General features: G+C 39.0%; 2 protein-coding genes across 2 annotated transcripts in view; one reads left to right on the top strand and one right to left on the bottom strand.

Moving 5' to 3' along the window:
* The first annotated feature begins 11526 nt into the window (after window positions 1-11526).
* On the top strand, window positions 11527-46325 carry ntng1b (netrin g1b). Its single transcript, XM_030774717.1, has 6 exons — window positions 11527-11772; window positions 26045-26688; window positions 37738-37910; window positions 40839-40865; window positions 41208-41252; window positions 46072-46325. Exons 1-6 carry the CDS (start codon window positions 11527-11529, stop codon window positions 46323-46325), a joined length of 1389 nt encoding a protein of 462 aa, XP_030630577.1.
* Window positions 46326-56342: 10017 nt separating this feature from the next.
* Window positions 56343-72089, bottom strand: part of vav3b (vav 3 guanine nucleotide exchange factor b) — a 28250-nt gene continuing 12503 nt past the window's right edge. The window contains exons 11-27 of the mRNA XM_030774715.1: window positions 71356-71424; window positions 70404-70490; window positions 70006-70091; window positions 69776-69908; window positions 68189-68298; window positions 67145-67246; window positions 66438-66529; window positions 66063-66085; window positions 65557-65590; window positions 63492-63622; window positions 61648-61713; window positions 61332-61366; window positions 60915-61031; window positions 60249-60336; window positions 59710-59819; window positions 57442-57610; window positions 56343-56384 (exon numbers count right to left, since the gene is read on the bottom strand). Coding sequence (XP_030630575.1) covers window positions 56343-56384; window positions 57442-57610; window positions 59710-59819; window positions 60249-60336; window positions 60915-61031; window positions 61332-61366; window positions 61648-61713; window positions 63492-63622; window positions 65557-65590; window positions 66063-66085; window positions 66438-66529; window positions 67145-67246; window positions 68189-68298; window positions 69776-69908; window positions 70006-70091; window positions 70404-70490; window positions 71356-71424 — 1494 coding nt within the window. The remainder of the gene's footprint in view (window positions 56385-57441; window positions 57611-59709; window positions 59820-60248; window positions 60337-60914; window positions 61032-61331; window positions 61367-61647; window positions 61714-63491; window positions 63623-65556; window positions 65591-66062; window positions 66086-66437; window positions 66530-67144; window positions 67247-68188; window positions 68299-69775; window positions 69909-70005; window positions 70092-70403; window positions 70491-71355; window positions 71425-72089) is intronic.

The raw sequence follows: 72089 nt of genomic DNA, 5'->3' as shown, positions 1-72089 counted from the left end.
AGTTTGACTTGGTGTGCAGAGAGGTAACAGGGATTGAGGAACCTGTGATAGGGGTTTCTACAGGGAAAGTGTGGCCAGTTTCATACAATAAAGGCTGCAGATAAGATGCATCATATGGTTAAAATGTGATGGATTATTGCTGAATCTCTCTGATGTGCCATTCAATATTCCATGCTCATAAAATATATCAGTCACACTAGCAAAAGGATTGAGCCTCAGTTTCACAGCACAGCATGCTGCATTTTAAAGACCACACAGAGCTGATAAATACATTAGTCTTAGTCTACCTAAGGAGAGTGTTGAGTAGCTACTGCAAGCAATGGTACCACTGAGCAAACAAATTAACAAGAAAATGCCCTTATTTCAAAATGTGTCATCTCAAATTGCTTAACAGTTATTTCTAAGCACTGATTTTTACTCAGTCTACACAGTGCATGACAAGGCAAAGATGATGGCATATACAAACTTTGCTCAAGAGACTGAACACTGCTATTAATGCATTATACATACTTTTAAAATGTTATCCATGCTTTGATATGTCTTATCTAAGACCCTTTAATTAAAGTGGCACCCTAATTCTGCAGTAAAAAGTGTGTATTTCTGGTGCAAGGGATGGCAAGTTACAGAGCAGCAGGGATCTTTTTTAGACAGACATGTAATTTGAGGTAAGTGAATACATCAAAGATTAAAGTTTAATCCCAGATTATTCTAAAATTTGATCATGAGAGGCTGCCAAAGTAACCTTGTTGAGGATTAGTCTGAAGACAACATTTGCTTTCCTGGATTAAAGCTATCCACTTAGTACCTCTTTTGATTTCAGGGTTTCTTGAACAACACTACAGGCCCAGCATTAGTTTTACAGAAACTCCAACCCTGTCCTACTATATACCCTATAATACAACTTCTTCAATTAACTACACAGCACTCTGGCCGTTTTAATCACCACTGCCAAGACAACTACATTATAATTATTCAAACTTGTGACATCTTTTATCCTTTTTGGTGTATATCAAACGTTTGTTTGAGGATCTGTGTCAGTTCGATTCAGACATGGGCTCATTTTGTTCCACTACATTTCTGCTGCTGTACCCCCAAAATCACATCATTTATCCATCCAGTGCTAGACAGCTTTCTGCTTGTATATTCTGTTCTGGATTTTTATTGTGGATGGCCATGTATCTTGGGATCCTCACCTCAAAATATGGCTTGCAGCACTGGACCTCTGGCTGTGAGAACAGTTACTACTTTGATAAGCAAGCTGAAAAAAAGTTGTGACAGTTGGGGGGCTGGCCAAAGGTGAGTGTCTCATTCTTGAAAATGGAGTCATGCCATGTTTGTCATTTTTACTGGCAGTATGTGCTACTTTGTTTTGTAATAAACAGTGTTTTTGGCCCACATTTTCCAAATCATGACTGCACTACACGTGTCTAAAATGAGAAAAGTTATTCCAAAGAGAAGAGAAAGAACTGGAAGCCAGTACACACTTTCATGATAGATATATGCAAATGATAAAGTCTGGGATCTGAAATTAAACAACCAGATTCTTTCGTCAAATTTAAAAGGTTGTTTCTGTCCAATCTGGCAACACTTCATTAGCTTTTCACAGTTGCTTTAGTATTGCTCCCTTAATATAGGGCAAAATCCATTCATACATTTCTCAAGTATCTTCAGAGTTTCAGTATATTCTTCATTACAGCAATGAAGCTCGACGAGCTTCATTGTCCTAAAATATGAGGCTACGGCAAACATCACTGACACAGCTGGCATTGACATTATTGATTTCAAACTCAGCTCTGACAGTTCTACATGAGGGCAATCTCTCATTTAGCCCTGCTGTTATGTTATTCACAACCTTTCATCAACACTCCCTACAAAGTATGGAAATGAGCTCTACACAAGGGGAATAAAGCAGCACAATGCTTGGATAAATTACTATGAACAATTCATATTAAATCTCATGACATTTCAGCAGATAATCGACAGAGCACGTCACTTGATCTTCAAGTGATATAGATGAAAACACAATTACAATGATTTAATGGATGACTAGATGATAAATAAAGAGGGCTACACTTTTGCACTTGCGCAGTTTTAAATTATGTGGACAACTCATAAATTTACCTCACTAGTAGAAACCTGTCAGTAATTGATTTTGATGTCATGATGTTTCCTTATCAGGCAGCAGAATGAAATGAGGGAGGACAGGGATTTGAGTTGAATAATTTTAAAATATCAGTCCAGAATGAAATACACCATCAAATCTACAAGTCAGCATGCTGATCTTATGGTCACTAATTTGAACAACAATATCTGTGTATATTTCACTTTTAGCATTTTTGCCTCAAAGTAATCAACCTGAAAGACTGAACATACTTATATTCCCACTATAGTGTCTTAGATGGGAAACCATGGAAACATAAGAGTAGATACAAAGGCTAACATTCAGATCAATCTGGTCACTTTGTAAAATTTTTGACCCCCCCTCCTTTTTTTTTGACATTTTCCTGGCAGTGTATAATAGGACCCCTGTGATGTGGGAAAGGCATTGTTTTTCAAGGATGCACTCTCCAATCAGTCTTCCCCTGTGGCATGTTCATTCATTATTTACATCAGTGACATCCACTTAATTTTCCCCATTATAATGCTTGCATCGTCTGAAGTACCCACTTGTTTCCCTTTGTGGCAATTCCTATTCAAGGTCAACTTTTCTCGCCATTTGAATACATGATATTCTTTCAAGGGCTCAAATGAGGGCTCAGCTCTGTGGTCTGCCTCTGTGCCCCAGGGTGACAAAGCAGGGAAAGAGAAGGATGCACTTTTGGCACAGAGAATAAAAGCATGTTGCCAGTAGAAGATGTTCTTTTCTTCTCTTTTTTGAAAACCATTACCAGTTTTGAAGCACAGTAGCAACTTGTGCTGAAAATGAAAACACCTGTTTTTACCCAAATACCAAGATGCCATTGCAGATAAGCAGAGTTTCACAAGTCACATCTGTAGAGGTGTTTTACTACAGCATTCTGCCTTTGTCAGAATGAATGATGATCACACAGGAAAATAAGGCCAAAGGTTCTGAAAGAAACAAAGAATTGAAGACAGAGAAATACATTGAAATTGTAGATTAAAATGGCACTGTTCACTGATAAGCCGTAATGTCATTTGACTTTTTTTTTTGCCTGCTTTTCTTGTGAAAAACAAACTACCCTGATGTCCAATGCTGACAAGATGCATTCTGTAATGTGTTTGCAGTAGCAGGACAGCAGTATAAACTACAGGAAAATGTACATATCTTTTTCGGTAGAATGCTTGCTTGATTTTTCAGAGGTTTTGATTTAATGAAGTCCTTACTAATGCTCACTCACTCATTTTCAAAGCCGCTTATCCTATTTAAGGTCGCGGGGAGTGCTGGAGCCTATCCCAGCGCTCATAGGGCGAGAGGCGAGAAAACACCCTGGACAGGTCGCCAGTCCATCGCAGCCTTACTAACACATATGGGAAAAATAAAAACAGAGAAGAGATATCTCATGTGGACGGTGTGTAGGTCATATTATGAAAAGGTTATACATGATGAAAGTCAAGGCCAATGGGCTGTTCTTTGAAGCCATCACCAGAGATCATGGACAGGAAACAAAACAACATCCAGACTGTGTCTAACAGGTGTTCATCCAAAGACATAGAAAGATACCATGGAGTGCAATGTATGTGCTTTATGTATGATCAGCAAAGGACAGAGTCCCACTGCAGACCAAGGGTGTGGCTGTGTGTGTATTCCTATCAGCAAAAGTAACTGCGAATCAAATATTTTTAGCACCTGCGGTAATTATTTCAGGCTGCAAACAATCCATCAAAGTATGATGATAAAAGTACCTTATGGAATCATAAAGTTATCCATTTGCTATTACTATATGTATTACTCTGGAGCTGTTCATAAGATTTGCTAAGATCCCATTATAAAAGAGCGATGTTAGAGTAACGTTGGAACCCTCTGAATAAAATGTACACGTACCACTGCAGGGCCCTGTGGTTTGCTAGTGAGTCTGTAGGACAGATTCAGAGATCAAAGATTTAATAGAAATGTCAGGTACAATACAGGCTTCATGCAGAGGGAGCACCTTCTGACATGTCCTGAGTCATGTACCTCAGTCAGATGTTAAGTTAATAGCCATTCAGTGCTGGTCTGAAGCAAATCCCCTTTATCAGAATGGAAATTGAACTGCAACATTTAATGACTTTATAGCTCTTTGCAGCATATTAATGGAAAGAGTAATCAATACCAATGTGCATTTGCTGAGACACACACAATTCCTCTCGAACTTGGAACACATTTTGAAAGTAGATGCTTGACTCCGTGATAAGAAAAGGCATGATGTACGTTGGGTAAACGACAAAAACCATTACCAACAGGGAGACTTGGATTAAAATGTTTAAAACTGTATCTGTGAGAGTTAGAGATGTTCATACAAACTGTATGGATATCATTTAACATTAAGTGCAATCCATATGAGAGGACCCTCCCACCCTGGAAATGACTTATTTCAAAAGCTTCTTCAGCAAACGCCTCCGAGAAATCGTAACTGAAATCAACAACGACCTCAATAGTTTCTTTCTCAGTGTCATATCTGTGCTTAACCAGCATCCCTCCCCCATAACACCACATTCCGACCTAAAAACAGTGAACTGTTGTCATTGTTTATGTGTCTCATACATTTTGCACTAGAACTGGATTGCCCTGCTGCACGCGTTTACTTAACTGCACTTTATCTCTTCACACCATGCTCTTGTACCATAGAACTGTGGTGTCCCACTATTCACGGTTACATAGCTGCACCTTACTTGTCTCACCATGTCCCTGCACACTGAAATGTAGCCTGTATACTGTGTATTGTGTTTAGTGTTTGCCTCCCTGTCTTGAACATTTTGCACATACTGTGAACAATGTGTATTTGTGAATTATGTTACGTGTTTTACCCCTGTGCCTTGCACATTCTTGTATCCACTGTAAATTGTGTGTAATATACATATACTGTTAATTGTGTTTTTGTGTTTGCCCTGTACCCCTAATATTTATCTGTTATGTAAAGTATGTCAGAATTCTGTCGAGCAATTTTCAAACATGCCAAAACAAATTCCTGTACCTGACGAGGACTGGCGAATAAATGTGATTCTGACTGCAGTGTTTAAAATAACAGTTTACATAGTACGTGACACTAGCAGACAGCGTTGCTACAGTCCGTCTCGAAGCGACTCTACTGTTGATAGTTAGGGCTGTTACAAATGTTTTCATAGCTCCGGCTTTAGATACGTATAGTTTATTCTTTCTCACAATCACGTTCACTTCCACCCGAGAGACACTTTGTTGGGGACATTTTAAAAAGTATTTTTTTTAGCGTACAAGCAAAATTGGAGTTCTTTTGATAGAGACTATTTAGCTCTGTTTTTCACATCATTGTAACTGCCGTGCCAGCAGAATAACTTTAGTATAGGGAACAGTTATAGCGACAAAATCATTGATAAATTATCAGTCGTTCTATCTGCCACTACACAAGTGTTTGCAAATGCTCCGCCCCTTTTCTCTCGATTGCTATGGCTTACTTAGAGACTAAAAGCAACTTATAGCAAATTACATCATCGGCAGCAATAATTTTGACCGCACAGTCCTCTTAAGCTTCTGCAGTTAAGGTCTGTCAAGCGGTCCGGATGCCGAAATGCAATGCGCTAGTCTAAACATAGGCTATGGTTAAACAGTAACCACTATGGCTTTCCACTGGAGAAAATAACAAGCACGACTAAATTACAAGCTCTCTTTTTTTACTCCTGTATCATTAGACCAAATATTGACAATATTGAACGAGTCCGCTTTTTTAACCAATTAAGCGTTAGCAAACCATACCGCCCGGAAAGAGCTGTTTCGTCACATATAGCGTGCTGTTATTATTTTGAGAAGCCTAAATCTGACAAATTTAACTTTAGAGTGGAGCATACAAATGTATAGACTGTGTTGTCTTAAAGGTTAGTGGCCATTATGGCATCCTCCTCCTCAAAAGTTGACATCAGATTTAATATAAAGGTGGCTCGTGTTGCAATACACTTACCAAGCTTTTCGTTCAAAAGAAAGATCTATCGTTTACATAATGAGAACCGAAGTAAGAAGTGGCTGCAAACCTCCTTGCGCTCTTTTCACCTGTGCAAAGATTCGTTTCATTCCTGTGCGTGACGGAAAAAATAGGTCAGTATTTTCTTTCTTTGACAACTACAGGTGTTCGTTGTTCATAAATTATCGGTCCGTCACTGGGCTACTTTATGGGTGTTGTATATTTTGTAAAAAAAAAAAAAAAAAAAAAAAAAAAAGGGCATGTGACGTACTGTATGATAAAATGCTCAGGACAATCAATTAGTCTATGTTTCGATACGTATAGCTATCCAATTTATCGCTCATTTTTAAAAATTCCATTATTTAACAGTATATAATGGTTAAGTAACACTTTTGTCAGTGGTTTAGAAAAGACAAGTAGGCCTATTTTAAGTTCACCTGTGTGTTGAATCTTTATATTTGTCCGTTTTTACAGCTGGTTCCTGAAATGACTACCGCAACAATCACAATTTTACTGTCAAAAGGTTTGTGTTGCAGTTTTACGCAGCTAAGCTATCTGCCTCGAAAGACAGCAAGATTCCATACAGCATAGAGTCGTCTCTTAAAGCAAATCACAGGTTCGGGAAAAAAACATCTGAAATCGCTACCTTTAGGACCCAGCGGAGAGCGCAAAGTGTCGAACTAGAATACCACTTGCCATGCCTGCAAACATTTGGGCATTTGGAAACGAAAACACTCAAGGTGAGGGACTAAGCGACTGATATATCATTTCAGTCTTTGATGATAAACAGCAGACGATTGTTTTTGTAACTACGGCAGCTCACAACAACATATTTATTAAGTTTATGTTTCACCCGAATCGATACAGAAAACTCTCCTCTTTCTTGACAAGTCACTTATGCCAACGGAGCAAGTGGATGCACAGAGGAAGCAGAGCGGTTCATGCAATTTCACCATCACAGGTATACAAATACTCCAAGAGTCCAGTGTGAAACTCAGGAAGCGGGAGCATATACGACATTTCACTATCTCTGTCCCTTGAGTTCCTTCCTGCGGAGGAGAGCGACTGACTTGGCTACCTGCGAGGATCGTTAAAAGTTTTTTTTTGAAGAGTTCTGGAATAAATGTGTAAACTATGTGGAAAGCAAGGTAAAACTTACTCCCTTTTAAGGACAGTTGTTAGAGCAATTGTATGGCATGAAAATTCATAAGGGCGTTCGTAAATGCGTTAGTATTGTTCGACTAAATAAGCGAGCTCATCGTAACCTGTAGACACAATTTCAAACATTAGGTGTACATGACCTTCACGTATCACGCTTTTTATTTAAAACAGGATTTAACATATAGTTCGGAGCTGTTTCTCGGCCCCAGAATGAGCATTGCTTGCAAGGAATTTATTTAGCCTGCGTTTAGGCAACATTCTGCTTAACCGTCATAATCTTTCCTATTTGTGTGACTAGAGCAGTGAGTGGAATCACCCCACCAATAACTGTAGATGCTGTAGTGCCGTAATGTAGACAGTCCAAGTCGTTAATCTTCCCCTCCTACTTCATTGTTTCATATCAGACTTCTTCAAGCGTTCTAATCAGGGCAATTTGACATATTCTCACATGAACGTGTAGAATTTGTCTTTTTTTCCCTTTGAATGGCTGTTAGTAAGTCAGTACATTCTTTTGTGAACCATCTATAATTTTCCACTCACAGTGGTCAGTGAAGGTCTTAATATTGTCAACGAGTGTGCTGCATAAGTACACTGACCTGTTGCGTATTGAGAGATTTTAAATAAATAAATAAACAAATGTACAAGAAGAGAACTGCGCTTCATTTCAGCCGAGACCATGCATGACGGGCAGTGTTTAGGCGCCCGGTGCTTGAGCTTATTTGCACTAACTTAAATAACTTATGCGCACCCCGTCTTTTTGTTCATCAGAAACAAGACGTGGTCATGCGCACCGTAATAACGCATTCCTATGCGTCACAAGTGGCTGAAATCCAGCACAGGTTTATAGAACATGATTCAGTTCACGGACCTCATCACTGGCTCTATGCTTTTGTGGCAGAGGAGCACTCTGAAATGGTTGTCACAATGTCTGTGTTTCATTACATGCAAACCTTTCAGGAAAAGAGTCTTTAATTATGAATGAAGTTCTGGTATGTGGTGTGCGTCTGATGGGTTGCAGACAAAGTGCACTGGATGTTAAGATTCCACTCTTTCCCTTGTAATTCAAGTGACTTAGTAAAATCGGTGAGGACTGCTGGCACAGAAATCTCCAGTGCCACTCAGTCTTCAGCGGCAGTTAACTAAGGTTAATAGTTCACCCACTGAGAGTGTCTCAATACCTCTTTGTGCCATTACACTCAGAGTATAGCCTCAAGTTCATTAGTAGTAAGTCTATCCCTTTCGGTTTCAGTTGTCGGTTAACAAAAAGGGGGCTGCAGGCTGATACGTGTTATATTCTAATGATTCACCACGTTGCAATGACATGTATAGCTAGTAATGCTAGAAATGAGGAAGGACAGCTCAGTGAGAATACTGTATGACTGTGAGGTTATGACTACCACAGAAATCTCAGCTGCTCAGTTTATCGCTGTCCTCTGAACACTTTGAGTCCTATACTTATTAAATTGTACAAACCACGGTTAGATGTTAAGCATCGGCCTTCAAACCACATATTTAAAGAGGTTACAGGAAAAATGAAAAATGAAAGCTGCACAATACTAATGCATCAATGTATAATTGTGACTAATGCCACTGTTACATCCTCCTGGGCTGTTTTTTAACTGCTACATCTTTGAACTTATGAGAATGCCATCCAGAGAGGCTGAATTTCAGCACCTGGACAGCTCCTCTAAGCTCTATACCGACAGACATTGCTACTTCACAAAGCCAAGTGACTTTGCGCAGAAGAGAGTGAGACGATGCCCCAAGGCAAATAAAGGTGTTTTGAGAGCAGTGACACAAAGAAGAGCAATGGAGTTAATGAGACAGGGACACAAAATAAACGAAGTGTGTACTGAACGCTATTTTCGGGAGGTACTCAAAAGGTTGTAAGCAATATAAGCCACAGGGAATGACTGTGGACTGACTTTTAAAACACTCAGCCATGCTTGAGTGACCAAGAGATAAAATGCAAGTGGACACAGGGGGGTGTTTCATAGGCTTAAAAAGAACAAGGGGGTGGGGGTGGCAAAAGACAGAAACGAAGCTAGCACTGTGCTCTCTCTGCACATATGGAGCACTTGTAAAACATTCATGGCTTTTAATATAGCACGGGTGCTCACATTTTCCTCTTGCTGGAATCCTGACCCATAAAAATGCATTACTCCCAATGTATTACAGGTCAGTGAACACAGGGCAGAATGTGAGAGACATTTATGGCAATATTAACAATATTACAGCGTTACAAACCGGCAAAAAAAAAAAAAAAAGCAATTATTCAAACCAAGTAATGCATCGCAGTACAGCCGATCAACCAGGTACTCAGAAAACCCAAAGCAAAGCGAATAGAAATTCACTAAAGCCCTGACTCCGCCGTTCAACAATATGAGACTGCATATTTTATGTACGTACAGTTGAGTGCGAAAAGAAACTCCAGTCTAAATGCAGCAATAGTTTTCTTTCGCTCTCTGATGAACTAGAAACTTCCCCATCTCTCTTTATCTACTGAGAGATTCTTAGAACTACTCATTCCTCACGGTTTAATGACTGCCTCACACATATCACTTGCCGTTCTAATGCAAGCATGATAAGCACACACTTCTCAAATGTCCCGTGTTAAGTGCCTGCTAAAATCTCTCCACTTCTACTGTAACTTGAGCACTAAGACCTTATCTGAACCGTGACCATGATAAAACTCTAGCGCTCATGTGATATCGGCCTTCACCTTATCAGCCTCTCTATCCATGGCAGCTACACTTAACTTATCTCGTCTTCTTATAACCATGCCTCAAAGGGACACCATTTTCAGCCCATCCACTGACATTTTTATTAAAAAACATGCCACATGTGTCCGTGAAGTAATGGGTTATTAATCAAATCACGCTCTGTAACAGGAACTCGACATGAAACTTGCTCCTTGTTAGATGTGTGCTTGATTGACATGAGCACATTCAGTGGGTTCTCTCACCCAACGGTCACACTTCTTTCCTCTTACTTGAGGGGACTTGAGTCTAATCAAGGCAAGAATCCATACTGAACTTTCTGTCATCTTTCATGTTGATTGATGTGGAGAAAATTAACTGAGAGAGATAAATGATATCCCTCTCCTTTTTTTTTCTTTTTTCATGGGCATCTTCATATGAAATGTTCCAATTGAAATGTTACGTGTGTGTGTGTGTGTGTGTGTGTGTGTGTGTGTGTGTGTGTGTGTGTGTGTGAATGTGTGTTTGTGTAATTTTGTCAGCTACATCTGTCCTTGGGGGACAAAGAGCATATCAGTTTATACTGACATACTCAGCACAGAACAATAATACAGTCTGTCCAGTCTCAGAAAGTAAAATGTGAAAAAAGTAAGAGAAACCTATTATTATCTACGGTGCTGTGCTAGTTTTTGAGAGCGTTATTCCAGGCTGTGTATTTGTAGACAGTGCACTGGCTTATAGGAGCTGTGGAAGACTACATGCCAACACAGCTGACAGCTCTGAGGAAGTCTCATGCTGATAGCTTAGGGAATCTCACAGTCCTTCAGACAACTTTCATCTTTTTTTTTTTTTTTTGTCAAATAGCCTCCATACCACTGTTGAAACAAAGGAAATATAAGCTCCACTCCATGTGCAGCACATACACATTGGGTTGTGGAAGAATACTGGTCAGCTGTCTGAAAATGACATCAAAATAACTTGTGAAATTGAGCTTATTGCACTGTCATCACATTTGTGTGTGAGACAGAGGAGTGAGTTAAGTAACTTAAGGCTATATTACGTATCCTCAGTAATGTACATTAAAAGATTGATGTACGTTTAAGGGCTCAGGACATTCTTAACAGACAACATACTTTATGTCTTTTCTGTTCCCTCATAATTAAAATGATGCATCTATCACTAAAAATAAGCTGTATTTTTCTTCTTTATATGTCCTTTGCAGGTTATGGTACATAGATAGGACACCATGAGTGACAGCAGTCTAACCTGAAACAGCATTTGGACTCCAAGAAGCACCAATCCCTTTTCTTCATACTAATGACCAGCACTTACCGGGACCTTCGCCTACTGAAACACTTCATTCTTATTAAGCAGACAAACTAGATCAAAAAAATAAATGAATGAAGTCAGATCGGCCTAAAGCCATCCACTGCAAAGCTGGAATGCCAACCCTGATCCCTCACTCTCTGCTCCACTGAAGTTCCCCGGTTCACCAGAGCCACTGTTTCAATACTCTGTGAGCTTTTTTCTTTTTTTTTCAGTATCCAATTAGCAAAGGTTTACAAAAAGACTCAGCAATGCATTGGCTGGCGCTGATGACACTGCAGGCTTTGTGGTTGGGTCTGTGTCATGCTATGCTACACTACCCAGCTTCGTGGGGACACTACGACGTGTGTAAATCCCAGGTCTACACAGAGGATGGTCTAACATGGCACTATATGGCCTGTCAGCCTGAAGCCACAGATATGACCAAATACCTGAGAGTGACCCTAGACCCTCCAAACATCACCTGTGGCGATCCTCCAGAGATGTACTGTGCGCTGGTAAGTCTGAGACTACTTCCCGTTCTCTTCTGAAATATTTTGTGTATTTGTACTAAGAAACAAAAAAAATCAGTGTTTCCACCATTCATTCGTATCAGCAAATATTTGTATTACGTACATCCTGAGATGTGAAAACGTTCATGCTTCACACAGTAAATATTTGTATTACGCACATCCTGAGATGTGAAAATGTTCATGCCTCACACAGCAAATATTTGTATTAAGTACATCCTGAGATATGAAAATCTTCATGCTTCACGCAGCAAATATTTGTATTACGCACATCCTGAGATGTGAAAATGTTCATGCCTCACAAATGGAGCACATTTAGTTGTTGCTCTGCTTCTTTGTTTTCTCACGGAGGGTGTGAGTACCCTCCACCCATCTCCACTTGTGCCCCCCTCCCCTCCAACAACAACAACAACAACAACAACAATAACAACAAAACCCTGTAAAGGAAGACATTTAGGGAGTCCTGTGTTCTTCACACTGATCCATTCCCTTCACATCCCTCCATGATGGAAAGCTGAGAAACTGGCACACGTTCTCATGGGTGTAGGGTGTGAAAATGGAAAAAGACTGCCTAACTAAGTGTGAGTGCACTTACTTTCACCCTCTCTTCGACGGCATTGTAATTCATTTTGACTGTCTTTTTTACAAACACTGTTTTGTTTTCCCTGAATGTGTGATAAGCTTACCGAAAGAGCAGTTGAAGATAATGAAACACTGAAGTTAGATATAATGGTTATCCTTCGTAGAATTCATAGTTGCTTTGTGTAACTAAAACAGAACCACCGTGTGACCAACAACAAACACCAAAGAACAAACGGTAAAGTAAACTGTTGTAGCATCATTTTATGCCATAAATAAATTTAAATCAATACTTTAATAGATATGAACATCTGGAAAAACACTGCTAAATACCAGAGATAATCAGCGTAGAGCTGACCACTTCATTCCATCTGTGTGTGCAGGTATTCTAAATTCCATTCTCTCACATTTCCAATAGCCTTTTAGATAAACAGCAAAATTCCAGGACAGACGAAAGTGGAATAAAAAGAATGATCAGATTGAGAGAGAGAGAGAGAGAGAGAGAGAGAGAGAGAGAGACTGATACTGGGCTATAATGTGCTAAAAATATAGAGTGACAGACTGCCTGATATGTGGAAAAACTGAATTATTTAATATATTTGCAGGTAATGTGTTTTATTCATAGAGTACATTATTCAAACTTGCATCCAAGAAATGGTGTCAACCTGTGATAAACTGCTATATCCAGAGCACGGAAAATGAGAGTTTTTACATTAGCATACAAGTTTATTCCACGAAGTAAAAAACTGAAAATGATTTTCTTTTCTTTTTTTTTCTTTTTTTTTTCAATTTGAGCTAACTGAGGCAGCATAGTTATATACCAAGCAACATTCATCATTATTGTAATGAGTCACTATATGTGATAAGTAAGTACATGAAAAAAATAAAAATGGCATCCACTGACTAACTTACAAAGAAATTTTGTTATAATTTGACACAGCAGTGAGGATACTGTGACTCATGGTAAGCTTGTATATACATTTTTTTCTTCCTTTTTTTTTATTCAAATACCTGACTGAAAAACAATTTTTGCTCTTTGTTTCATAATCTGATAGGATGAATTATATGTCCAGTTTATACAGTGATTTAAGTCCAGTCTAATCAAATGGGTGTTACTGATTAAAAAAACATGCATGAACACTGGAGGTGATAAGATGTGATTATGGAAAAAGAAACAGCAGATGGTTCATTTAAGATCCTATCAAAATTTTATGAGTATTTGCCTCATGTGATGGAGTAAGGTAAACAAATAAATAAAACACTCATATAGCCTTATGTCCACTATGTTTGGGGACTGTGAGTGGAATTAGTAAACACTGAAAAAATGTTGGCTAATGACTTAACATGATCTGACCATAAAGTCTGCACATGTTTACAGAATTTCAGGCCATTTGCACATTCGGCAGAATGATTGCAAGATAATGCATCTGATAGGACACTGCTTTGCGAACATGCAGATGTTTCTACATCTGATCATAGCCCAAAGGGCTACATAAATAAACAGTTTTGGAGCAATATATTTACATATAACATTACACAACCAGCTTACCCTTTGGCCATTATTTAACTGCAAGGATCTTGTAATATGCCACTAAACCGTCTCTGATATAATTAACTGAACTATGCTTATCGTTTGTATAATTTATCCGGAATATATTAAGTTTGTCTGTGGGGAAATTTCTCTCATTATCTGTTTTATTGAAGATGGCATTTCCTGAGGAATTTCTTAAGACCGTCAGAACATGCTCACATGTACATGCTTGACAGGAATTTTTTACTTTAATTTGAACTTTTTGACTTAATTTTATTTTAGAATTCTACATAACTCTAGGATGTTTTTTAAAGAGGTTCTTGGAGAAAGACACCTTCAAATGCTTCTCCAGTACACACAAATGACATCATATGAAATCAACAGATAGTAGCCTGTATGGTCTTAGGGTTTTTTTTTTTTTCCCCACCCTCTGTGGATTCACTTTGTTACATTATTATTGCTAAATGACTAATACAGCACATTTGGAAAAGAACCAGACAAACTAATTACTGGTCTATGAACTGTGCTTCAGTTCCCCTGTGTTCTCCGGGGAGGGACTGACTAATTTGCAAAAATACATCATATGAATATTTAGGATAAAAGAGAGGATCATTGCATGGACTGCAGCACTTGCAAAGTTGATGAGTTCTCCAGCGTAAGCCGCCGTTGCTCTTTTATGTGATTAATTATGTGTTACATTATTTGTGTCGCTTAAACCAATGACATAAAGTACAGTTCAGTCGTAACATATAGTATGCCTATAGATATTTTTAATCTTAAAGATTCTTTGCATTTTGTATCGTGGAGCATTCTGAACTGGAGAGTAATAAGGACCACAGTTGCACAATAAGCATGAGTGTTATGTTTCGGGATATCTCATCCCTCACACTCATTTATCACTTCCACAGAGGTGGGAGCCAACGCTCCACAAACACACAGGAGCAGAAGATGGAATGTGTAGGACAGCTTTTTTTTACAGCAGGGAGTTAACCCTGATATTATTTTTAGCTACAGAGTCAGGGGAGGTTGTCCAAAAACATGTAGATGAGTTTTTTCTCCTCTAGTTCGCTGTAACCTCTCTCAAACATATTGGTTGCAAAATCATCAAAACACAACGCTACTACGTAAGTCAGCCATATAAAATAATTCATTTTATGGCACCAGCAAAGCAAACAGCTGTAAAGAACCATTAGGTAAGATCATTTGTTTGCTTTTGGAATGCTATTATGATTTCAGATTCATATCCTACAATTAAGAAAATGATCTGAAGCCTGTACATTAATCTTATTAACTAAGACAAACTGTTCCTTTACAGGCATTCTAATAGTTTAGACATGGAGGTCATTAGTACAGGGATGTTCCAGAAGGGCTTTATTGAACAATTACAGATCTTAAAGTGGGTCGAAAGAAACACATTACAGACACTGTATTTTTGAAATCTCATGTAGCTAACTGTGTATTTCATGTTTTCATAGATACAATGCAGAGCTTCCAAATAGGGGTGGTAGATTTGATTCCATCAGATACCTAACACCAAAACTACTTCACAGTCATGGTGTGAAATGGACACCATACCTAACTACTACCTAATTAACCCCTTAGACCCCTGAAAACCTCAAAATAAAAAAAAAATCAGGAGGTTCCTGAAAATAACCGTTATGGTGGTATAATCCCTCAGTGTCTGTTGCTGGGTGTGTGAAAAAAGAAATAGACCTGTGCTCAAATATGAATTCAGAAAAAAAGGTCATTATTACAGTTTTTCCATTAATTTCAGACTGATTTGTGTCATGTAAAGTGTCTCTTCTGCATGACACTAATCAGAAGTACAAGGTGGGGTGGGTTTGGTGTGCAGATTACATGTCTGTATGTGATGTGATTTGTCTGCTTGTGTCACACTATTCTAAGAGATAACATTCACCACAGCTCATTTATTATAGTCCACAGTACCAGTCTAAGACTTCAGTGGTCGGCCGACACTGAGGCAGTGGCAGGACCCCACAAGGGTATTTGGCACAATGCTTAGACACACACACACACACACACACACACACACAGTCACACATACACACTGCTGAGAGTTCCTCTGAGCAGTCCTGTGGCTGTGAAAATGAGCAGAATGCTACAAGTCTGCAGCTGCAGAGGTAGGAAAAGAAATGGCCACAGAGCATCCTCAAGAAAATGATTAGGGGAAATCAAAGGAAACTGACAGTAACATGATAAAAAAAAAAAGAAGAATTGTCAAAAAATCTAAGGAGCACACAGAAAAATATTATTATGAGTCTGCAGAATATGTGACGTCATTATCCTCTCTTTGCTGCACTGTTTTTTAAATGCTGTGGAACCTTCTAGAATATCTTGAAATAACCTTAGGGTGTCCTCAGGAGACTTTAAGGAAGTTAATGGATGTCAGAAACGTTGTCATAACATAGTAGCTCTCATTAAACTCGTCCTTTCCTACAAATTAACGATTTACAAAAAATTACAGTCATTCAATTAATACTCAAGCTACTGTTCATCTTATTTTAAGAGTCAACAAATGGTAGGATCAAGGCTTCTTCAGGCTTGACAGTCTCATAGCTGATGAGCACTCTGAACACAATGGCCAATGATGTGTCTGTCTGTGGTGTGCTCTGAGTCACTAGATTACTGTAATTCTGTTGAACTCTGTCCTGCTCCCAACGAACGTATGAAAGCCAACACAGGCACTAGAACGCCAAGCATTACCCAAGCAGCTTAGGCGAAAAGGCCAGGATAAGCAGGCTCTCTAAGCTGTTATGAGATCAACAAAATATTGACACAAGATGCAGCCAAATTATCTTTTGTTGGTTATGATGAGGAGGTCTATTAATAGAGCTCATTGTTTAGTGATTCACCCAATCAGGACTGTATATGTGTACAGCTGACTACTGCCTGTTTAGACTTAAGGACATCTAAAATTTTGCAGGATATCATTATATCGTTTTAGAAATCCTTACAGACAGTTTGGGCTTGCTTTGATTTTCAAACATAATCTCTATGCTTTTTTTCCATTTAAATCAAGCTCCCTTTAGACTAACCCTAAAAGAGTTTGATACCTGGGTACAGAATGAAGACCTGTATCATCTGAGACTAGCCACCTGGCTCAGTCTCTTATTTGACTGCTCTCTTTTTCCAAAACTGATTTCAGTGTCTTACGTTTATGTGTGTATGCAATATCCCCTCAGTATTTCACAAACTTTGTTCTCCTTTTCCTATAATAGTGGTCTTGATAATTAACAGTGTTCAAAGGCGTTATTCTTTGAAGACTCTGGGAAGTTAATTTCCTAGTGAATGCAAATACACAGAAAAATGAATAATGCAAACATGCATGAAAGAGAGTGATGGGTTCAGCAGCAGGGTCCAGTCATTCAGTCAGGATGTGCTCAGAATGAAGGCATGTGTGTTTAAGGAAGATTCTTGTTTTGTTTTGCAAGCTCCTCAATATGTAGAACATACAGTCACACCTGGATTTTCTAAATAAGAAGTAATAAAGTCTAGTTAAATGACTCACGCGATAAAGGGGGAGTCCGCTTCAATGACTCCCATGATAACTCGGCCAGGCTCTCAAGTTAACTTTTGATTGAGCACTTAAAGATTAGCATTTAAAAAATACTGTCTCACATAGGCATATAATTAAAACACACCATATGTGTGTGCAGTGTGTGTGTGTGTGTATTAAATTTCTTGGAAGTACCTGTTCTTCATTGTGTTTTACTAACCCAGAATCCAACATAGAGCCAAGATTCACCCAATAAATTAATGAAAGTAAGGGCTTTTGGCAGTCATGTGCACGCTGCCTGCCAGTAGCTGCTCCAGACAGGCAGGATTCCTCTCTGTGTCTGGTGTGTTGGCCGGCAGTGTGAATTATTTCCCATCCTCCTTAGAGCATTTTGTGCTGTCTGGGAGGTATGACCTGATGAGGTCATGTCAGATGTAGCTCTGAGTAGGCCAAGGGAGATGAGAACAGGGCCCAGAAAAGAGCAGAGAGATTGTTTTGTCTCTCACAGCAATATGAAATACAGACCCAGGGCTAAACCCAAGAGGAAAAAAGTATGAGGTACTTCGATGGTGTGGGGGTCGTAAAATATAAAATCATGGCTGCCTGAAGTTATTGATGTTCATTCATATTTTGTTTGTTGAAATAATGTCAATACAGAACAATGGCTAAAGAGTCAATGAGTACTTAAGTACAGGCATTTGAAACATTTTTTTCTTTCTTCATTAGTATCCATTTAGTACTTTGGATGATGTTGACTCTTCTTGGATCATTAGTAAATCTATTCATTTTGACCTTTACACTGGCCTATGAGCTTCCTCTTTTAGCCACTTTTGAGAGGCAGTCCTACTAAAACCCCCCACTGAGAAATTTACTGGCCCATGTTAGATTGGTTCCCTCTGGGGATTTTGTGTCAGCGCTCTAATGTTGATGGTGTTTAATGGCACCTGAGGCGAGGAGCTCCAGGCGTTTGTGAGGCTGATGGTTGCTGGCGTTGCCAAGAGCGAGTTTGGAAGCTGAGTGAGTGGGCAGCTGTTTTCAGCCGCTTACAAACCCTACCAGTTCAGTCATCATGTTGGCAGACTCCATTCATCTGAGGAGAAGAGTGTTTCAAAATAGACTGAAATCTTGCAGCTCATGCCAACAATTTAGCAGAACATGTTTACTGAAAACAAAAAGCTGAGACTTTACTCTATGAAGACCTGTCACCCGTGTAAATACAAAGCACTATAATTTATTTTTTATTTAGTTCTTGCTACAGTTGTTATTTAGGCAGTATGCACCATGATTATGAGTTCTCTGAAGCAAGGGCTGTAGCTAAGAGTCTGTATTTGCTCAAAATGCTTAAAGAAGTTCTTATTGGCCGAAGCTTAGCTTAGTTGTTTACAAGAGGAATGTTTTTCTTCTGTCAGTTTGTTGAGGGCATTACTTGGTGAATGTTGGGAAACACAGCTGACACTGGAGAATGGTCTAATTCCTATTTTTAATCATTTTGAACCTGACATATTGACAGGCTTGTGCTTACTGTAAGTGCTCCTTGAATGAAATAGACAGTGATTTGATGTGAAAATGATGTTGAAAAGCGCTTGTAATTAAATGATTTGATTATTCCATTTAGTTTCAGTGATGAAAGCCCTCAAATTCATCAGAGTCAAAATACTTCAATCCATCTTTTACTTATGTCCAATTACAGAAGAGTTGATTACAGGGCCAGTTCATTCGTTGTCCTTGTAAATTTTATGTGGATAATCCTTGAACAAAGCAGTAATCAAGCACAGGCCTACTGTAACTTTTTCTTTTAAAAAGCTCTAAATGATCGGTCATCTGTCACCAGTTAAATTTTTATTGACGTATTTGCTTAAGGAGCTGTTTTACTGTGTTTATGGCTTATGATTCAATAATCTAGCTTGTTCTGTTTATCTTTCAGTCAAATGAAAAATCAACAGACATTAGTGCTAAACCACTTTTCTTCCCCTTTCAGTTATTTCCGTTAGCTCAAACTGTAAAATCGTAATGAAAATAACATTCTATGGTTTGGTTTTCAGACAAAAAGCATAATGCAGTCATTATTACAACACTCAAATATTTATAATGAGTTTACATGACATAGACACTCAGTATAATAGAGACTGTACTACTGCAATAGTAGTTAAAAGCTGTGAGGAAAAAACAGTGAAGCAAAGAGGCAGAGACAGAGAGTGAGAGAGAGAGAGAGAGAGAGGGGGATAGAGAGAGAGGGAGAGCGGGAGAGGGAGAAAGAGAGAGAGAGAGAAAAACAGAGAGAGAGAGAGAGAGAGACAGGACATGCTACATTGGTGGTGTGAGTTGTTGATTGAATCCTGACACCTCAGAGCTTCCGCCCTCTTCCACCCTTCTGGATAATGAAGCGGTGTTAAATTTACCCCAGCTGGACAGAACCACATGGGATAGATAATGAGGCCAGTTGTTAATTAACGTGGAGTTCTCTATGTCTGCGTCTGCTCTGTGAATCCCAATTAAGCCACGCCAATATAACATGTTGCACTTGATTTGCCTCGGAGTGCACTTCAAAGCTAAGGCTCATCGTACATTTCTCAAAGGGCCTGTTTCTCAAGGTCTTTATACCGAAGGGCATATTGCCTGTCATGTAACAAAGTGAAAACATTCATAAGAGGGGTGTGTGTGTGTGTGTGTGTGTGTGTGTTCGTGTGTGTGTGTTCGTGTGTGTGTGTGTGTGTGCATGAGGGAGAAGGGGATATGTATTCAAATGTGTACAGAGTGTGGTGATTTGCAATAGTTATGAATTTAATGATTGATATTTAATGGAAAAATCTGTCACAACCACAACCAAGTGCTTTCTCAGATTTTATAGACATGAATACATTCTTTTACAGAATACAATTTAGAAAATTAAAGAATGAAAATGATATTAAAAACAAGTTTTATTAAATTGTTTATTAGCTTGAAATTTTAATTTCTAATTATTACACAATCGTTAAATAATCTCATTATAAAACATCCTATTGTGACATATGTATCATTTAAAATTGAATCTGCTGTTTTCTGACAGGAGAAGCACCACTGGGGTTCATTGTGGATAAGACAGATTTAGGATTCAGCTCACAGACAACAACAACAAAAAAAAAATTTAGAAGTTTCACTCAGGCCCTGATGCACTGTGCTTTGGCACATCACACTAGTAAAAGATACAGAACACAGGTAATGTGAAGCTTTGTAAGTAAATTGTATGTTCAGAGCCTATGGTAGTTGGTCATAACAAATCTTGGTGTTCTTTAATAACCATAAAACTATTTTAGAGAACATTAATGACAGTGCTGAAGGTTATTAGATCAGCATTGTACATTAATTGTCAATCAACAGAGCATTCTGTATAACATACTGCTATTTATGCAAGACTTGTATTGTATATGAAATGTCAGTAGTCTTTACCACTTGTCAACCAGGGAATATGGTTTAAAATAAGCAAGCCCTCGGTCATCTCAAAGAAAGAAAGAAAGAGAGAAAGAAAGAAAGAAAGAGAGAAGCCGAATGTCTTGAGGGACCAAGTGGAGAAATACAATTGAACGTATAAAACTGTGTCATGCATAAGTAAGTCAGGTAATGAGATGATTTGGGGGTTTTCTTTTCCTTTCATGCTGAGTGTTTTCAGTGACCTGATAGCACGGATCCCTCAAACTGTCCATGTTGCTTAGCTTAGCGCCTTCTCTGCACACGATCACATTGTAGCGTCTCTTTACAGGCATTACGCGAGTTTCCCACGTGTACCATTAGTGAGTCTTTGGTTCCTAACCACAAATCACAGGCTTGTGTGTGAAGGGCCTTGGATAGTTTTTAAGTGCACGACACTGTCCTACCTCATTTCTTTCGAGGTCAAAGGGGTAAGCCCCTGCACTGCAGTAAAGCACCTCTGTGCCTACGTACCATTAAAGCACTATTGAGTTTCTGTCAAATCGCCGACACCCACAATATCTCAGTGTCCCTCTTCTCAGGCCCTCTCTGTTATCATGCCCCTCCGGTCCAAAAATGGCTCAACATCTCTGCAAAAATAGCTTCCTTATAAGATTCTCTTCTCCTCATAGCCCGAAGGGGCCAAATCTAGCTAAGACTTTAGTCGCTCTCTTACGTACCCTGCCTCAGACGTATGATCTATGGTGCTGTGTTTTTACAGAGCACTGACCATGGTACATGGTCCTGATCCTCTCTGATACAAGGTTTAACACCTTCCCTTCTGTAGATGAAGCTTAGGATGAGACTTTGACAAAGAGCAGAGAAAAGAGATTCCATTACATCTCAGAAAGACTGACTGATAAATGCTCCACCTTAAAGAGGCTCCCTAGAGAGATAAGAGAAGGAGAATGAGTTACTCTTTCCATGTAGGTAGAAGGAGAAGAAACACATTTTCTTGTTGTTATTTAGGCTCAGTGTGAAATGTTTAGAAGGTCTCGACTTGCTGTCAAAGTCCTGTTTTATTTTACAGACCCTCGGTCAGCAAATGTATGCGTAAAATACTGCCAACCTCATGCTATCAAAAGAGAAAAGAAAGGAAATTTGTTAATCAGAGATGATAGACACGTCTGCTTCACAAACGTGTTTCTGTTTTCAGGAATCTGTCCTATGAAAATACCGCTAGTGCTCATACACAGTATACACTAATATCTGAATTCGTGACAAGGTTTTGCTATGGAAGTTAGCTTTAGTGTAAAGAATATTGATGGTGATTCTGTGTGTAAGGTCTGTGGGTTTCGATTTGTGATTTGGTTTACACATGTGAAACATGTGTCAGCTAAACTGAGTTGTTGAATTGCTTGCACCCATACATCAGGTCCTCCTGACAGTGGCTAATAAATTTATGTCCTCTAACCACATCCACTGTCAGGTTCCACATCATCTCCTGGCTTAATCTGTCAGTCTCATATGCCTTATGTCACTCACCTTAACATATATTTAATTTACACACACCCATATGTGTATCAGCGTGTGTGTGTGTGTGTGTGTGTGTGTGTTTGTGTGTCTGTCTGTCAGTCTGTCTGTCTGTCTGCCTGTCTGTCTGTCTCTCTCTCTCTCTCTCTCTCTCTCTCTCTATCTGCCAGCCTGCTTTGACCTTACCGAGTTCCTTATTGAATTGGCAAATATTTTTTTTTACCTACCCTCTTGTAGATTCATATGTTTTCATTAATGCCAATTAAATTTCTTGACACAAAATACAGTGTTTCATTATGAGTCGCATGAAAAATGACAAAAAAAAAAATTAAAGGATGAAGGTAATATGTGTTGATATACTAATCAATACGTCACAGATAACCAAAATAAAAACGGGACATTATCTGTCATTAGTAAGACATCTACTGTTCATCATGTAACTCTTGGAGTCATATAGAGAAATTGTGTGAAACATCTTTAAATTACTCCATATACTAATTAGCACAAGCAACTGACAAGTAAATACAGTAATCAGCACAGACGACTGATTGTATGATGAACGCTATTTTACTCAAAAAGCTGTCTCTCTCTGTTTCTCCCTCTTTGACACAAAACAGTGGCTTAACACCAAGGGTTAGCGTCAGAAAACTTTACCTTTAAACTATGTGTCCTGCTAGTGTATAGTGCATAGTTGGTCCATATTCCGGATCTTCAGGACTGTTACAAAACACTCTCGGAGCTTTGGCTGACTTAGTGTTGGGATAGTTACTCAAAAAAAGTAATTAGTTATAAATTACCAATTTCTTTCAATTGTAATGGGATTACTTTACTCGTTATTCCTTATGAAAAGTAATTACACTACTCATTACTTTTGAGTTAGTCTCTAAAACTACAAATCCCCCAGTTTACCTCATGAAAATACTTTATTTTCAATGCAATAGCAAGCTAACTAACCAGTTGTCTGTCTTGTCCCAGTTCACAGGAACTACTGTCAAGTCTCTCCTTAGTTAGAGTGGGTAGTCATATTATAGATACACAATTAAGGTGAACAGGTGTGTGTTGCATCATAGCTGCTTCTATAATCATATTATAACATGGCTGGAACACTGTATTGACCAATTTGCACCCAGGACTCAAACTATCCGTGTTATGTTAAATTTAAATATTCAACACGAAAAACATTGTTTTGAAAAGGTGTGTTTAATGCAGGAAAGGACATTTTAATAATCCAGTAACTGTAATCTGATTACTGACATTTGAACTGTGATGCTTTACTTCATTATGGAGGAAAGTAATATAATTACAGTAACACGTTACTTTGTAACTCGTTACCCGAAACATTCTTACAAATATAATTCTAATGAACACCACACCATTCCATTCTACTGTATATCCATTTAGACTGCCGCAGTAATGTTCCAACGTCTCATTCTCTGTGTTTTTTACTGTCTGGTATTGTTTGTTGTTTTGAAGGGGACAGCAATTCACTTTTCACTGGTTATAGATATAAAAAATAATCCCCAGACAATACTGCCTGTGCCAAAGACTTTAATTTTGCCAATTTTCCCCTTCTCCCTCATTTTTAATTTCCCTCCAGTTTCCCTCTAAGAAATAATGTTGAATTTGTGAACCACAGAGCAGTCTTTCAAAACTTCTGAGGCTTAATTCTGAATCAAGGATCTGAATTTCCTTTCTGGGCAAATATCCTTACATTACATGAATGTCTTAATTCTTTTCAGGCCGGTATGAGTCCAAGATTCCATTTCACTGCTGTTTGTTACAAAGTTGTTTAACAGGTCAAATTTCTTTCCTAAAAAGACTGTCATTTCACCTTCCTGTCTGATTCTAGAACTTGCCCCATGACATGTTGCAGCAAAATTGCTGAAGTGAGGTTGCTATTCCCATAACTGGACAATCAGTTCTATGAGATATAGTTCTTATTTATTGCTGATATTGTCGATAGCGAACACAGTGTTGGCCATTCTGCTCATCAGGTTGCAGAGCTGTGAAGGTATTGATTATCATAAAGCAGCTCTTTGTTGCCAAATAACAGCTGCTGAAGAATCCAATATAAGGTCCAGTCCTTTCTGTTAGCATCAAATCACTGGGGCATTTCTTAATAGGGATGTTTAAGCTTGGCATTCCCTCCAACAGAAATCAATGCCGATATATGTCACAAGTGCAAGTGACAATGATTAGCACTTATTGACATAAACATGAAGGTGTGCTGGTAATTCAGTAACAACTCTGCCTCAGTTTTAAAATAAATGGAAAGTCTAATCATTTGTTTACTCCATAAAAAATATGTTCAGCTGCGCCATTTCGCAGTTGATTTTATGTCTCCATGTTTTTTTTTATCAGTAATTCTTAAGTTCCATTTTCCTGATTTAGGAACTTAAGAAGGTGAATGTCTTCATCTGAATGTTCAGTTCAAATAAAGAAACTCAAAGTCACTGACATATGAGATGTTGAGTTGTCTCTGAACCATGCTGCGCCACCCAGCTAAATTAATAAGAGGCTTGCAATAAATAGAGGTCGACAGTGTGATTTGTGGTGTAAAAGTCTTTAGAAGACCAAACAGTTGCCTTTCATTCTCACAGAGGTTCATTAGTGGTTAACACTCCCTACAAAACACACACACGCACACACACACACACACATACACACACACTCACACCATGGGGTTACCAAGTCTCTCCTCTCTTCTTATTAAATCAATTTAACCAATTTAAACTAGGCAACTATGTAACCAAGTTCAATCTTACAGGGATTTCTCAGAGATTGCTGTCTTGAATGTTCCTTGAGAGACCATTACACATGCCCTAAACTGTTGTCAAGCTAGATAACAGGTTTTAATCCTGTCACAATAGTAAGTTTATTACTAAGGGAACTAGTGCTATTTTGTTGGTTTTTAAGCTTTCTTAAAGTATAGTAATTTTCTAAAATTGAAATTTGGTGCAGAATAGAATAGAATAGAATAGAATAGAATAGAATAGAATAGAATAGAATAGAATAAAATGGATTGTAATAGTAACATATGGTAATGTGTTATGGAAAGATTTCTGGTTTAAGATTTACGACTGGTAAAAAACAAAATGTATCTATGACTTTAATTAATGGACATTAATTCAGAGCTCATTGCTGATTGTCATCTGTCTCCATGGCTCAGAGGTGAATTGAATGTCATGGAAAAAGCTCATCTGACACACAGTGCTATGGCAAGCTCAGTGGTGCAGGGCAGACACGGGTCCATGAAAAATGCATGTAGCCCTGCGTGTTTCTCCAGAACCACTCATCAGGATTCCGTTCCCACCCCAACTGGAGGACAAGCAAGAATATCAATTACATTTGCAATTTGGGTGGCAGCGACTGAGTTGCTAACAACTGAGCTTTAAATTTAAACTGGTGAGACAAGCTGATCAACATACAAGCAATAGGAACTTAATAGGAACTAAACCAAAGACCACAACAATTACAGGTAAATTGCCCCATTTAGGGAACTAATGGAAGTCAATGTCACTGTGGTGAAAGGAAGAAAGTCTGGTCATCAGTATCTTGTGAAATTTATTTGTTACAGATTAACTGTATTAAATATTAATGCCATTGCACTACACATGGTATTAAACATTAGGAAAGGAAAGTCTGTAAAATGAAAAAAAGTGACTTTAGAAGGTCCCGTTACTTCACTTCTTTTTTCCTCTCGCTTGGTTTTCCAGGAGAATCCATACATGTGCAACAATGAATGTGACGCCTCCACAGAGGAGCTTGCCCACCCCCCTGAGCTAATGTTTGATTCGGAAGGTCGAAACCCAACAACATTCTGGCAGTCAACATCCTGGAAGAAATACCCAAAACCTCTACAGGTCAACATCACCCTGTCCTGGAACAAAACCATTGAGTTAACAGATGATATTGTCCTGACCTTTGAATCTGGACGACCAGAACAAATGGTGCTGGAGAAGTCGTTGGACTATGGTCGCACATGGCAGCCATACCAGTTCTATGCTACAGACTGTCTCGATGCCTTTACTATGGAGCCAAAGGCGGTTCACGAGCTCACCCAACGCACCCTATTAGATATCATCTGTACAGAAGACTACTCCAGGGGCTATGTTTGGAAGTATGACAAGACCGTACGTTTTGAAATCAAAGATCGTTTTGCCTTGTTTGCTGGGCCACGTCTGCACAATATGGCTTCACTGTATGGTCAGCTGGACACCACCAAGAATCTGAGAGATTTCTTCACCATCACGGACCTCCGTATCAGACTGCTACGACCTGCAACAGGTGCAACCATGGTGGATGAGAACAACCTTTCCAGATATTTTTACGCCATCTCTGACATCAAAGTGCAGGGCAGGTAAGTTAAGTTTTGTTTGGCAGAAATTCAGCTAATTTATGAGGTCTGTGTTTTTCTAAATGAATTCAGCCTTCAGAGAATAAAACAGAAATAAGTCAGGCATTTTCTCAAAGGTCCCATTCAGCCTCAGAGAGAAAAAAAAGGCCCATTGACTTAAAATATCCAGAGCCAAATGACTGCACAATAGAAATGGAAACACAACAGCTGTTTCACAAATTGGACCAGAGTGGCTCGTAACAGTTGGTTTATGTGAGGATAACTTTGTTCATTATAACACGTCAGATCGGTCCTCAGTGAGTCTAAGCTAAAGATTCACATTAGAATGCAGAGGACTGCAGAAGTAGATTAGAGCAATTAGGGGACAGCTAATTGGAAGGAGACTAATCTACTAATTAAGAGCATTTACTGTTGATTAAATAATAACCACTGGGGACATGCTGAGCCAAAGAGACAATTCAGGCTCCTGGGAGACTATCAGTATGACTTTGCATATTTAATGAATCATTTATGTATTATGCATTATGTGTATCTAAACAGTAACAATATGAAAGATGTGTTAAAACATTTTCAAATTCTACAATTTTACAATTTGGTATTTGGCAGACGCTTTTAGCCAAAGCGACTTACAATAAGTGCATCAGTCAGATCCTATTACCTCATAAGCAGAGATCACAATAGGACTGTGCGTTAATTTACCCTTCGTATTGCGCCCCTGGAATACTTTGACAGTGAATGACAGACACAGATACAAGACAAGTTTTTTGGGGGTTTTTTATGTACAGAAAGGGAGGTTAGGCAGTGGGGGACAGGTGGGTTCTGAAATTCTAAAAAGCATATGACTAAATAGGTGGTAGAAGATAATGGATGGTTTTTTGATCTTCTAGCTTGAACGTGGATATGTCAGTCAGTATTATGTGATGGGAATAGTGGGTGCTGAATCACCCTGATTTAAAAGAACTAAAGGGATACTTATCCTTAGAACTCACAGTATAGTCTACCAATGTTCTCTTATATACAGCAAACAGCACTGAACATGTTCAGGCAACAGAAGACTATGCCTCTTGTGACCCAGCTTCAGCAGAAGCATTGAACTACAGTACGCATGCTGGCTCACATTAGTGGGCATAGTTGAAAGATGCCCTGGAGTAATCAAATGAATGGTTACACCTACAGAATGGTTATAATGCGCCTCCAAAATTAATACCTTAATACGCCTCCTTCACAACATGTAGGCTAATAGCTGGTGCTGTAGACTTTTGAGAATCCAGTGCCACAACTGTATCAACATAGACCAATATAATATATACAGCTTTGACTACATTACGGACACTTAAAGACTTGGAAGCCTTGAGTTTTGCTAAAATTTTTACATTTATCCTATCATCATCATCATCATCATCGTTATCATAATATTTGCAAAAGTGACGCAGATAGCTCAGAAATCTTGTGTAATATTATTGTAGTGTCATCAGCCAAAAGCCATCAACTATGAGATGTTGAGAGCAGCTGAAAAATAATAATCTTAGAAATTCTTATGGCATGTGACAGGGCCCTACCAAGGCAGAAAAGTCACAAAAGCTCAAAAATGATTTTTATTGTCTTCAGGTTAAAATTCACAGACAGACATAATAAAATACAGTCCTGTAACACAAATGCAAAATGTCATCACTTGCATTGAAATGCAATGGTGATCTGTGCCAGAAAACAACCCAGTTACAATAATAAAAGATGTGTTAAGATAATGGCCTAAACAAAGGATGTTCTCAGAAATACTTCCCACAAATATTGCAATAATGTTGTGGTAACTGCTACCACCACCAATAACAATGACAACCAATCGTAAACAAGAGGGGCCTTAGGTCATAAAACAATTCATATGGTGGCATTAATCAACTGACTGCAAATGATGAATTATGACTGCTTATGTAAAATGACAGCAAACAACAAATTAAACCTGTTGATGTAAAATGACTCTGTCTGCTCCACGCTTCCTCGGTTTTAGAATGCTAATCAGAGCTAAGAGGAGCTAAACAGCTGCCTTCAGAAACTAATGAAAGGATCTGGGGCTGCCGTTGTTTTTCTTTTGATCTAAAAGAGGACGATATGAACGGCTGGAAGCTGAGGTGACTCAGGGTTGCTATGGAGGATCCTCTCCATCTCCTCTTTGAGATGTAAGTTTATTTATTAGCCGCAGTAGTCATTATCTTAGGAAAAAATATATCAGCTATCATTTTTGAAGTATTAGCTTGTTGAGCCCATTAAGGAACTTCTGTAATAACTCGACAAGTTAAATTAACTGTTAAAACAGCACCGTGTATTCAGTGTATACTTAGAAGTCTATTTCTTTTAGTTATAACAAGTTATAATTAGTTACAAATAACTATATTATTTGAACTTTAAGTAAGTTAAAGCATTCTAAGTTACAAATTCTTTTATTTTGTTTGTTTGGTGGTTTTGTTTTTTTTTTAACGTTAACTAGATATCTTTCGGCAAAGGACAGAGTAGAAATCTTGGTTTCCACTTCACCTCATGCAGCCATAAGGCAGAGGTCTTATTTTACCATACATCAAGTGTTGCAGCAAATGAAGGGTCGGGTAAAATAAGCTACTTTCTCCAATTTTACACCCTGCCTCTGGGTTTTAAATTCAATTTTCCACCTAAAAACATGTTTGGAGAAAGAAAATAAAATCAATATGTAAGATATCTAACCAAGGTAAGATTTATTAAGTTATTCACTTGAATGGGGCTTGAAGTGTGGTGAGAAGAGATTTTTTCTTCAGTCTAAGCAACTTACTTTTTTGAAACACCATATAGTGAAGGGACTGACCCAGAATGGCTTACTTTGTTTTAATTATTGTTACTATATGTGTGTATGTGTGTGCGTGTGTGTGTTTGTGTGTGTACCCTGAAGTTAACAGTTATCTCCAAACTCTTGTGATATCACAGTCATTTCATAGTTCTTAGAGGGATCAAGTTCATTTTAGTGGGATTGTCTATGGGGTTATGAAAGGGCATGGGAATGGAAGGCAGATAATCCATATATAACAACATTCCATGCTTATCAACATATCAGTTTGCTCTGGGGGATAACCATAAGTAACAAACTGGTGCAATTTGTTCTACCATTTCTACACCCTCTCACACATTTACTTACGCAGATTATTTTAGGTCTCTGCTGAAATCTTTTTGCAGCGTGACACCATTTTGGCTTTCTTTACTCCCAGCTGTCTCTCGTCTCTCCCAGATGATGCATAGTTAAAATGAGAGCCTTACACTTCAAAGAGCACTAGGTTCAGTACCTACTTCCTCACGTCTCCAGGAAAAATCTTCCTAACTGTTCAATAGCTCTATTTATCCTCGATTCCCTCTCTGGCATTTAAAAATGAACTCTCATGTTTTACCATTTCCATAACCTTTTACCTCAGCAACCTGAGTTCAACCCTCAGTGAAATTCAGAGGAGGGAAATATATACCGAACATGACAGATTCAAATGCATCCCATGACAGCAATGTAAAGTCTACTCAATTTTATTCACATCAAACATAAAACTGACTTAAAACCATTCATCCAGGAAAACGAGTACAACAGTACTTCTCAAAAATACTCCAGTAAAAGTATTTTTGAATTATTTTTTCCCACAAGATGTTTTTGTTTGTCTGTTTGTTTGTTTTTCTGAGTTGTTTCTATTAAAACCCTTGATGATCCAATTAGTCACTCGATTTACATAGCCATCCAATAATACAAATCAAAGTAGAAATGGTCTTTACACATGGGAATCTGCCTATTTTAGCCCAGTTTTTTTGTATCACTCTCAACAATGGCCTTTCACTGATTCATTTCACCATCATAAAGCACACTGGCTACACAAAGAGTGAACAACAACTGATTCATTTGCAATATCTGCAATATTCAATGACAAACTGAGGAGGCTAACATTATGAAGTGTTTAATTTTAATCATATTTATGATGATATAAATTATGTAACAGGCAAATATAAAAAAAAATACCTGCCCTATTCAGAGCTTTATATTGTTTTAATCAAAAGGAATGTAGCTTTTAAAACATTTGTAGAATACTTAAGATACAAGGAGTGCTTGCTTCCAGTAAAGATGACAGTGAAGATTACAAAGAAATATTCATAACCAAAAGAGCCAGTGACACTGTTTGTTTTGATATGAATCACTTTTGCTTTGCAGAATTGTGTGATATGGATTTTTTTTTCTCCAAGCTTTATATTCGATAGACTGATACTTCCATGACAATAATTTCTGATGGCCTACAGCTGCGGTGACTCTTTGCATGATGTATCAACCTTGTTTGACACAAGTTGTATCCCAAAAATTTTGACGCAGTTGAAAAATACTTCTTCTCTGGAAAATTAGTCAAAACAATCATAAATACAGTACAACTGTAATTTAGAAGCAATACTGATCGTATATTTAAATCTTTTGTGCATGAATATTTAATACATCAACTGTGTCAAACTGTTATTTTGCACTTGGTAATTTTTGGGTAAACTTCATTCAGATATTTTTTTTCAAACCAAATTAGGTATTTCTCCCATTTAAAAATTTCTGTATTAACCTTCTCAATTTATTACAACTAACTTTCTATGGAAGACATTGTGCTACACTGATTATAGCATCTGAGGACAACCCTTTATTATTCTGTCGTTTATGTTACTCTCTGTTTTCTCGTCTTATGACGACCATCAGAGATTGATGGTAATTTAATTACCCATAAGCACAAGTGTGAAGGGACCATCGGCTGCTGTGGACCATGGTGAAATTAAACATGACCAAAATAAATAAAAGTTGTTGGGGTTTTTTTTTTGTTTGTTTCTTTGTTTGTTTCTTTGTTTTGCCTAAACAGAAGAAGCAATTTGTAATTATTTTCCAAACATTTCAAATCAGAGTGAAGTCACAGTGTTTCAGTGCTTTGTACTCACCAAGAACAACAGATCCTTGATGTTCAGTGTAAACGAAGTAGAAAAGTAGAACGTTTCCAAATTAGAAAATTTCCATTTCCATGTACAAACACTGACATTTTCTATGACAACAAAAAGTGTGAATCCTTAAATATGACTCATGTAATGAGTGTTTGTTGTTTTACAACACTGTGTGTCTGTTCAACTCTGTGCACACAGTAAAAAGAATCTTAAGCTCCATATGAGTCACTAATCTGCTTGAATTTCTTTGACTGACAGATTTAATTTCAAATTAACATCATTCCAACACACTGCGGAACACTGTGTTTCAATCTGCATATTATACACTAGAGAGGACAGTGGATATCAACTCCCTGATATGAACAGATTTGTGAAACATGGCACCGTGTTTTTCGCCAATCATTTGCTCAGGTGCATCATTAAGCTTCAATTTAGAAGTAAATAATAAATGAGAATGTGGAGAAAAATAAACAACAATAACATAAATACACTCTGGAGGTAAAGCAACAAACATGAATACTGTCATATTCTGCCCTCCCAAAAAATGCCACAGTATTGTTAATACTCATCACAGCTTTAAGGCCATGGCAGTCTTTGCTAATATAGTAACCCCAGGAGACAATTCATGTCACAAACATGTCAGTGGATGGAATAAGTCTTCAAGGAAATATATGCTCTTTTTTGTCATAAATTCCTCTCTCCATGACAAGATCATATTATTCTGACTGTCTGAGATGCTAAGTAGAGCCAATTCCATCTCTTGCCTTATCAACATGTAAGCTACTGTGCAACCTATTTGCACATGGTTTTACAATCTCTTTGTCCTTCTGTAGCATCCCCCGTTCCCATGATTTAAATGGGTTTCAAGACTTTGAGGATTAGGTTGAGGTTGTATTTGATGAAGGCATGAAGGAGAAGTGGCCCTCATCACCATACCATACATGGAGTTGAATGTACAACTTCCATAAATAGGTTTTGTCACTGAAACAAACATGTGGGGATAGCTTCCAGCAAAGCCTGCTGGAGCACCACAAATTCAAATCAGATTTCCCCACAGCGGAATAATCGGCGTAGGGGAATTATGTCTTGATGAATTCCTAATATTTCCCCGGAAATTTGGAGATCCCCGCTGGGGTCGACTACATTTCGAGGTAAGACATAAACAATTTGCCTGAGATGTATTACATTCCACCCAGACAAGTGAGTAAATTGGCCTAATAGAACTTCTCATTTCCAGACCATCACGACAGACAGTAATGCAGCGCTGACTTCTGAAGGTCGTTATTAAAGCCCCCACGCACCCAAAGCAAAGAGCATATCAGAAGTGTACCATGGAAGGGGCAGGCTACACACAGGATGCTTCCTCAGTGAACACTCACACATATGTGGCTATGACTGGAATAGGGAACAAGTCTTATGCTCATTTCAGTTCAGTCTCTTAGTCTTTGATAGTGGATTTTTTACAGTAGTTGAAAGACTGCATATTGAAATTTGTGCATTTAGCTAAATGATAGAAATTATTGTGATGCGCATGCTTTACATGTATATACAGGATCAGTCATGTTATCTCATATGTATATGTATATATAGGCTATTATCATATATGTTATCTCATACACATATCTGTATATTATCATACACACACACACACACACACACACACACATATATATATATATATATATATATATATATATATATATATATATATATATATATGTATGTATGTATGTATGTATGTATGTATGTGTGTGTGTGTGTGTGTGTGTGTGTGTGTGTGTGTGTGTATATATATATATATATATATATATATATATGTATATGTATATATGTATGTGTGTCTTTGTGTGTGTGTATGATAATATATATATATATATATATATATATATACACACACACACACATACACACACACACACACACACATATATACATACATACATACATACATACATATATATATATATATATATATATATATATATATATATATATAAGTAAAAGAGATAATATGACTGATCCTAAAAAGTTCATCAAAGTTTCAGAGCTGTAAATACTAGTCAGTTATCTCTGTCACCCTCCCCTACCCCAGGATCCCACGTCCACCACTGCCCCCTAATCAAAGTTATCCTCATCATTATACCCCCCCCCCCCCCCCCAAACCCTTTCAACCCCTAACATGCACACACTCTCTCTCAGTGGCCACATCACACCTGCACCTTGCCACTGAAGTGTTGCAGTTTTTTGTGAGGTTCAGAGAAGTGTGGAGATCTGGGCGATCAGAAAAGTAAGGCCATGTCTGAAGTTCCATCTTCTGTCATCCCTCATGTATTGAAGCCCGATGTGGAGAACGGCTCAAAAGCTCCGGTTCTGATGAGATTCCTGTCAGGTGTCTCTGTGCCTGTACTATAGTTTACATTCAGTGCTATGGCTCCTCCACTCTTTCCAAAGACATCAAAGAAGATTTCTCTCACCCTCAAGGTGATGGAGGGTTTTTGAGGTCAATCAGCTACAACAGACCTAAGACTTTTCCTTCCAGAAGTTACAGGTTTACCCAATATTTCAATATCCTCTGAGATCCTTTCTGTCTGTGCTGGGCCTTTGATTTTTTTTTTCTTTTCTTTTTTTGGCCTGTTTGTTTGTAGGTTACATTTGTGTCTTGATTATGCGGTATGGCGGTAATCCAGTGGTCTGGTAAAAATGAAGCAACTTATCATTAGTGTTCGGCAGGAACTTCATGTTTTAGTAGTTCAGATAAGATTTTTTTTTATAGCTGCTGCCCTGTGAAATGTGATACAGTATTAAACAGTAGTTCATTGTAATAGCTCATATTGCAGCCATTATGATGATGTAACTACTACATGATCCCTTCATAGCTTCAGGCATCTGTAAACAATGGGAACAGAAAAGATAGCAAACAGCAGGACTATAATGAAGCTGCAATAAACATTCATTTATAAAACTGGATGCTATTTAAGCTCAGTGAAAAAAGCTAATTTTTGAGTAATTAGCTACCATACCCACATGTTGTGCTCAAATGTGATTCGAAGCTTTGAAACACCACCGTTGGCTTCTCTGGTTTCAGTCGTTAATTTGTAAATGTTTTTTTTCCCCCCTAAATTTCTAACTTAATCATGTTTCATGTAAAATAATTACAGTCATGATAAAGAAAACTATAAATGAAGCATCAAGACATTCTTATCTAAAACATTAGAATAAAATAAATCTATCCCTCCAGCAGAACAGCCCGTCATTTTATTTTGCAGGGAAAGTCTACTTATGAAACCTAATCCACAGCAGTTTTAACTTTTTTCCAACAACCTTTTTTTTTCTTTTTTTCTGAGACATCTAATGAGGTGTAGTATTATACGACTAAGAGGCTACTCTCAGAGCTGTGCTGACCTTTGCAAGGATAATGGGATTTACTTCTAAAATGTCCCAAAAAGTTTGTGTTACTTCCCTTTTGGCATAGGGTCATAGATAAACAGGTTTCATGCTCACCATTTGAAGTAGGTAGTATATGGCAGAAAGGAAATCAGGGATTGCAGGGGCTGTCATGTTCAAATAGAAAAAAAAATGCACTACAGATGGAAGCAGGCTGTCAACAGTGTTTGTCAACATTCAGAAAGAAACCAAGGTCAGGCAAAATATAGAATGAGGAACCAACATGAAAGTCTAGCCTCTACTTCCTATGTAGGGGTGGGGGAGGGGGGGGGCAATTTCAGAGGATGTTTGTGTTGCTCTGTAGAAACGTAGGAGTAAGAAAGAGATGAGTGTATGTGGGGGGGGGATGCGTAAGAACGATTTGTACAGTATTGCATCAATTTGGGTTTTTTTTTTTTAACTTAGACGTCCCTTGGAAAAGTAATATACTCACACTCAAGACTTTATGTCTCAGTCATCCACACAGACGGTGCATGAATCCCAAAGTGGGTAAATTTATGAATATGAGTTTCAACCTCTATCTGACACTTAATGACACTTTACACAGAGCCCAAAGCAAAAAAAAAAAAAAAACCCTTAGACAACACAGAACAAAGCAAAAAAAAAAAAATACACTCACAATTAATATCTCAGAGAGTCTTGTATGAAGTTGAATGCATCACTAAGCATTGCCACTCAAAGTTAAAAGGAAAGGCCAACAGTGGAAGAGTCAGGAGAAAAGGGCCAATAAAGCCTTATTAAATGGATTCTCATCTCATCTCCTGCTCTAGCCATCGTCGTGCCAGAAGTTCTCCCAGTGCAGGCAGAAGAATGACATTCACTGGCCCTCTGATTTCAATATGACAATGCCGACGGCAAAAGCATCTCTTCCCTTGGCGCATCCCTAGCCGTTCAGCCATGAATACACTTAACTGCGTGACTTGAGCTTGATGATCCAGTTTCAGCTGGTTTTTAATTAACCCAAGGGTCAGATCTCAAAGCATATCACTTTAGGGAATTTCCCATCTAAATGGTTGGGGTTTGGATAGAGATTAGAAACATGGCAGATTTTTTAATTGACTACATTCGAAAATACTCCAGAGAGGGAGTAGAATATGTGCACTTACAACTTTTTTTTCCCCTTTTTTTCATTTCACTTTAGCCAAGTGCACTTTAAAATCAAACAAAAGCTCTTAACATAGTAAGAAGCAGATCATAGTTGTGTACAGCAGTGCTTATTTTAGTGGTAAGAACTAAAGTGAATCATCAAAACCTTTCTTAACCACTCTTCGGACTCCATCTCAACCATCATTGTGAATACCAGTAACAACAAACAAAGCCAACTCACACTGGTGTCAGGGAGTGTTCAGGAAAGAACAAGGTAATCTAGGGCAGTGTGAACCTACTGTAAATAGATGTAACTTTACCATAATAAACATAAGGACCTTTTGTTTTGCCCTCTCTCCCACATTTATTAAGAATTTAAGAGTAATGTCACAATAGACAGGAAGTCAGTTAGAACGAATGGATTTCTGATAGTTTCTGTAATGTGTCTGTCTGGAGTTCACTGTGTGTGGAAGAGGCCTGGAATTGCTGGGGGAGATGGAGGGAGTAGTTGGGGATGAGGGGTGGGGGAGGGGTATTTGAGTGTGGCTTCATATGTAAAACTATGACTTACAAAGTGAAAGATCCTACTTTGGAAGCACCAATAAAAAAGAAGAAAAAAGCTTGATATCATACCATACACACTGTCCCCTGAGAAGAGTTGCATATCATAGATGGTCAATGATTCCATTCTCCACCCCCTATCAGAAAGGGAGTTAGAGGTCACAGATATACAACACAAATGTGACCTTTTGCCTCCTGGCAACAAAATCAATGACTCCAAATTATATTTAGAATGGAAATGGAAAGTGAAACCTCACATCTCAGATGGCAGCTCCGGTAATCAGTCAAACGCTATTCTGATGATGTCTCTCTTTTCACTTGCCTTTTGGCAGACAGTTTAACAATGTACAAACTAATATGGGTCCAGATGACACGTGTAAGGATAAAATACCAAAAACAACTTTCATTATTCATTACAATAGTCATCCTTCTCCACAAGAATAAGTCCAGAATCTTTGTTCACCAGAATAGTTTACTTAACTCCAATTGAAATATTAGTTTTCACCAGTTTGCCCTGTTTGAAGCATAATGATAAATATTCCCAGTCTAGAATGGCTCTCTGTCAAAAGCTCTCCTCAGCAGACATCAGAGAAACTTTGAAGAAAGACTCAGTTTGGTGTCCACAGACTTTTTATTTCTTTCATTTCCCCCCCCCCCAATGTTAAAGCAACCATTGGTAGCTTTTCATTTTGCTTTTGTGCTACAGATGTGACCTTAGCTACTATTGGATTTCTCCACAGGAGCATTTTCAAATGAGCCCAGTTTTTAAATGGAAGAAGAAAGTTCTTTTAACCACCGTAGTGGGCAGTCTGTGTTAAAGACCTGTATGTGTAATAGATCTACCACAAAATATAACCTAACACAGAAGGCAGAAAACATATCAGCACAGGAAAGAAATTGTCAAAGCCAGACAATAACATGGATTATTTTTTTTTTTTTGGTTTTACAGATGGAATGTTAGAGAATTGGACAGGGTTGACATTTAGACTTTTTTTTACACTCTGGCAGGTGCAGGTGTAATCTTCATGCCAATAGCTGTGTGTATGACAAAGGAAAGCTGGCCTGTGAGTGTGAACACAACACCACGGGGCCAGACTGTGGGCGCTGTAAGAGGCACTACCACGGCAGAGCTTGGAGTATGGGATCCTACCTGCCAATCCCCAAAGGCACTGCAAATATCTGTAAGTAAATGTCCCACACACCCTCTTGTCTACAGGAGTCACGGTTTCAACACCCTACCTTCTAAAAACACACAAACCAAATCTCCACTAAGAGTCCTTGACTTTCAAATATGCTTTGACTGTCAGAACACCACCTAAGAAAAGTACATTAAACAATTAGGCTTTCAATACAGTTTGCAGTCTAATAACCGAATGATTCCAAAATGAACACACTTGATTTAAATGGTGTTTTTTTTTTTTTTATCAAATTCTGAGAGGTTTAAGTTTTCCTCTCTGTTATCCAGGTACTCATCATGGCATAGAGTGCTGTCACATCTGTTGAATCCTCAATCCGAGGCAGGGGGCTCATTGCCTTAATAAATCTAATGTAGCCTGTAACTCTGGCTCAGGAACCTCGTGAGGCGAGGTCCTGTCCAGATGGTGGAAAGACAGCCCTCTGGCCCTCTCAGTGCAAGGTTTGCTCAAAAGCACGGCACTGCTGTGAAGCACATGCCATATGCTTAATAGAGAGAAACAGAGAGAGAAGTAGAGCCATAGGACAATTTACAGCCCAAGACAAAGTGAGAAGGAAAGGCAATGTTTGCTTTGTAACGCTGTAAGAGCTGTCAGTGTTTATTACGCCTTCATGTATCTGTTACATGTCTTTGCATGTATTGCCTTTGCAACCATTTTACGTTGATATATGTTCATATGTGTGTTCAGTCTCGGTATATTGTGTGTGCCTGTGCGGGTTTAATATAGTTTGATTTTCCCCTGTTGATCTCCTGTTATGAAGGTCTTCATAATGCTCGGGCAGGGTATCAGATTGACAGCCTATTATTAAAAACCAAATACAGGGACACATCCTGCAGTCAAGCAGAGAAACTAAGGATGAAAGATATCACACGTAATATTAGCACTTGTTTGGTGGAAACGTATAATACAACAGTCATGCATATGAAATCAAAGTCACAATATTAGACTAGTCCTGCATGTAAGAAATGAATACCTTTCTACCTTTCTGCTGTTGAATTACCTTCTTTTCCTCATACAAATGTGCATTATTCTTATCATATGCCACTTTCAGAATGTGCATCATGTTTCGAATGAGGATATTAAACATATGGCTCCCATAAAAATACAAATTTGCTGAAAGTGCAGAATTTAATTATGGTTTAATAGCTTTCATCTGTCATCAAGTCATCTGCTTTAATCATGTGTGCAATTTATCTCCTTATTTGAGACACATGGCAGGCAGGCTCTAATATATGAAGAAGTAAAGCTGTATATGACCTTCTGTCTAATAATTCAACAGGAAATGAAATCCCTGTCTTGCCTGTAGCCTGAGCTGCCTTATTCAGGGCGGCACAGTCTGTGAGAACAAATGTATCCCGCTGCGTCGCACCTCACATGTGCATCTTTAACGTCAAATTTTAATGTTTTATACTGTGAAGATCCGCAGCACAGTGATTTCTATTTCTCCTTTTTTTTTCAGTACAGCTTTTAGTCATTTCTTTGATTCTTCTGCCTTCATGATCAAGTACAGTCAAACAGAGACAAATGTGAATAACACTGAACAATTTAAATGTGAATAATGTCATTTATTTTCAGGAATTTTGACCTGCAGTAACTATCACTGATGTACGAAGCACTGTAAGGTGGTTAAACTTTAGAGGGAGGATTCATGCAAAGCCAGACAGCATTTCGATCATCTCATTTTTCAGTTTGGTTAAGCAGAGCAAACAAGGAATGAAGGATTACCTGAGGAGGCATCTCTCCATGTGGTGTGAACAGGTGCATGAGCTGTAAAGAATTATGTGTGGTTGGTAATGCTGTGCTGAATAAGAGATGCGTTGTTTTAATCAATGCAAAAAGAGCTTGTCTGCCAGCTGTCCACAGTTGTCTCTTCCCTGGCACTGTCATTCTTAACTCCGTCGAGAAGAATTTGTAATGAGTTTGCCAGTTCCTATGTAACACTGGTAAATAACCAAGGAGATGAACTTGGGGGAAAAAACCCACTCAGGATGCCTCTATGTCCCTGTGTTGTGCCAGGTATATTAATCTGAAACATTTCCATGCCCTTAGTGACCATTTCATGCATCATCCTTTTTGCGTTGGCATGATTTTCTCTCATTTACGCAAGAGTAAGTTACACATTGCTCTATGAAGTCTGAACTGAAAATGTCCATCATGGCTTCCCTAAAGGGTGTAGAAAATATTACATCTCTTTCAATGTTTGATACTCCACCGTTAACTGTTGTCTCAAATTTTTGCAAATAGAACACTACTGTGGTAAAAATCAAGACACGTCCTAATACACATATTTTATCATGTGAATCAAACGTTGTTTCTTGAGTAAAAGATATAGCTGAGTGTCTGCTGGGCACTTGCTAGGTAAAACACCTTTTCTCTGCAACGTGTGAAAAAGGTTTCTTTGGAATTTCAGACTTGTCATGTTGTGATAGGAACATGGACTTGTCATGTTGAGAAGGAATCATGATCAAAGGGGAAAAGTGACAATATGCTTCTCTTGATTGTAGTTCCTGAAAAAAAAAAACAGTGGACAAATCTAAAGCATATGTTACAATATGTTTAGATATGTATGCACTTGTTCGTCATTGCTATTTTATCAATGGTGCTGATGCTCGTCTGTTCTCATATTGGTTGATGACAAGCACAGCTGCACCAATTGATCAGAGTTATGTGAATTATGAATGACTAAAATTTTCCCTTCTGTGATGATTGAATATGTAAAAAAGAGTCTTTTCCATATCGAAGAGAGCAGTAATTTCTGGTTCACCAAATGCAGCAGTGTCTCTGGTTCTCTCAAAGGAAAGAAAGGGAACTAAATTACCTTCATTAAGTGCTTAGCTTGCTTCAAGAAAAATTGGCCTAATATCATTTTTAAATGTATGTAAATCTTTATCTGTATGCCCTTTCTCTTGGCAGGTATTCCCAGCAATGTTGGCCCAGCTGGTAAGTAATTCCAACAAGACAAACAAAATGAAACTAGTGCATTTAATCAAATTTTGTAAACCTCTTCAGTCTTATGGTTTCAAGACAACAGTAACACACACAGAGGTCACACACACTTTAAACAGAACAACCAGTTCATTTGTACTTTGTTTCTAGTGTTTTTCTGTTGAGGCGAAATGTTTGTCCATTGGATTAATTGGATAACTTATAAAGCGTGTACAATCTGGTAGCTATGAGGCCAGAGTTTTCTGTCGCAATTTGCCATGTGTATACACAACATCGCTCTGATATGCTTATGGATCAGACCTTTTGTAATCAAAGATGTCTCTCACCTTCCTACAGTTCGACCAAATGCCTCATCCCTTGGGGTTGCCAACCGAAATCAAGGTAAGATATTTGCTATAAAATGAAAAGGCTGATTTTCACCATTCATTATTGAAATGAAATGGGGGAAAAACACTCATGGTCGTTTTGCCTACTTCATAGAGGCATATGATCTTCGGAGGGGTAATCTCACTTGTCTACCACCCACACCACATAGACAAAGCCCGCTAGGTATGAGCAACAATAAACAGACAACAATAGATAGAGACTTTTCAGTTTCAGTTATCTTTGATTAATCCCTCCATTTTAATTACCCAAAGTACTCATGCGGCTGCGTCCCGTCTGCACTCACCCACCAGGGAAACGGGGATATAGGACAAAAGGGAGGCTGCAGAGAGTTCACGTAGACTGATTTTCTGGAAGGTTCCTGTTAATCCCTTGAGCAAATGCTCTGTATTAACATTGCTGCAGTATCCCTAGACAACCAGACCTCAGCTAGCAGAAAAGTCCAGCAGGTTTTTCATTGCATCCCTGTATTTAAATAACTGATTAAAAAGTGTAGACTGGCTTGATTCAAGTTCTCTTACTTGATTTCAGACACCTTCATTAGTGGCTGATTGAGAAGCTAACCCGGAAATGTGCATACATAGTTCTTCCACGAATCAGTTTACCCTTCCCTGGGCTTAGAGAGCTTTGATTTGTCCATTTCTGATTTGTTTTTATCAAGGCACCTGGTGTGACCAGAAAATCACAACCACATTTCAACTGGTCATGGTGGGTATCACACTAGGAACTTATCGGTTAAAAAAAAAAAACAGCTGGTACAGTCACAGTATCACCTCAATTATAGTTCATTCAAATACTATCTGAAATGAATTATATTCTGCTATAAATTGCCATCAGACTGATTTAAATGGAAGACTTTACATTTAACCACTCAAACACGGAGCCTATGTGAAGTTTACAACACAGTGCTAGTATGGAAAATAATACACAACTCGGCTCTCATTCAATGTTTTAAACATTTTATGTCTATAAATCTGAGCTTCATATAGTTTTATATAGCACATAGTTTGAATATTGTCTCATATAGGCTGTGTACCCTGAACACAGTACACAGCCTAACCACAGATTTTAGGGCATAATAAGACAAGTAGTATTCAGCACTTGCTATCATAGTGCATGTTTTTCCATTTTGATGCGTGTTTGATTAAGTGCAAACGATAAGTTGGGTTTTGAACTCAAAGCTGGAGAAACCTTCAATGGAGACCTACTAAAACACTTTTGCATATAAAGAGCAGGAGGTAATGGTAGCATGTTCGGTATATTTAGAAGAGAAGCTACTGAATGAGAGATGGGTATATAAAATTCAATGTCCTGAAAGAACTTTTCCCTTTTCAATTTAGTTCTGCAATATTGTGTGAGACCCAACAGTTGTTTGTGCAGCAGGAGACAAATCAGTCTATCAGACGTTTGGTGCATGGAGACCAAAGGGTTTTGTCTGAACATGTTGCTGCCGTCAACTGCCTACAGGAAACACTATTTTAACCAAACACAATTTCTAGAGATGGACATGGAACCTCAGGTGCTCAACTAGACATAAGTCTAGTAATGGATGACTAAATTAAGTTCTCCTGAGTGGTAACACTCAGGAGAAGGTAGGTCACCCTGAGCTTAAACCCTGAGTTTTTATAATGTGGGATTTTGTTACATGGATTTGAATTCTGTGCTGCAACTATAAGTTGCTGACATTGATGAGAATATTATAGATTCATTATTAAAACCTCAGTATAAAGCAGATATGCTTTGAATCTCCTCTCAGCCCTGATAAGTTTGAACTTTGTAAGCTGAATTTGAACAGCTTCATTGTATAATGACAAATATTGGGCCTCTGTAGCTCAAGGCTTTTATATCTGTGTATGATGAGTATTTGTCGGGAGAAATAAAAAGCAAAGTTTCCCTATCAGAAATATCACTCAGACTTCACAAAATGAAAGAAAATATTATCAAGCAATCTTCCGTACAGCATGGCACACAAGATGTTGAAGTTTTAAAACTTGGCTATTATGTTCAACTTGGCTATTCTGAAAAAAAAAAAAACTGTTTAATGTTAAATAATATGCACATCAAACATAGAGACAACTGAATCAGTTTGACAGGCTTCATTTAAGACAAAACGGGCTGCTCCTGTTAACTTTTAAAATGAATGGTGAGATTGTGTTACTCCAGAAGTCAGAAAGCTTGATTGCAATACAGAAATTAATGGGCCATATCAGTAACTTTCATGTTAAGTTTAAGTTCAAGTTTAACTGTATTCTCTAGCTCTAACTTTTTATAATTTTACAGTTACTTTAACCAGGCATGCACAAAATCAGCTAAATTTAGATCTAGCATATAGAACTAGCATATATTTAAATTGGTTAGGAAATGGACTGTTGACCTCAGCATGTATGCATGACATAGCACTATCATTAACTGCTTGTTTAGGACTATACGTGCAGTGATGGTCACTGCATTGCTTTTAGAGAGCTTAAGTCCAGCTCCTTTTTCAGTTATGCCACCCTGTTACAGCCAACAAGATACATACATACATGCATACATGCATACCTACATACATACGTACATACATACCTACATACATACATACATAGGCCTACATGCATATCTGTAAATGTGTAACACAAATGCATTGACAAATTTAGTAAAGTTCTGCAATTAATAAGTCACCCTAGAACCTCAGCTTCTGAAGCCTGTCTGTGGACAAATAGATCTGTTACCATGCATGCATCACTGTTGCTCAAGTCTGGAGATGCTGGACCTGTTGGCCTGTGAAAATAAGTCTCAGCATCTAATTTAAGAGCAGTGTGGTTCATAAGTCTCCAAGGGAGTGAGAGGCAGTGGCCAGAGCTCACACCTCAGTCTTTTCACAGGTCACAAGCCAAATCACAACATAAGTGCCAAGGCAATGTCTGATACAGTGCACTACTCGTGCATTACAAATCCCATGATCCCAAGAGGACATTTCTCTGCAGGCATATATTGTGACATAGTCCAAGGAAGTACAGTGATGGCACCTTCATCTCAAAATGAACCCTTGAAAAAAAATTCTGCCAAACACAACTGCAGATGCTTCCACAAGAAATAACACAAATCAGGATCCTCTGAGGGCCATTCAAAACATGAATAATCCCCAACACAATCAAGAAAGTAAACTCCAATGTCTGGAGAATATGAGTTTCAATCCTTCTGAGTCTACCAAGAGCTAAAGCTTTAAAAACAAGTCTCAGATACTGCGAGAATCTGCCAAACCTGGACAGATGATCATCTTAAAAAAAGAACAGATCTCATTGCAGCAATGTTCCAGTGTTCCAAATTTCACAATCGCCTCAAATGTTTTATAAGTGGATTCTCAAAAGAATACACACCAGAATAAATCATTGCAATTCAATCTTTTCTGGAGGGGTACATGGTTAGAAAAGGGATGATGTAGGGATTTGTCATTCAAATTAGAGTTGCAGTGTGCATAAAATACAGCTAGCTGTTTCTAAGTTGAAGTAAAGACTCTTTGAAAGAAAGTAAGCTTTTTAGATGTCTCCGCAACCACTGACCAGGAACAAAAGTTTTAGAAGGCAGACAGGCTGTGATGGTCGAAACGGACAGAGGAAGGGAACTGAAAGGTGATCCATTTCATATTAATGTCTACTCAGTTACTCAGTTAATAACTAGCTGATTACCAAGATTTCCAACGTTTGAATGGTTGAATCATTAACGTTAAAATGATTCTGTCATTTCTTAGGCACTACCACTCATCCCATCTTAACACAATATTTTGTCTCACAAACCATTATCTCTAAAATTGTGATTGCTTTTCCTCCATTTGCTCATTTATCCAGGTTATCTGGAGACCTGTGGTGAATTTATCCTCATACAGAAAGGAATCGTCTTTGCGATTAAATTCAATTCTCTGAGCAAATATTCATTCTCCATCTCTCTCCAAAGCAAATATTTTTCATTGTGATGGAAGTAAACACAGCCCAATGTAAATCATTGTTTGTCATCACAGATCTTGTTTACAGGTAAGGAGATTACGAATGAAGATGATTCAGAAAAAGTGACATCATACTTTTCATCTGCACAGGGATAGGGAACGCATACTCCATACTCCATTCTCAGACAAAAAGAAATAGATTATTCATGATTAGGTCTACACTTATATGTTTAATATTAATTTGCATATCGATACTTAGCCTACTCAAGGACGATACCAAGCTTTAAAAGGATGTTGTGATGACAGTCTAATTCTGTTCATTGGTATTTAGTCTTTAATCTTCATTAAATGCTTTGCATGTGCACTGAAATGTGCATCAGCAAAAAGATGCTCAGTGTGATTTGCTGAATGGTGACTGACCTCCACGTTCGTATTTACATATCAAACAGACAAATGATGTGGTGCTCTCAGTGGGAGAGTACATCACAGTATCAACCTTGCAATATGCATTTTATGAGAAGTTTCATGACGGCACCAGTTGCCAAGGGGAGAGAACTCTGTTTTCAATTTTCTTCTCATATTGAGGGAGTGCGTCACTCAGCAATATTTTTCTTCCCCCCGAACCCCAACTGCCCCTCTGATTATCTATTTCACTACTGGAATTTTACTGTTTTTCTTTCTTTTCTTTTTTTTTTTTTTGGACAAAAATCCCCGTGGTATTCTCAAATTGCACAGCAATCTTCCCTTACAATCATACACACTCACACAATCAACTACCCGATCATTATTCTGATAAGGTAGTCATCTGTGAGGGAAAACGATTGGCTGAATGTGTTGCCAAATAACGACAGACCTATGTGTTTATCTCAGTTTTGCCCTGTTCTCCTCCCGCAGCTCAAGTCTGTGACAACATGCTGTTGCGCTGTCAGAACGGGGGTGTGTGCCACCTCCACCAGCGTTGCCACTGTCCGCCAGGCTTCACCGGCGTGCTGTGCGAGAGGGTCCGCTGCCAAGGCGAGACGTGCGAGGAGCCTGCATCTGGTCAGGCAACCCCCCATCCTGCTCTTACCAGCCAGGCCCTCCTGCTGCTGCTACCACTGGCTCTCATCCCATCCCAGCTGGCCACCTGGGGCTACACATCATTCTGAGGGGGGCACTAAAGCCTAAGAGGAACACTCCATAGGGGTGCTATTCCTCCCCACAGCTAAAGGACAAAATGACACTGAGGATAAATGCTCCCGGGCACGAACCTTCAGCAGACTAAGAAAACAGCCATGGAGAAGACTTTCATGTAAAGTGACTGTAAGATAAAGTTTGCCTTTCAAAAGGAGTATGGGTTGAATCGGGCGGACAAACAATAGTTGCTCTGAAGTCAAACAAACTGAGAATGATATGGAGAGCAATCGTGTCCATCTTATACCTGTTTCAGGAAGAAAAGCAGGCTTGACATATTTGGGGCGCTAAGACAGGGAGAGATAATCTGATTTGATCTCAAGATGGAAAAAGCAACAAGTATGTCCAAAACAGCTCTCCAAGTCCTCTCCCATCTTTACCCTTAAAACTCCCTCCTCTCCTACTTGAGTTTCATGAATGCACCTCTGTGAAGTCCATGCTCTGTTTTGTCCAAACCTAGGGTTCATTGGGTTGATGTTAACCACATGTAAGGATCCAATAGTTATATGCCAGTGATTCCACTTGTTTGCTTGTTCCTCCAGGAGGATGCAATGTTCAACACACTTCTTTGAAAAAGAAAAGAAAAGAAAAGAAAAAGTAAATTAAGTGAAGCATCCATGTTTCATTTTGTACAAAAAAAGATATTTTCATGATTTTTGTTCCTCGTACTTTGAGAAAAGGGCAGCTGTAATTATTGCAGTTTATGGTTGTGCACATGTCCCCCTTACATTGCTAAAAGTAGGCTACATAAAAGAACATGAGTTTACATTTTCACACAAATATGATTTTGCAAAGTTTAGGTTTCACCAAAGGGCATTCATAACATAATCCTGTTGCTTAAAAGCTGACTATGTTTGTGATTAAATGTGAAAAATCACCTTGATGTTTTTGTCATACTTAACTTCCTGTACGAACCTAAGTTGGGGGAGGGGGGGTGTATTCAGCTGCAGTATGAGGCATTCGCTTGATGTGCAGTTACATGACTTTAATGTCATAATATCACTTTTTAACCCTGAGATATTCAGAATTCATGAATATCTTTTTGTGTAGTCCTAGTAATCTGTCATGAAAAACTTAAAACATCCATAATTTGAGCAGCTGTCTTGTTGTATTTCACCCTAAAGAATATTGACAAATTACCTACTATACTTGAAATGTCTGTTTTCTCTTAAACTCTTTTTAATGCATGCTTGTCAGTTTCCAGACATCAAAGTCACAAGAGCTCTCTTTTCATAAAACTTATTGAACAATTATCTGGTTTTATCCCTACGCTCACTGAAGTTCACGAATTCATTGGCCTCAGTGAGTACAGCTCTTTTCATCTCATGTGTTTATCAGGTTATCATTGTTGTGGTGCTTTCATTTAATGTTGCAATACTGAAAATACATATTTTATTATCAAACCATAGGAGTGAAAGCAGAAGAATAAAGAGTATGTGTAAGTGTTAGCAGTGGTGAAACAAGTTGTAAGGTCAGTTTGGTGGAATTTGTAATAGGCTACATTGCTTATTCTAACTATTAAGATCTTCACAAAATGCTTCTGGAAGTAAGGTAAAGTTTGGTTCAGAATGGGGCAAACATACAGAGAATTCCATAGTGATGCTCTTCAAATGTTCACTTGTTAGAATGCAGGTGTCTGTGGTAGATCTGAGGACATAGTACTTGGATTAGACAAGCATGTTCAATTAAATACCTATATTTATCAAATTAATGTAGCTTAAGTGATCAAGCTGTTCACAGAGAATTCTAATGAGCATCAGACCAAGTTAAATGTTTTAATGTCCTTATGACTTGAGTGATTTTATTGAAATACACCAAAAAAAAAAAATCTTTAGAAATTCCACTGTGAGAGATCATTAGAATTTATACTTCTATCAATAACGAGATGAAAATCAAGGTATAGGCCTAGTAATGAGAGTTGCCCAGCAGAGGCTAGTCATCAAATGTAATCCAAAAAACAAATATGGAAGGCAGAGCTGCAGGCAAAATCTGGATAAAAGAGAGTCACTCACTGTGTAGCCTGACTTGCTGCCGTGAGATGGCAATCATTTTCAAATTCGCAGAAGGTACTTGAATGGAAATGAAGCCATCTCAAGCCTGTGACATACTGTGAGAGCAGGCTCGAGGCTGAATAGATTACATTGGTGAGATTAAGAGGTGGGGATATTTGAAGAGAGCAAAATACCCTTTGCCCTTGTCCTTAATAACTTCCCTCCCAAAAGAGAGTTATAAAGGTGAATTAATTCAGGGTTAAAAAGGGGGGGGAGTCCAAACAAATGTCATGGTTTTAAATGCTTGTTACAGATCTGAGAAGACCAACAAGAAATGGAGTTTGTATAAACTGTCATGTCAGAGAATCTGTCTAGATGCAGTCCAGAAACAGGAAAGAAAAAAAAAAAAACGGGAAAGCCTGGCTAGATGCAGTCAAGAACAAACAGAAAAGGAATGATTCTTATTAAGTCAGATGGAATATTAATCAATTTTGAGAAGAGATTGAAAACAACCTCCTCCTAGCACTGATGCTTTCTTTCTGATGGAGGTTTAGGATTAGTGGAGATACATGTTTTTTTTCACAGTTATTTCCTAGATGGATTTGCCTTTTTGATCTCATTTGATATCACGCAGTACTGAGAGGACTGAAGCTGTTTGGACTATTTCTGGTGCTGTCTTCAAGAATCAAATCTTCATCAGAGTTTTACAGACACCCCAGTCCTGACACAACTGTGTAAAGCAGGTTGTTCACCATCTCTTACACCCCACTGAGTTGGAATTTTATGAAGGGCTCTTTATGTTATGTATTTGATCTGAGATGTTTAGCACAGCTAATTTGACTCATCTTTTCATACAGTCATTACGAAAACACTTGGAGACATTGAAAGAGCAGAGAAAGTGTTGTTGGAAAACATTCGCTGAACACAAACTAATTAAGAACTAGTGATGTCATACCCCCATCTTTACATGGAAATAATTTACCGCGCTTAGCAGCATGCACTTTCATGTATATTTATAAGTGTTTCAGCTTGGCAAAAAAAAAAAAAAATATATAAAACCTTCTTGCTTTGTAACAATTTCCGCATAGAACTATCTCTCCCATAAGAAATCTTTTAGCCTCCCAGTCTGTGAGAACTCTTTTAGCAGTGCTCCGCAATATCGTAGTGGTATTATCAATGGCTTAAAAACTAATGGATGTTCTCAAGGTCCCATTTTTCAAGTGGGCAGTGCTTGGTGAAGAGCAACACACCTGAGACCATCCCTGACGATGTTACTAGGCCGAAATGTCCCAGCACACAATGAGGATGAACGTGTTGCACATTTTATTGCATATATTGGGGCCGTTAACCATTTTTATAAGATAAGTTTTGGCAGCTTTCTCAACTTCTTGAGCAATTTTTAAAAGTTTGAAAAGTTGTTCTGTCATGAGCGTATAACTTCAGATCTTCCTGAAGTTGCTGATAGATGATCGGACAAGTACAGTGTTTCAAAGCGCAGAGGGCTGGACAAAAATGTATTTACCACCATTGCAGAAAAATGCGTATTTTTTTCCTTTCTTCTCTGAGAATGACCTGGTTACCAGGAATGTTGTCTCTTTCCGAATAATGGCTACACTGTCCCAGAGGACTAGGATGGTAATGCCTTATTCATGTGCAGCAGTAACACTGTCCCAACGCAAGCACCCATATACAGTCACATATCACTTCAGCTAAACAAAACTTTGTCTGATTAAAACTAATTCAGTATGGTGTTTTACAAATCATACATTCCCAATATATCCATTCATTTCTGTGCGTGTGTGCGTGCGTGCCTGCGTGTGTGTGTGTGTGTGCGTGTGTGCGTGCGTGCCTGCGTGTGTGTGTGTGTGTGTGTGTGTGTGTGTGTGTGTGTGCGTGTGTGCGTGTGTAAGGGAGAGAGAAAGAGTGGAAATATGTGTTCAGCCACATTTTTTTAATCCTTCTGATCATGGCACATGCTGTGCATTTGTAAACCGAACTGTTTCTCTGCATAGATAAGATGGACAGAAATGTGCTCACAAAGAGGTTCCAGTGCTGTATTTTGTCCTCAGGAAATGTTCCATCTTTTGTTTGACAGTGTGCTTTGCCTTTCATTTCACTTCCAGGACCATGGAGGGTATTAGTGGGACATATTTAGACAAGAGCCTCTCTTTGGTTTCTGCCACTGTCAGCATTGGTGGCACCCTGTCACCTAGTATTGCACAAGATAAGGGTATACTATGTCTGCCAAATAGGCACTCAGCAACAACTAAGGGCATTGTTTTGAGTGTAGCATTGCAAGAACAATTTATAGTTGTCATTTAACCATAACTGTGCAGTCTTTTTTTTTCATTTTCAATGTTATCACATTTAATATGTCATTACTGATTATTTAGCTACAGTGTACTGAGGCAAGAATTACTCTACCAGTTTAAAGTAAAGGTGTGGGCATGATTATAAATCCTCTCACCCGAGAAGGACTTTGACAACAGTTACGCAGAGTGCTTGCGGCCTGAATCCATTAGCAAGCGGTGTTGTGCTTTTTTCTCTTTTTTTCTCCTTCTCACTTGTATATGTTTCATTGGTTGGCACCCCCACTGCTGCTATAAGGGAAATGTAATCATACACACAGATATGATCATATGTTTCTGCACTGTTCATGAGGTTTGTTCCCATACCTACCACCTTACTGTTCAAACCAAGGGCACGGTTGTTATTTCAAACGAGAAGTTTATAAACAGCAGGGGGGTTGGCAGTACATAGCTGCAGATATTGCACCCAGACAACATTGGCTGTGCTTTTACAGAGGGTGTTCATTGGTTAGGTCCAAAGGGACCGATGGTCAACACCTCTACAAAACATAATATGAATTCAAGGTATCGAAGTCAACTTTCCTGAGTTGGCAAACATGTGATAGTGGTTCATGTATCTCCTAACAGTTCTATCAAAGCCATTTTTCCACAAAACAGACCTGACACTGATTTTTTACTATGTTATTCTGAACTGGATCAAAAGCTTTCTCTCCACAGTTCTCAGTTGCAATAACAACCTACCAAGATTAGCTAAATTATGTACTGCAATGGAGCACACAGGTAATCATATTTGGTATACATTGACCTGCAGTTGCATAAATAATATGTTGAATTGTAGATTGGCAATTCAATAAAATGAATGAAGGCATGGGGAAATTAACAACATGTTGAACCGATACAGGAAGCGTCCATTAGTTATTATTGTTAGTAGTTCCATAACAGGTAGACAAGAACATTACAATGTTGTTTTGAAGTAGATCAGTGAAAAATGAAAAAAAAAACAGTAAGGTCAATCATAAACATAACTAAAGAAAGCAAAGTACAAACAAACACCCCATTTAGGTTGATTTCTATTAGGATATCTATGGTACCGAATCGAAGAGGAGGGAGAGTCTGCCTCCCTCAGTCAATATTCCCCTTATGAGACGCGAAACCCTCTTAATCCCACTTTGCTCATGGCCTTAGAACCTGTAGTGCCTGCGTGCATATGAGAGGAAGAACTGACAGAAAAAGCAGAAAATAAAAACTGGAACAGATGCGTTGAAAGACAGCTGTGAAGATAATATGCAGTAGGCTGTGTGACCTGAACGCTCATTAGAGGAAATCAACAGACACTCCGCTGGTTAAACTGTTCCATTGTTAGACATTAATGTGTGATACAGAGCAGACATTCGTTCACAAAAAAAAAAAAAATGTTCCGCCTTAACCAAAACCCCTGAGAGGTGATGCAATCAGCAAAAGTCAAAAGCAAAGAAAAAAAAGAAAAAGAGTAAAGTTCCATATGTTAGAGAGTTTGATCATCACCTTGAGAAATCACATATGTCCTAATGTTTTTCATGATAAACAGAATAGCCCATTCCATTGTGAAGCTTTATTCTTCACATCCCATTAAAGCTACAGCGTAAGGCAGAGCAGTACTTATCGTGTGAAGGGACATTGGTGCCATCTGTGTTTTTATTACGCACAAATCCCGCTGACCGTCGAACACAAGGACGTCGGCCTTGATGGGTGGGTCACATTTAACACATAATGCCCTTTAAATGAGGGTTGTTGTGTGATAAAATATTCCCTCATTAAAATCAAATAATCAAGAATTACCTCTTAACAATGATACTATCACCATCTTTTTTTTTCTTTTTTCTTTTTTTTTAGATGGACTGTTTGTATTGGAATTGGAAAACTGCTGTCATGGTAGAAGAGTTTTGTATTCTCTAACCTTCATAGCATACAGTCTCTGGCAGAAGAATGTAATCTGGCACATATTGGACACAGGACAGACTGACATGACTCTGGTTTTGTTTTCTAAGCATGAGACTCAATAAAGCAAGTCCCTCCAATCCCACAAATTGGTTATCAATCCCCGTCCCACCTCCGTCCCTTCCTCTCTATGAGAACCCCCCTGGAACAAATTATTTATGCATCAGACCAACTCGACCCATTAATAAAAAGAAAAAATACTGGTGCCAAAATTTCTTTGGCTGAATGAAAGTATTTATCCTCTCTTAAAACATGTTCTGGGAGGGGAGACATCTGCACTGCACCAAAAAATTAATCAGACAAACAAACAACAAAGCATACCAAACTCAAACATCCCAACGCAGGGGAATGGATGGGTTTTAGATAACCAGTCAAAGGAGGAGAAACAGAAAGAGATGGGGAAAAGAGTCAGAGAACTAAGAGAGAGGGGGGGGGGGAAGAGAGAAGCGGGGGAGAGAGAAAGAGAGAGAGAAAGAGAGAGGTGGATCAATAATATCTGATACTTTGAACTGACACCTGATGGTCGCTGACACTGACCCTCAAGACAGGGGAGTGTAACTGTCAAAATAAAAGAAGAGCAGCACAGAAACTGCTGAAAACTGTGGGAAAAGTTTTCACCTAAGTTATATTTGCGCAGACCTATTCTCACAGCAGACTCGCGCTTAAATCGGTGTGTTTGACTTTTGCTGTCATTTGGGTTAGTCCCGAGGACCAGGCTAAGACGTTCTCTCACGCGCGCCCGTCTGTTCACACCAGCAACTTATTTTTTATTAATGTTGTTAATTATTAAAAGCACATCTTTAGACCATTTTCTTAGACTCCAAGGTTTGAAGAACCAAGCTGTATTTTTTTCCTCCTCTAGACCGCCCAGGTTTAACAGTTTATTTATCACCAAGCTGTTTCTATGTTTAGTAATACTCATGATATTTTTTTCAACAGGTTTTTTTTTTCTCATAGAATTGCTGCGAAGAAAAGCTTGGCTTATCTCACTTCAGTAATTTATTTGAGGTATGAGATGACACAAAAACATAAATAATCAATAACCTAGGTGAAAACAACACAAATTTGTCTTGTCTGCGGCTGTACGGCTCACTCAGGGAAAAATGTCATACATTTAAGAACAGCGTTGAAGATCTCCAGAGCTGTTGTGCATCATCTGGCTGACAGTGTTGAAGAGATGCATTTTTGATGACAGACAGGCTGTAGAAAGCAAAGCCAAGGGAATTCACAATGGCTCGAGAAGGATTTGTTTCTTTAAACAGCTTTGATCTGGGAGTTGAATTGCTTGATGGCGTTGATTAAAACTTTCCGGAGCATGATCTTTCACATTAAAGAATAGGTTTTTTATTATTACCGTCTTCTCTTGTCTTGTCCAAGCCAACCCAGAGGATGAATCTGTAGAGACACCACCGAGAGGAAAGTCACACCGATATAACACCTACCCTCTCGTTCTCACTGTCTCTTATTTCAACACCAGAGGTGACACTTTGGGGTCACAGGATTGAAGGATCATTCTGGCAATCATAGATTTCTCCGTCTCTCTCTCTCTCTCTCTCTCTCTCTCTCCCTCTCTCTTTCTCCCTCTCGCTCCCCCTCTCCCTCTTTCTCTCTCTCTCTTGCTCTCTCTCACTTACTCTGTCTCTCACACATTTTCTCTTCCTGAGAAGTCTCTGGTAAAACCCCTGCTGGCAGCCAAAGTTTCTCTGTAGCTGAAGAGGGGTGAAGCCTTTAAAAAGCTACTCATGTCATGTTCCAAATACACATAGCCATCAGCCCTAAGAATGCACCAGCTATCCTAAGGTCTTCTCAAAACTTACTATACAGTACTACAGTAACCCTCTGCTTTAACCCACACAGAATACTTCCCCTGGGTTAGTTTCTAAAGATTCAGATTAATAAGTGAAATCAATGACGAAGGCTTCAAAATATACCCCATTACACTTACATTTCTGACAAAACATGCTTTCTGATAAACAGTTCATGTATTTATTAACAATAACAAAGGTGCAAAGACACTAAACGTCATTAGAATGGGAATTCATTCTTGGTTGGGAAACATATGGCTTTGAAGGTGTGATTTGTGTTCTCTGTTTGCTGACATCTAGTGGCCGAGGCTCTGAAACAAAACTCACACACTACAGACTCCACACTTTCTTATATGGGTAATATAAACAGTACTGCTAAAAAAAAAATCAATTCTGTGAATAAAAATCAGTACAGCATATTTATTTTCCTCTCTGTGGATGTACATGTAAAAAATATATAAATCCAACAAACAGATTTCAGTTCAATATAAAAATAAACATTTACAAAGTTTCACGGACTAGTGCCACCAGAAACAAGACATGAAACTATGTAGTATCTTTTTTTCCCCAGTTTGCTCTATTCATATTCTTATTCTTTTCCATATATACTAATATACTAATATATAACATTATATCCTTAACCATATGATTAAGTTACAGACTTATTTACAGACATAAAGAACAGAACATAAAGTATCCACATGTATATAATAACTGACTTGCAAGTAAAACAAAAACTAAAAAAAAAAAAAAAAGATGATAGTTTAGCATCATTGACTGTGACTGAGGTTGAGTGTGGTGCATAAAGGGATATTTATTGTTTAATCCAGTCTGATAAGAAAATTGTATCCATAACAACACAATTATTGATTAAATATTTTTTTTGTTAGCAATTTAACAGCTATCTGAAATAAGCTGACTTTAGTATCGTAGACACAGTTCACAAGAAAGTGCATCAGTTCATAAGAATTACATCCAACTGGCTACACTAGCCTGCAGGACAGAAAGATATATACCCGATATATAACCTTATAACAAAGGTAATTGTTTTAAAACAAACAGCAATCAAAGAGCATCTCTTAACCTGACCATATGAGAGTCATGAGATTTATAAAGGATGACAGGGCACTGATGGTCTTCCGTCTGAGGCATCTTCTGCATAAAAAACACACAGGGATGAGTCTCATCAGGTACCCAGTGGGTACTGATATCTCCTGAACAGCATAGACTGTCTGTCTGTCTGCCTGTGTGTCTGTCTGCCTGCCTGTCTGTCTGTCTGCCTGCCTGCCTGTCTGATCTGCAGAGGGATGGTATTAGCAGGCTGATCATATATGCCATCGAGAGAGAGAGAGAGAGAGAGAGAGAGATAGAGAGAGAGGAGGATGGGCTGTATAACAGCAAAGGTCCAATTTTCACCGAGCCCTGACTTGCAGAGTCAGGCCAAGCCTTAAAGTCATCTATAATAACACAAGGTGATCACAGCGTCAGCCATAAAGATGGGTGAGGAGGGTACAAAAATGTACCAGCCAAGGGTTTTTCCATCTGCCTGCTTCTCGAGAGCTGACGAACAGAGTGGCTTGTGTTTAAAATTTAAATATCTTGTGAGAGGAAGGGGTGGTCACAGAGACAGGATGAGGCAGAAGAGACATCTGTGTCTAGAGCAAATACGACACAATGCCGTTAAGATGAAATGACTCCGGACACAGGCAGGCCTCTGACTCTTTACAAGTTCCCCTGATAAAAAAAAAAAAACTGCTTAGTCCTCTAGCCAGGAACGATGTAAGGGCTGTAGTTCTTGCACGACAGGCTTCAACTTCTTACGACCTTCTCAAGGTCGCCCTTCTCATTTCCTGAAGTTGGACAGCCGTTGAGAGAAGAGTCAATGATAACAGACCGCTGTCCATTTCTGGTCATTCCTCCTCCTCCACATAGGTAGAGGGGAACCAGCCCACCTGCAATTCAAACAGAGATGGGATTACTGATGCCAAAGCTGTCCACATCAGCCTATCAATAAACATGATGGAAGGCTAACACCAGCTCACTTTGGGGAGGAGAGCCAACAGATTACTTGGCAGTCCTCAAAGCACATTAAGCCAAGGGTCACCTGTTAAGAGGAGTTGTTGTGAAGACAGGATTATATTAGGTAATGGCAGTCTGTCAAGGGCCTTTCAGGGGTAAGCTATTATCTTCTTCACCTCAAGTCAAGCAGCTCTCTAAACTGCATTGCACTTTAACAGACTGCATGGTGAGATGTCATTCAAAAAAAAAAAAAAAAAAAGACACTGTGTTTATTCTTGTCTATGACAGTTGCATGTGCCTCAGGCCAGACACAGAGACTTTAAAGCAGGGCAAAGATGAAGGTCAAGAGCTTCGGTTTAACACAGCACCACAAATCGACAGGTTTGGACACTTAGAATGAATACATAAGCACACTACTTCTTACTACATACTTTGGAACATTCTTACAATACTGGTATAGTGTCAAGGAGTTCATTTCTGAGTTTTATTATATACTGGTTAAACATATGTATTATACTGGCATTTATATCATACTCATGTCATTGTTGTAGAGTGTAAAGCACAATATTTTCCAATAACTGAGCTTGAGTACTCAAAAAAGATTAATTATTTGAGGAATGAACACATACTGTAAAATGTTTCGTATGCACTCTTACAAGGAAATGTATCTGAGTCTAAAAAAATGTCATCCTTCTAAATCAACATGTAATACATATCTTCTATCATTTGCTCTTTTATAAACCAATAATGAGTGATGACATGCCATACACTTTATACCACAGTTTACATAAGACAAGCAGATAAAGCACACAAACGCTTGATGTGGAAGACTGAATAATATTTCAAAAGCCAGACTGCATTACACAATCTATCGCCTTTATATTGCACCCAGTGTTTGAAACTGTATGCCCAAGGATGCTATATCAGTCATCTAGCTGACTCTGCTAATACCAGAGTGAGGGTAATGTCAATTTCAGTGTGTATTCTCACCCTGCCATTCACCTCGCCTCTCCACCAGCCGTTGGCACTCTTTGTATAGATCTTCACCACATCATCCACTTGCAGAGTCAGCTCTCGCGTGTCCCTGGGGCTGAAGTCATACCGCGCTATGGCGACACCCACCACCCTCGGTGAGAAGACTGAGTGACAAGACGAGTTCATTACACAGCAGGTCAAAGAGAGAGAGGACAGGGGAATTAAGAAAGAAAGGAAGAAAGAAAGAAAGAAAACAATTTGTGAATGCCTGGAAAGTTACGGAAGGAATCCTAACCTGTGGATATACTGATATAGATACGTATGAATTGGACATCAGCAAATATTCACAACAAAGATTTAATTAAGACCTGCAGTTTTGTACATAAAACATAAATTAACAAACACACGCTAGTATCCTTCCTCTCCAAACGCACAGTTAACAAACACACACAAAGACTTGTCCGGACTGGTTAAGAGGGGAACTGAAAGGGGTAGAGCAGAGATATTGGTACCTGACCAGAAAGGTGAGGAGGAAGGAGGAACAAAGCTCCCTCTTGCAGGACTCCCAATAGAGAGCCCACACGACACCGGTGCTTAGGGTCACACCATGAACGGACAGAAGAGAAAACAAGAGAGAGAAAGCAAAGAGCTCCAGAACATAAGCAAAAGAAGTTACATCAGAGCAAAAGTCAGTTGGAGACAAAGAATCAGCCATGAAAGACACAAAAATGAAATGGTGAAAGAAAACAAATGATAGTTTGACGGTTACTACCCCCTCCTAGAAAAGCGTGAGTCTTGAGTCGTGTATCTGTTCCCTGAATAGGTTTTAACCACCAAAATGGCCCTGCTATTGATGCAGTCATTCGTTTCTTGTTTCCACTGAAATCTCCTCATGCAAAATCAACTGCATATGATAATCATCACCAAACAAAATTATAACACTAATACACCATATAATTTACCTCCACCTGAAACTGGCTCAAACATCTGCAGACATATTATATAGCAAGTTTTGTTTTGTTTTTGTTTTCTTTATGTTGTTTTTAGTTTTTAGGGTTTTGGCATCATTTTTAGTTCTCTACTTCATAAATAACTTCTTTCCTGGCTTATCAAACTCAGCCCAGATGTCCTCCTTTGTGTTCAATGTGTTTCAGAGACATTCCAGAAGCAAAGACACCCACAAGACACCCACGCAGCCAATGATCAGGTGGTGTTTTGTGTTTCTGTGGGCTGTCAGGGGGACATCAGTGAGAGAGGATGCGACGAGGGGACGGATTTTCTGCTGAGGCTGTGGAACGAGGCGTTGATGGGAGTGACAGCCGAGTGTAAACATCTTTAACAAGGCCCTTTCATGTGCGCTGCCGTGAAGAACGTAAAGCATCGAAGGGAAGGAAACACAAACATAAACTACCCAATCCCCAATTCACATCCTCAGCCTTTTCCTTTCTTTCCCTCTCTCTCTCTCCCTCTCTCTCTGTAATCACTCTGTCTCCTCAGCTGTGTGGCTGCACTTGTTTGCTTAGTTCTCAGGGTTTTTTTTTTCTCATCATTGCTGTTTGCTCAGTAAAACTGAAATTTCATGCCTTCATATTTTCTCCTTTCTTCTTTGGGATGCAAGCTATTTAATCTTTGTTTAATCTCATCTCAGTTGTCCCAGGATAGTGCTCTAAGATTCTCCATAAACCCCTAAGAATCTATCATAGATTTTCCCAGCGACTCGGAGCAAACTGTCATGTCTTGTAAGGGAATTTGCCACTCTGGCTGGAGCAGAGAGCTGGGTCTCGTTTAGCCGTGATACCTCCTCCTCTCTTGCTTGCCTGCAGCACCCTGGCCAAACATGGAGAGATTTTCTCTTCTCCTGGCACTGAGAAGAATGACAGCATCGGTCATAACTATCTGTTTGTCTCTTTGACGGGGCCATCTTGACCAAGATGAGCTGGAGCATGGACATGAATTTATTCATGACCGCACACCACACACATAAACAAAATTCACAAACGCAGTACTTCTTCCTGTGTCATGCTCTTTGTTCTGCCAATCTGGAAAGTCAAAAGACCCAGAAAGGGATTGAAAGAAACACACTGGCTCCTCTCCTGGGCTCCAAAATCAAATTTGGCACATATTTCATCTGTGAGTGAATCCAATGCTTTGCTCCTGTTCCTTTCAGACACTGTCTCTATATGGATAAGTGATGGAAAAGGTACAGTAGTGCACTGATTACTATGTGTGTAGAATAGTACCTTAACTTGACTGACTGTGAACTACTCACCAGTAGTTGTTTGACCTCTGTACAATATCCCATTGTCCACCTGTTTATAGGGCACCTGTAGGGTAGTGTCTAGACTGCGGAAGCCCTCCCTAAGTGAATTCTTCTTGTAGTACTCCACCAGACCCTGTAATACACCACAACACGGGGGATATAGCCCACCACCTTTACAATATAACCTGCTATTCAGTGAGGGTTGTAATTATAGGGAACAGTTTCACATTTTTTAATGTTTAACCAATGAGTGTTTAGAAAACCTGTTCTCAGGTGTATATAACAGGCTTTTATGTGCATAATTCTAATGATGCTGCAATTCCAAGTGATTGTCCATACCACAGCTATAATTATCATTAACGCAGGTCTCCCCGCGACACTGAAAACAGGAAAATGCAGATCATATTCAAATCATTCTGCACTTTTGCAAAAGGACAACTGACTATTGTCATCCTCCCAGTGACAATGAATTACAATGCACAGCAGATATACTCACATAGTTCTGACAAATAGCGGCGTACAGAATAACTCCAACCGTGTAATATAATTTAAACCCACTTACTAATACAGTCTTGAATGTCCTGCTCTCAGCGATGTAGAAGCATCCGTCCTTGGTCAGGATCTTAATGTGCTTCACCTCATCGTTGAACCTGCGGGTGGCAGAGGAGCAATCAGCATAATTTATGGGCCATTCCCGAGACTGGGTCTGTCTCCAGCTGCTGTGATGATAACCTACTTCCTGATGCTCCTGTGTACTACGGCCATGATTCTCAATGTCTTCCCCCAAAGGACTGATAAACCGTCCATTTGTTAGACAGAAGACTAAAAAATCCACGTTGACTTGCGTTGTGAAACTTCAACGGCTCTCAAATAACATAACATGGCTAACGGGCCATGCTGTGTACTTTATGAACGTAAACTGTGTGTGGCGAGGGGAATACCTATAATGCATAGTGCATAGAGCGTACACGGTTCATTTTACATGACACACACCAAATACTCAGCTACATGCAAATGTATTATGTAGAAGTGTCTATATAATACATAATACAGTATGCTGTATGGCAAGAGGGCATAAAGCTGATCCTCCAACAGTTTGCACTCATGGTCTGAGGTGTGAGTTATAAAGATATTCACACGTCTCCTCCACATATAGACCTTCAAACGCAACCACAGAAAACTCACTCATGCACACACACGCGCGCGCAAATTCCGAGCCATAACCTACTTGATGCTGATGGCGTACTCGCCACATTCTCGAGTCCTGTGCCTCACCAGGAAGGTGCCGTTTTCCCGATCAGTCAGCTCTGCCTCCGCTTGGTGTCTCTCCATAGGCCCTGCAAACCTGTCCAGCCACGCCAAGTGCACAGAGGATTAGAGTCCAACCAACACCTGTATGCATCCAACACTACAAGCTATTCAAACATTGTCCAAGCACATACTACACTACACAACACAACACTACACCACACTATACTGCATTGTATATTACAGTGGAGGTTGATATGAAATCCCATTACACATTAAACACATTGGGCAAGAAGCAAGTAACCTTTCATTAATGCTTTCAACACCACCTGACTTGCACTAAGTGGGATTCTGCTCTGGAATACTCATTGCTGAAGACTAAAGTGTTTAGACCTACCAGGGCTGGGCAGAGTAGTCTACTGGCCTGGGGACCTGAGAGGGAAACATGTGAGTACGTCTGTTAACTTGGTCTGCTAAACATTCAAGTTTGAATGCAGTTATGGAGTGACTCTCAGGAGCAATTAAATAGCAGGGCATTGTATTTTTCATATGAAGTTGTATTTTTTTTATTTGTTATTTACAGTATGTGGTAAACACTGCAGTGCATAAGACATTTAGCACTGTTTTACTAATTTGGCACTAGATATGAGTTTATCAGTTAACATTCAGTGGTAATAAAAATGTTTGTAAAACGTATAAACCTCCGTACTTACACACGGGCAAGGCTTCACGGCATCCCTTGGAAAAAATCCAACCTCTTGCGTTGTTAGAATTTTGCCCTGGCATAGCATAAGACAGTTCATTACATAAATTTGACTGGGTGTGACACCCTCTCCCATTTCCTTTAATAAATCCAAGACAATTAGCTCACAACAAGCAGTTCAGCTCATTTACAAGTAATATGTGGTTTGAGTCAAGCCCTCACATAGACTTTGAAAACCATCAAATCAAAGACCTCATCTAACACTGAAATATAAATCTAGCTAATGTTTTAGCATCAGAGTATCTTGAACCATGACCCTAATTAAAATATAAGCCATTATTTTACACTTCTGCTTTGAGCAAGTTTGTATTCATGAATTACATTAAACCTGTTCACTTTTGCACTGCAAGTTTTTGCAAGGAAAAACACTGACTGTTTGGCTTGAACAATTGATACGGCATTTTCAGTCTCAAAATGTGCTTACTTTTCGCATGATTTCTTACACACTAATGTGATGCTATCTATGTTGATGAAAGCAAATGACATCTCTCTCATCCAACAGCTGGGATGAAATCACATACTGCGGGTACAGTGGCAGTTAATGGCTTTTTAAAAGTACATAAGGTTATTTGGAAGTTGGCATGAGTGCCTGGAGGTTTGAATATGCGCTGATACACCAGCATTCCACTCTCATGGAACAATCTGAGATGATACAGGCAGGAGTTTTGTTCTCCGTTCATCTCCTTAATATGTTTTTTATTACAGTATAAAATACGTCTTCGAAAAAGTGCAGCCTTTTGCAAAAATTCAATAGGAAACTCAATACTAAGGCATATCCATGATTTATTTAGCTTAATAATGTTTCATCGTAGGTCTTGAAAAACCTTTTATATTTGTCACGCCGCTGATAGGCCTATGATGAAGATTAAACTTATTACCCGGTTAGAGTAAACAGTTGGCAGTCGAAAGATCAAATGAAATCACAGTGATTGATTGGATTGTTCTGGCAAAGGGGGCAGAGATAATTGTCTCCCAGTAACATGGGAGATGAATGCTAAATGTTCTGTAATTCCATCCCTTGGCATCACAGAGGCGTGAAGATAAAGCAGCCTTATTAGCAGTTAAGTGTCGTTTCACACAAGATAAAATAAAACATTGAACATGCATTATCATTCAACGGCAGAGGCTGGAGCCACTGCTGTCACCATGGGCTTTGACCCAACCTCTGTTGCCATCTGTTGGCTTTAACAAATCTTTTGGCAACCACTTTGGGGTTCTTTTGTTTTATTTTGGGGGGTTTTTTCTTCCTCTTTTTTTTTTTACTCACTGTGTGCTATCAGGCAGAAATCGCCAAGCATAAAGCAGGGGAGATAACACTAAGTGTCTAATCCCAGCAGGGCCGTTCACAGCACGGCAGCCAGATTGGAACGACACCAGGAGGAAGATGGGGTTTTAGTACTACCATAAAGCACAGGGAGAAAGAGACGCAAAGGCCCAGCACGATCCAAAAAAAAAAAATGAATAAAGCAAGAAGCAAACGTGGGCCTGAGAGACGAGCGCTGCTTTGCCAACCTCTGCATCACAGCCACAGTCGTATTGCTCATTTGATGCACTGTGTGAGACTTACAGAGATCATTAATTTTCAGACAAGACTAACATAATGTTTAAAATTTATTTTCTGTGACCAGAAATTTATAAATCATTGTTTTTTTCTTATGAGCTTGAATTTCTTACATGGACTTAGTCTCTGGTGGGTCCTTTAATGAGTACTGATTAAACACGATGAAATGTGTGAATTATATACTTTACTTAGTTCAAAAGCATCCATATTTTAAATGTGTTTTGGTGTATCACCTGCCACCAGGTGCTGTTCACATCAGCACAAAGGACTTCTATGACATCCCCGACTTGAATGTGTAATGGCGGACCCCCTTGTGGACTAGGAACACCTATGTAGGCTCTGATAACCAACATTTTTGGCAAACCTGTAGACACAAATAATACACAGCAAATGAATATTCGCAAAGGTCAGATCATGAGGGAGGACAAAAACAAGTCACTTCAGTTAGGACCACTAATATACACAAAACACTACAGAGCACCAGAAATACAGAACACGGACCGATATTCTACTACATTTTGTAGGTGATAGACCCATAACTGTAGCAGAAATGGTAAGCAAATGTCATTTGGAAATTGACCAAAGCAGTCAAAGCCTTTAAAGGTATTATAATGGTCAGATCCACTAAATCTTAGTAATGCACTGTAAAACAAAGAAAACACAGAAAAATTGAGCATTTTCAATACAAATACAAAACCAACAAAGCAGCAAATGAAGTAGAGACCTTGGAGAAGCCAAGTGTTTTGCGTCTATTTTCTTACGATACGTCTAATAAGGAAATATGCTTACCGGTCCCTTTCAAAAAATTGCTTATGAAAACTAATTTCCTATCATGCGACACAGCCCCTGCTCTTGTGCGTATGCCAAGACACTGTGAGCCGGAGCTCCACAGGAATTCTCTAGCGGAGGATTTTTTTTTCCTTTTTTTTTTTAATGAATCCTCCCACACCAGTTCATTCCCTCCGTTTCTTTTTCCCCTTCCAGCATTCTCATTCAGCAAAGTCAGTTGAAGAGCACTTCCAAATTTAATTTTTCAATGCAACATCTACATAATACAGGTTACCAAAGCATAGCAAGAACAGTCAACACTAGCCCTGGTTTAACAGTGCCCTTAGCTCATATGAAATCAACAACGTGGTTATTAACTGGTCAAGGTATTTTCTAAAGCACCAGAATGGATCGTGTCTGTGGTTTTACACATGCAAGTGCAGGTAAATAAATCTGGCCCAAAGTTTCAGTTTGGCCTAAATGAGAAGAGTCAGGGCTTTGTCGAGAGACAGGTGCACTACGAGAAAGGATGGCACACAATTTTTTACTATAGAGCAGCAGCTCAGGTGTTGGTGCAAAAAAAATCTCTGTTTTTTTTTCGATTACCACATGCTGAGGCCTTGATGGAAAGGGAGAGGACAGCTGTTCCACATGTGCAGTAGGACACTTTTTTTTATGATGACAGTCATAAAGCTGACTTCACACAAAAAAAAAGCATCTTTTTTTTTTGCCTGGGGCAGAATATGATAATTGGCTAAAAACCATTTATGAACCATTTATGTCTACCTTGATTCCATAATATGCACTACATCAATCCTTACTATTCATAAACATTACGGGCAAAGCACTGGACACCATTCAACTTATCATGTTTTATTGAAAGGAATGGAGACCTTCAGTCAGAAATCTTTTTAAAAAACACAGATTGAGGCAGAAGAAAGGAGAAAAGAGGACCCCTAATGCCATGGATTGGTAATGTCAAATCACAGGAGAGAGTGCATCTGTTCCCTGTCATTGGAAATGTACTGGGCATTGTTATAATTTATGATGGCTGACTAGCTTTCCTTTAACTGTCACTCTTCCATGTGTGTTTCACTTGAATGGACCAAGAGCAAAACATGACATTCAACGAGTTCAGGCAAAGTGCAGCACACGGATCGGCAGAGAAGACCTACTCACAACACAGAGAGGAAAAGAGTCAGAAAGACAGAAATGGCGAGAAAAAAGAGAGAGAGAGAGAGAGAGGGAGAGAGAGAGAGAGAGAGAGAGAGAGTATAACAAAATTACAGAAACTGAGAGAGAAAGAAATAAAGAAGAGTCAGTGATGTCAGAGAGAGGTTGATGCATCAATAAGAGCTTTAACATTTTCTTTTTAACATTTAATCCTTTCAAATGCTAAGTGCTCCATGTGGGGCGTTTATACAACGTGGTAAAAAAAAAAAACAACAACAACAAAAAAATTAAACACAAACTGAGTAAGAGATTCTCAGAAAATCTTATCTAGAAGGCAGCTTGTGAAGAGTGACTGACCTGGGTCTGACTGTCCTCTAGAAGTTACTGGTTTCTATAAGAGAAGAAAGAGAGAGAAAGAGAGAAAGCATAACAAACACTCATGATGTAATGTCGAGATGTTGGGTGAATTATGCCCACATTCATATTTATCAACATCCACTTTGCTCTGCAGGCAAGCACCAAAGACAAAAGCCATGGGACATGAACTAGTGAATGTGCCAAAGACTGTCAAACTTCAAAACGAATCCATCATTTCACACATGTCAAATTACAACACATACAGCTGTCATTTTTCTTTAAAAAAAGGCCCCTACCTCATGTCATCCAGCAATGAGTGTTCATGTTATGAAACAATATTTGAATAAATCACGTATGGAAACAAATATTCCATGTTATACTCTATATTTTGTAGTGGTGGGGGGAGGGGGTTCCACAAAGACTATTTCTTCCCCAAGAAGAGAATGTTTAACAAAGTTTATGACATTTTTGGCCGAATTTAGTGAAAAGAAAACAGTCTATCTTACCTGAGCCTTCGGTGCAGCGGCGTCTGAAAGCATCATGAGAGAAGAGATGACAGTGAACACAAAACCCACTCTGGTGACTGCTACACTCTGCTCTGGCTAAGTTTAGTTCTCTCTAACTGTTCTACTGCGCTGTCTAAAAGGTCTCCTGTGTGCAACCAGCCTATGACATGCATGCAAATAGCATTCCTGACCTTTGAACTCTCTCCTCACTGTGAACTCTCTCCTCACTGTCATATTCAACAAATTCTGTATGGTTTGGATAGTACCTTAAGGCCTTAGAAAGATACTTACCGAGGGACTTAGTTATTTGCAGAACACAAAAGACACAGGTGAGGTGATGAGGATACCATCATTCTGACACACTGCTGACCTTACCTGTTTTCCCACAGACGCCTATTCTCCCCAGACACTCCTTATGTGCTCCTGCCCCACACTTGGGGCAATAGTAACCCTGGTTAAAGATTCCCCTGTAAGGGAAAAAGCCAGTGAACATACATACAGGTTCCTATCCATGTGTAACATGTCACGGCATGTGATGAGCGAGAAAAAAAAAACGTGTTAAAAAAATACCATGAACTCCTAAAGTGCAAGAAAATGTGCAGAAATGTATTAAAAGTAAATGAACGGCGCAAGAAATAAAGAAGTGATAAGTGAAAAATTTACATTAGTGTGCTCTGATTCAAGTGTGGTGTTAAGCGCATGTATAATACATCTTCAGTGAACTCTGCCCTAAAGGTTAATGACAACGCTCATTATAGTATCTTTTCACAGACGATTAATCATGAGAGGAACATCGTAATTTAGAGTATTATGAGTCACCATCCTGGATCCCATAGTAATAACCAAACATTTTGTCCATGTTTTATAAAAAACATAACATTTTAATGCTTTGGAGAGCGATGCAAATGAAAATGACTGCAGTTATAAAGTACCGCGAGGTATGAAATCAAGCCATTCTGAGGACTAGGAACATCTCTTTTGGTTTAAATCTTGATAAGGTTCAATTATTGATGCATTTGACACCTTTTCCCACTTTCATGCTCCCTGGGGTGTGGAGTGGGTTCTACGGGGAGGGAAATCACCTGAGAAGCATGTTGCAGGAACAGCACGTGGTGATCCTCTCAAACGTGTGCATCAGAAACTGGTGAGAGTTACTGGTGGCATTCTCAGGTCTGATGTTAGATCTGGACGGAGGGGAGGAGAAGTGAGAGAAAGAGAGAAGTGAGAAAGGGAGAGTGAAGAGAGAGGAGGAGAGCTGTGATGGAGCGGCATGAAGAACGGGGATAGGGGTTATTATAACCGGGACCGTTTTAATTCCCAGAGGCTTCTTGTGGACAAGGGAGAAATGTTTTAGAGTGTGCTGTATGGGGCTAAATGGAGAGGTCTGATTGGACACCTCTATCGTTGAGCTGGTCCCCGAACAAATCAGAAGACTGCGGGAATGCTCCTTAGCCGAATGACTCCGCGATTGATTCTTAAGTTAAAAGTCGGAGGGCATGCTGGGGATGTAATTTGTTGTCTTAGGGCAACTCTCAGACCATCACACAATCAAAGACACACACTAACACAGTCACAGGGGAAAGAGAGATGAAAGAAAATGTAATGCTGAAGGAAACTTCATTTCTGGTGCCCGGTGGGTAGATCTGTGACACCTCTTTAACCTGTACCATTTCCAAATGAGCATGCTTGTTTGGGTTTTTTTTCTTTCACTCTTTTTTTTTTTTTTCAATTTCACCAAAGCAAATCTCCAGCCCAGCACATTCAAACAGCATTTTACTTTCTAAACTTTCAGCCTCATCAGCCCCCCTGTCGTAATAAATGCAGCTGCTGCTACAGCTGTCTGAAAGTCTAAATGTCTACCCCCGGACCAAATTATATTTATTTTATAACAATTTACTCTTCTGCAAATAAAACCGGACCCTTCCAACACTTTCCTACTTTCAAATCTTGTCCAACTTTCCTAGAAGTCTAAATTTAAGTTTTAACAGTGCTGTTATATAAAGTGACTTAGAGAGAGAAAAAGAGAGAGAGAGAGAGAGAGAGAGAGAGAGAGAAGCTCCTGTCAGGGGTGTAAAGCTGCTCTAAGCAGGACTGGTCTAGTTTGGACCAGCACTCTGTTCACTCACATAGCCATCTCAAACTGATCCAGCCACTTCTTCTTCAATTCTCTGGTCTTGAAAAAGAGCTCAAAGCCACTCTTCCCCTGCTGGTGGGTCAGGTAAAACCCATAGCACCACTGTCAAATCAAAAAAGGAAGAGAAGAGACCTAAATGAATAAATAAGTGGTTTGCAGGTAGACATAAAAAAAACATAAGGGAAACATTAGGTAAAACCTAAACAGGCATCTATACACCGAGGCCAAACAAACAGGTAATTTCAAACTTCATCATTGCCAGAGTTCTGTGAGATTTCCAAATTCTTTTGGACTCTGGGCAACTCCAAAGTTGTAAATAATAAGAGCTGGCAGTGTGAGTGGCATAGAGTATGAAGAATGTTTCATTTAACACCAAGTAATAAATAACCTCAGGCAACCTTGGAGCATTCACCACCCAATATTAACATCAAACTCACTATTTGTGCTATGTTTCTCTCTCTCTCTCTCTCTCTCTCTCTCTCTCTCTCTCTCTCTCTCTCTCTATCTATCTGTCTATCTATCCAAGCTGTTTAGAATCATTACTGTTCTCCAAACGTGCGTGCGTGTGTGTGTGTGTGTGTGTGTGTGTGTGTCTGTGTCAGTATTGATATGAATTATGCTATGGCCTACAGGTGATAGTAGGCACAAAGATGCTATCAGCTCCACATTTGTGGCATTTGTGAGTAAACAGTATCTGTTGTGCTTGCCTGTCTGCTTTTTTATGTGTTTATGTGTTTGTGTGCGTGTGTGCATGTGTGTGTGTGTGTGTGTATGAGAGAGAGAGAGAAAGAGAGAGAGAGAGAGAGAGAGAGAGAGACTGTGAGTGAGTGAGTGAGTGAGTGAGTGAGTGAGTGAGTGAGTGAGTGAGTGTCTGTGTTTTGCGTGTATGTTTGTTTGTTTGTGCGCGTGTGTGTGTGTGTATGTGTGTGTGTGTTGTGAAGACAAGCCAACAGAGGGGCAGTAAGGCACTTCAAACAGCAAAGCCAGCGGGGCTTTATCCAGGCAAGGTCTCACTGAGACAGAGTTTTCTAGACCATCTGTTCAGAAGAAACCTTCCTTTTGGTGAACATCTTAAAAGAGAAAAGAATATCAAAAGCTGGAAGAAATCTCCTGCATTATTTTTACATCTATATAACCATTTCTAACCAAAGGGAAGTCTGTATGAGGAAGGGGGGGATTTAAGGTGAGTTGTTTTGAAACTAGATCACATCTGTGAAAGGTAGATCCAGTCAAACTTTAGATTATTAAAAGACAGTTCCTTCACCTTTCACCCAATATTGCTAAATCCTACCTCCAGGTCTGACTACACTTCTGCTAAGAAAAATATGTGCTGAGTATGCTGAGACAAGGCCACTGTGGCAAGGTAGTCAGTAGTTATCAGTCAACACTAACTGAAAACAATGGCATCTGTGTATGACACTGCCCGGGGCTAGCTGCATCACTCCATTTACAGCTTGAATAGCACAAATATCTGAGGTGATATCTGTTTTACTCTAAATAATCTTTACTAAGAAAGAAACTGTAAGAAATAAGTGTTTTTTGTGTCTGAAAACCATTTCCTCTAAATCTGCTCACACACCTTTCTGCAGTCCTTATCTGATATGGGGTTGTTGGTGACCTTGAAGTGTTGAAGGTCAATCACTTCCTTCATCTCGTAATTGTCTCCACGTCGCTTGCACACAATCACAGCCAAGTCAAACAGGAAGATATGTCTGTAACACCATAATAATACACAAACACAGTTCAGACACATTTTCAAAAAGCACTTCAATACATTACAACCAGGATGTTCCATACAGAAATGTGCACCTGTCTTGTCTCCGTTTGTCGAAGTTTGACACCAGCCGAGTTTCACCATCACCCTTCGGCCTACCGTAGCCCAGCAAAGACTGATTCTGTGGAGGAGAATTATACTCAAGAGGCATAATGCTGCTTTTCAGAGAAAAATGAAATTCTGCACAAAAATCAGGTCCAAGAAACAACAGCTGGTATTCGATTTTTTTTAATTCAAATTAAATGCTAAAAATTCTAAAAATGAGATGAGTCGGTTCCATCTCCATAGTGTTTGCATAAAAACAAGCATTTCAAATGATGAAAACCAAATGTTGACTTTAGTATTTCAAGGAGTTATTTACTGATTTTAAAGTGACGGTGCATGTTTTAGCAGTCACTGGGGGGAATTCAGCGAAAGGACCAGAATGACTCACCAGATTCTCGATTGACCTTTGATACTGGTCAATCTCTCTCAGAGTCTCGCTGTCTCGTTTCACCTCATTCACATACTGGGCCAAGTCCTGTTCAGAGCATAGAAAGAAAGAGAGAAAGAAAAAAAATAGGTATTACACATTATAGAACTCTTAGTATTTTCTTAATAATTTTAATTATACAACACATGTATATTTCTATGTACGCCCATATTTTTGTATTTTAAGTTTTCTTACAATAATAGAGCTCGTATTTGAGCTTACTGCTCCTGCAATTTTGTGGCACTTCCAGTTGCTTTATTAAATATTTCATAAGTGTCGGGGTCTACTGATATCCCCAAATGCCTGACATTGATTTTTAGAGACCTCAATTTGGATGAGGTGAATCAGAGCAGATTTCCATTTAAAAGGCAAGTCTCTGCTGAAAACACTTGGTCGTGAACTAAATCAAATACGTTATTTCGCAGGGTGGTAGGCAGTGAAGTTTACCTCCAGCAGCTCTTAAAGTGCTAACCACTGCCATTCTGTTAAAGCAATCGACATTATATGGATAATATTAACAAATGATGTCTTCTCAGGTCTCTTCATATTCTCTAAATCCTCTCAAAGTCATTTGGTCTCCACAGCAAGAACTCTACCAAGAAATTGCTAAAAACTGAGAAGAAGCTTGGTAAGCTCAGTAAATCATTTTTGTATGAGTCTCCTGCAGTCTAACGAAAATTCGAAGGATCTTCTTAACAATCTTTATGATGAACCCTATCGGGTTAAGTATTGAACATTATTATGTGAGGAGATAAAAATTACAATCCGATTACATATCCTCTGGTTTGGTTTATGATAAGCGGCTTGTTTAGCAGCATGCTTACACTGTGGGACCGATAAACAGAGAAAGGTGAATAGGTCTATAAGACTGAAATGAAAGCAAACAGACACAGAACCTCCACGTGATACTTACTCTCATAGCGTCAAGCGCCATTCGTAAGTTGCTCTTTTCTGTAACATCGTGAGTGTGTTTGACCAACTCCTGTGTGATCAAAACAAAATACAATCAGTGAAATGACTCACAGCCCCTGTACAATCATAATCACTCCTCCCTCTCTCAAGGATTATGAATGCCTCTTTATCAAAAACAATGAGTTGGTCTTGAGGCATGCTGGAAATTAGGGATTTGGGAACTGGGGACGAGGAGGGAACGAGGTACGAGCGGAGCTAAAGTCAAATCTCAGCGAAGGATTTCCATGACATAATGAAAAGACTATACTAAGCCAAGTTTCCACGATGGAGCCAGGTTCATGGAACAGTCAGTTCTGAGGCAATGCTGGAAAATACTTATTGGAGGCAGGAATGTTTGACAGAGAAGGAAAAAAAGGACTGGATCTCAACAGAACCTTTCTGCTCTGTGTCATAGCGGGCTAACTGACACGATAATCACAAATCTGGGAACCGCCCCGTATGGAAATGCACTTAGCATGCAGGTAAGCAGATAAACGGTTAGACACACTGCAGTTCCAAGTGTCAAATCTCTGGAATTCATCAGAGACAGGTGCTTTTGTTTTTGGACTTTCTTCAGAAGCTACTGGACAAGGGGAAAAAGGGGGGAAAAAAACGACCTGATGTGATGAGTAAACAATGTGATAGCTATGTTCGACACACTCTCCAGATTGAAATTCAAGCCAGTGCGAACACTGT

Source organism: Chanos chanos, chromosome 5 (assembly GCF_902362185.1).
Source record: "Chanos chanos chromosome 5, fChaCha1.1, whole genome shotgun sequence".
NCBI lineage: Eukaryota > Metazoa > Chordata > Actinopteri > Gonorynchiformes > Chanidae > Chanos > Chanos chanos.
This window is presented reverse-complemented; position numbering and strand designations above follow the sequence as displayed.

Coding starts and splice junctions, on each gene's coding strand:
- ntng1b (XM_030774717.1), top strand. CDS start 11,527: ATGCATTGGCTGGCGCTGATGACACTGCAGGCTTTGTGGTTGGGTCTG. Junction 26,689..37,737: donor GACATCAAAGTGCAGGGCAG/GTAAGTTAAGTT, acceptor ACACTCTGGCAG/GTGCAGGTGTAATCTTCATG. Junction 40,866..41,207: donor CAGCAATGTTGGCCCAGCTG/GTAAGTAATTCC, acceptor ACCTTCCTACAG/TTCGACCAAATGCCTCATCC.